The sequence below is a fragment of the Lolium perenne genome, chromosome 3, assembly GCF_019359855.2.
Source record: "Lolium perenne isolate Kyuss_39 chromosome 3, Kyuss_2.0, whole genome shotgun sequence".
NCBI classification, from domain to species: domain Eukaryota; kingdom Viridiplantae; phylum Streptophyta; class Magnoliopsida; order Poales; family Poaceae; genus Lolium; species Lolium perenne.
This window is the reverse complement of record NC_067246.2, coordinates 258,931,106-259,003,194: the sequence shown is the minus strand read 5'-3', so window position 1 is coordinate 259,003,194 and position 72,089 is coordinate 258,931,106. Positions and strand designations below refer to the sequence as shown.

Sequence of the window (72,089 nt, the reverse complement as noted above, 5' to 3'; positions counted from 1 at the left end):
GATTTTGCTTGAATCGCAGAGTCGGGGAAAATCTCCACTGTTTATTTTTATTCGACAACTTTAACCTTTCTCTATTTCTTCACATAAATTTCTATATTGTACAGGGATAATGGTAATTGGGGCTAGTTCATCTGATGGATCAGGTACTAGTTAACTGCTCTAGTGGCAATCCGCAAAAACCTACTTCAAGATCACGTCCCTGGACATGATCTCGGGATACTGGTGTAAACTTCAACAAGTGCTGCTTAAGGACTTACCATTCTGTCAAGTCCCAGTCAAATTTATCGGGTACCTAACGCGTCCGTTAGGATTTTTCTTCATATCGGTTGATACGGATAAAAGTAGCAAACCGTCGTCAGAGACGGCGCCACGCCACACAGAACGGATCTGGGGTCTTACCTTCGCAAATTTGCGGCATTCAGAAATTGATCTCAACTTTGGCGTTCTGAGAATATATTGTCGAGTGCTTATTCGGCTGTTGGAATGGCACATTTTATTGAGTCAAAGATGATTTATATTGCTTTCCCGATGGGAGTATATGCAGAGTTATTTATAACTCGAAATATTCTCTTTTGCTCTGCTATCTTTATTTTTCTCTTCCTTTCTTTATGATTTCATCGGGCACGCGAACAACATTTCCGATGGGAGTAGCCCCCGAGGCTACAGCCAAGGACTTGTACTTGGTTGTAGGCTCCACGCCTTATGTCACTATATTTTTATCTCCCGATACTTTCATAATTTCTCGGGTGCGCGAACAGCGCTCCCGATGGGAGTAGCCCCCGAGGCTACAGCCAAGAACGAGTGCTTGGTTGTAGGCTCAACATTTTAATGCATCGTGTCGCTATATTGTCATTCCTTCTCGAACTTCTTTTTTTTTACCTATCGGGTACGCGAACAGCGTTCCCGATGGGAGTAGCCCCCGAGGCTATGAACAAATGCTTGCGTTTGATCATAGGCTCCCGCCGTTTCTATATTGTCACACTCGAACTTTTTCTTTTCTTCAAAGTAGCCCCCGAGCATTTGGGCAAAAACTTGTATTTGATCAAAGGCTCACCAGTATATTTTTATGTCGCCTTTTTATGAAGCTATTGAGGCGAATTTTTTCTTCTGCCAAGGTGACGTTATTGCTGACGATAGCCACGATTTCGAGTCCGAAAATCACGAGAAGTTTTCTCCAACTGCCATGCGGGCCCAAAGTAACCATTATCTTGACACGTCGTGCAAGTGGGGGACTGATGGCGTGTAACTCACACGTTCGTTGGGAACCCCAAGAGGAAGGTATGATGCGCATAGCAGCAAGTTTTCCCTCAGAAAGAAACCAAGGTTTATCGAACCAGGAGGAGCCAAGAAGCACGTTGAAGGTTGATGGCGGCGGGATGTAGTGCGGCGCAACACCAGAGATTCCGGCGCCAACGTGGAACCTGCACAACATAAACCAAGTACTTTGCCCAAACGAAACAGTGAGGTTGTCAATCTCACCGGCTTGCTGTAACAAAGGATTAACCGTATTGTGTGGAAGATGATTGTTTGCAGAAAATAGTAAAACAAGTATTGCAGTAGATTGTATGCGATGTAAAGAATAGGACCGGGGTCCACAGTTCACTAGAGGTGTCTCTCCCATAAGATAAAAGCATGTTGGGTGAACAAATTACAGTCGGGCAATTGACAAATAGAGAGAGCATAACAATGCACATACATGTCATGATAAATATAGTGAGATTTAATTGGGTATTACGACAAAGTACGTAGACCGCTATCCAGCATGCATCTATGCCTAAAAAGTCCACCTTCAGGTTATCATCCGAACCCCCTCCAGTATTAAGTTGCTAACAACAGACAATTGCATTAAGTATTGCGCGTAATGTAATCAATAACTACATCCTTAGACATAGCATCAATGTTTTATCCCTAGTGGCAACAGCACATCCATAATCTTAGAACTTTCTGTCACTGTCCCAGATTCACGGAGACATGAACCCACTATCGAGCATAAATACTCCCTCTTGGAGTTACTAGCATCAACTTGGCCAGAGCCTCTACTAATAACGGAGAGCATGCAAGATCATAAACAACACATAGGTAATAATTTGATAATTAACATAACATAGTATTCTCTATCCATCGGATCCCGACAAACACAACATATAGTATTACAGATAGATGATCTTGATCATGTTAGGCAGCTCACAAGATCCAACAATGAAGCACAATGAGGAGAAGACAACCATCTAGCTACTGCTATGGACCCATAGTCCAGGGGTGAACTACTCACTCATCACTCCGGAGGCGACCATGGCGGCGTAGAGTCCTCCGGGAGATGAATCCCCTCTCCGGCAGGGTGCCGGAGGAGATCTCCAGAATCCCCCGAGATGGGATTGGCGGCGGCGGTGTCTCAGTAAGGTTTTCCGTATCGTGGCTCTCGGTACTGGGGGTTTCGCGACGGAGGCTTTAAGTAGGCGGAATGGCAGGTCAAGAGGCGGCACGAGGGGCCCACACTACAGGCCGGCGCGGCCAGGGCTTGGGCCGCGCCGCCCTGTAGTCTGGCCACCTCGTGGCCCCACTTCGTCTCCTCTTCGGTCTTCTGGAAGCTTCGTGGCAAAATAGGACCCTGGGCGTTGATTTCGTCCAATTCCGAGAATATTTCGTTACTAGGATTTCTGAAACCAAAAACAGCAGAACAAGAATCGGCACTTCGGCATCTTGTTAATAGGTTAGTTCCAGAAAATGCACGAATATGACATAAGCGTGCATAAAACATGTAGATATCATCAATAATGTGGCATGGAACACAAGAAATTATCGATACGTCGGAGACGTATCAGCATCCACAAGCTTAGTTCTGCTCGTCCCGAGCAGGTAAAACGATAACAAAGATAATTTCTGGAGTGACATGCCATCATAACCTTGATCATACTATTTGTAAACATATGTAATGAATGCAGCGATCAAAATAATGTATATGACATGAGTAAACAAGTGAATCATAAAGCAAAGACTTTTCATGAATAGTACTTCAAGACAAGCATCAATAAGTCTTGCATAAGAGTTAACTCATAAAGCAATAAATCAAAGTAAAGGTATTGAAGCAACACAAAGGAAGATTAAGTTTCAGCGGTTGCTTTCAACTTATAACATGTATATCTCATGGATAATTGTCAACATAGAGTAATATAATAAGTGCAATATGCAAATATGTAGGAATCAATGCACAGTTCACACAAGTGTTTGCTTCTTGAGGTGGAGAGAGATAGGTGAACTGACTCAACATAAAAGTAAAGAGAATGGTCCTTCAAAGAGGAAAGCATCGATTGCTATATTTGTGCTAGAGCTTTGATTTTGAAAACATGAAACAATTTTGTCAACGGTAGTAATAAAGCATATGAGTTATGTAAATTATATCTTACAAGTTGCAAGCCTCATGCATAGTATACTAATAGTGCCCGCATCTTGTCCTAATTAGCTTGGACTACCGGATCATCACAATACACATGTTTTAACCAAGTGTCACAATGGGGTACCTCCATGCCGCCTGTACAAAGGTCCAAGGAGAAAGCTCGCATTTTGGATTTCTCGCTTTTGATTATTCTCAACTTAGACATCCATACCGGGACAACATGGACAACAGATAATGGACTCCTCTTTAATGCGTAAGCATGTGGCAACAATTATTATTCTCATATGAGATTGAGGATATATGTCCAAAACTGAAACTTCCACCATGAATCATGGCTTTAGTTAGCAGCCCAATGTTCTTCTCTAACAATATGTATGCTCCAACCATAAGGTGGTAGATCGCTCTTACTTCAGACAAGACGAACATGCATAGCAACTCACATGATATTCAACAAAGAATAGTTGATGGCGTCCCCAGAAACATGGTTATCGCACAACAAGCAACTTAATAAGAGATAAAGTGCATAAGTACATATTCAATACCACAATAGTTTTTAAGCTATTTGTCCCATGAGCTATATATTGCAAAGGTGAATGATGGAATTTTAAAGGTAGCACTCAAGCAATTTACTTTGGAATGGCGGAGAAATACCATGTAGTAGGTAGGTATGGTGGACACAAATGGCATAGTGGTTGGCTCAAGGATTTTGGATACATGAGAAGTATTCCCTCTCGATACAAGGTTTGGGCTAGCAAGGCTATTTGAAACAAACACAAGGATGAACCGGTGCAGCAAAACTCACATAAAAGACATATTGAAAACATTATAAGACTCTACACCGTCTTCCTTGTTGTTCAAAACTCAATACTAGAAATTATCTAGACTTTAGAGAAACCAAATATGCAAACCAAATTTTAGCATGCTCTATGTATTTCTTCATTAATGGGTACAAAGTATATGATGCAAGAGCTTAAACATGAGCACAACAATTGCCAAGTATCACATTATTCAAGACATTTTAGAATTACTACATGTAGCATTTTCCAATTCCAACCATATAACAATTTAACGAAGAAGAAACTTCGCCATGAATATTATGAGTAGAGCCTAAGGACATACTTGTCCATATGCTACAGCGGAGCGTGTCTCTCTCCCATACAGTAAATGCTAGGATCCATTTTATTCAAACAAAAACAAAAACAAAAACAAACCGACGCTCCAAGCAAAGCACATAAGATGTGACGGAATAAAAATATAGTTTCAGGGGAGGAACCTGATAATGTTGTCGATGAAGAAGGGGATGCCTTGGGCATCCCCAAGCTTAGACGCTTGAGTCTTCTTAGAATATGCAGGGGTGAACCACCGGGGCATCCCCAAGCTTAGAGCTTTCACTCTCCTTGATCATATTGCATCATACTCCTCTCTTGATCCTTGAAAACTTCCTCCACACCAAACTTAGAACAACTCATTAGAGGGTTAGTGCACAATAAAAATTAACATGTTCAGAGGTCACACAATCATTCTTAACACTTCTGGACATTGCATAAAGCTACTGGACATTAATGGATCAAAGAAATTCATCCAACATAGCAAAAGAGGCAATGCGAAATAAAAGGCAGAATCTGTCAAAACAGAACAGTTCGTAAAGACGAATTTTAAAATGGCACCAGACTTGCTCAAATGAAAATGCCCAAATTGAATGAAAGTTGCGTACATGTCTGAGGATCACGCACGTAAATTGGCTTAATTTTCTGAGCTACCTACAGGGAGGCAGGTCGAAATTCGTGACAGCAAAGAAATCTGAAACTGCGCAGTAATCCAAATCTAGTATGAACTTTACTATCAAAGACTTTACTTGGCACAATAAAACACTAAACTAAGATAAGGAGAGGTTGCTACAGTAGTAATCAACTTCCAAGACACAAAATAAAAACAAAGTACTGTAGTAAAAACCATGGGTTGTCTCCCATAAGCGCTTTTCTTTAACGCCTTTCAGCTAGGCGCAGAAAGTGTAAATCAAGTAACATCAAGAGACGAAGCATCAACATCATAATTTGTTCTAATAATAGAATCATAAGGTAACTTCATTCTCTTTCTAGGGAAGTGTTCCATACCTTTCTTGAGAGGAAATTGATATTTAATATTACCTTCCTTCATATCAATAGTAGCACCAACGGTTCGAAGAAAAGGTCTTCCCAATATAATGGGGCAAGATGCATTGCATTCAATATCCAAGACAACAAAATCAACGGGGACAAGGTTATTGTTAACCATAATATGAACATTATCAACTCTCCCCAGAGGTTTCTTTTTAGCATTATCAGCGAGATTAACATCCAAATAACAATTTTTCAGCGGTGGCAAGTCAAGCATATCATAGACTTTCTTAGGCATAACAGAAATACTTGCACCAAGATCACATAAAGCATTACAATCAAAAATTTTAACCTTCATCTTAATGATGGGCTCCCAACCATCCTCTAGCTTTCTAGGAATAGAAGTTTCAAGTTTTAGCTTTCTTCTCGAGCTTTTATGAGAGCATTTGTAATATGTTTTGTGAAAGCCAAGTTTATAGCACTAGCATTAGGACTTTTAGCAAGTTTTTGTAAGAACTTTATAACTTCAGAGATGTGGCAATCATCAAAATCTAAATCATTATGAGCTACAGCAATGGGATCATCATCCCCAAGGTTGGAAAAAATTTCAGCAGTTTTATCACAAGCAATTTTAGCAGTTTTAGCAGTTTCAGGCAGTTTCTCGCGCTTTGCATTAGAAGTGGAAACATTGCTAACACCAATTCTTTTATTAGTAATAGTAGGAGGTGCAGCAACTTGTGTAGCATTAGCATTACTAGTGGTGGTAATAGTCCAAACTTTAGCTACATTCTTCTCTTTAGCTAGTTTTTCATTTTCTTCTCTATCCCACCTAGCACGCAATTCAGCCATTAATCTTATATTCTCATTAATTCTAACTTGGATGGCATTTGCTGTAGTAACAATTTTATTTTCAATATCCCTATTAGGCATAACTTTCGATTTCAAAAGATCAACATCAGAGGCAAGACTATCAACCTTAGAAGCGAGAATATCAATTTTATTGAGCTCTTCCTCAACAGATTTGTTAAAAGTAGTTTGTGTACTAATAAATTCTTTAAGCATAGCTTCAAGTCCAGGGGGTGTATTCCTATTATTATTGTAAGAATCCCATAAGAATTAGCATAACCATTACCATTATTATAAGGATATGGCCTATAGTTATTACTAGAATTGTTCCGATAAGCATTGTTGTTGAAATTATTATTTTTAATGAAGTTTACATCAACATGTTCTTCTTGGGCAACCAATGAAGCTAACGGAACATTATTAGGATCAACATTAGTCCTATCATTCACAACCATAGACATAATAGCATCAATCTTATCACTCAAGGAGGAGGTTTCTTCGACAGAATTTACCTTCTTACCTTGTGGAGCTCTTTCCGTGTGCCATTCAGAGTAATTAATCATCATATTATCAAGGAGCTTTGTTACTTCACCAAGAGTGATGGACATAAAGGTACCTCCAGCAGCTGAATCCAATAAATTCCGCGAAGAAAAATTTAGTCCTGCATAGAAGGTTTGGATGATCATCCAAGTAGTCAGTCCATGGGTTGGGCAATTTTTAACCAAAGATTTCATTCTTTCCCATGCTTGTGCAACATGCTCAGTATCTAATTATTTAAAATTCATTATGCTACTCCTCAAAGATATAATTTTAGCAGGTGGATAATATCTACCAATAAAAGCATCCTTGCATTTAGTCCATGAATCAATACTATTCTTAGGCAGAGATAGCAACCAATCTTTAGCTCTTCCTCTTAATGAGAAAGGGAACAATTTTAATTTTATAATGTCACCATCTACATCCTTATACTTTTGCATTTCACACAATTCAACAAAATTATTAAGATGGGCAGCAGCATCATCAGAACTAACACCAGAAAATTGCTCTCGCATAACAAGATTCAGTAAAGCAGGTTTAATTTCAAAGAATTCTGCTGTAGTAGCAGGTGGAGCAATAGGTGTGCATAAGAAATCATTATTATTTGTGGTTGTGAAGTCACACAACTTAGTATTTTCAGGAGTACCCATTTTAGCAGTAGTAAATAAAGCAAACTAGATAAAGTAAATGCGAGTAACTAATTTTTTTGTGTTTTTGATATAGTAAACAAGATAGCAAATAAAGTAAAACTAGCAACTAATTTTTTTTTTGTATTTTGGTTTAGTGCAGCAAACAAAGTAGTAAATAAAATAAAGCAAGACAAAAACAAAGTAAAGAGATTGGGAAGTGGAGACTCCCCTTGCAGCGTGTCTTGATCTCCCCGGCAACGGCGCCAGAAAAAGAGCTTGATGGCGTGTAACTCACACGTTCGTTGGGAACCCCAAGAGGAAGGTATGATGCGCACAGCAGCAAGTTTTCCCTCAGAAAGAAACCAAGGTTTATCGAACCAGGAGGAGCCAAGAAGCACGTTGAAGGTTGATGGCGGCGGGATGTAGTGCGGCGCAACACCAGAGATTCCGGCGCCAACGTGGAACCTGCACAACACAAACCAAGTACTTTGCCCCAACGAAACAGTGAGGTTGTCAATCTCACCGGCTTGCTGTAACAAAGGATTAACCGTATTATGTGGAAGATGATTGTTTGCAGAAAACAGTAAAACAAGTATTGCAGTAGATTGTATGCGATGTAAAGAATAGGACCGGGGTCCACAGTTCACTAGAGGTGTCTCTCCCATAAGATAAAAGCATGTTGGGTGAACAAATTACAGTCGGGCAATTGACAAATAGAGAGAGCATAACAATGCACATACATGTCATGATAAATATAGTGAGATTTAATTGGGCATTACGACAAAGTACATAGACCGCTATCCAGCATGCATCTATGCCTAAAAAGTCCACCTTCAGGTTATCATCTGAACCCCCTCCAGTATTAAGTTGCTAACAACAGACAATTGCATTAAGTATTGCGCGTAATGTAATCAATAACTACATCCTTAGACATAGCATCAATGTTTTATCCCTAGTGGCAACAGCACATCCATAATCTTAGAACTTTCTGTCACTGTCCCAGATTCACGGAGACATGAACCCACTATCGAGCATAAATACTCCCTCTTGGAGTTACTAGCATCAACTTGGCCAGAGCCTCTACTAATAACGGAGAGCATGCAAGATCATAAACAACACATAGGTAATAACTTGATAATTAACATAACATAGTATTCTCTATCCATCGGATCCCGACAAACACAACATATAGTATTACAGATAGATGATCTTGATCATGTTAGGCAGCTCACAAGATCCAACAATGAAGCACAATGAGGAGAAGACAACCATCTAGCTACTGCTATGGACCCATAGTCCAGGGGTGAACTACTCACTCATCACTCCGGAGGCGACCATGGCGGCGTAGAGTCCTCCGGGAGATGAATCCCCTCTCCGGCAGGGTGCCGGAGGAGATCTCCAGAATCCCCCGAGATGGGATTGGCGGCGGCGGCGTCTCAGTAAGGTTTTCCGTATTGTGGCTCTCGGTACTGGGGGTTTCGCGACGGAGTCTTTAAGTAGGCGGAAGGGCAGGTCAAGAGGCGGCACGAGGGGCCCACACTACAGGTCGGCGCGGCCAGGGCTTGGGCCGCGCCGCCCTGTAGTCTGGCCACCTCGTGGCCCCACTTCGTCTCCTCTTCGGTCTTCTGGAAGCTTCGTGGCAAAATAGGACCCTGGGCGTTGATTTCGTCCAATTCCGAGAATATTTCGTTACTAGGATTTCTGAAACCAAAAACAGCAGAAAACAGCAACTGGCACTTCGGCATCTTGTTAATAGGTTAGTTCCAGAAAATGCACGAATATGACATAAGTGTGCATAAAACATGTAGATATCATCAATAATGTGGCATGGAACACAAGAAATTATCGATACGTCGGAGACGTATCAGGGACACACGTCCTCCGCTTTTACTGGCGCACGTACCGTAACTTCTCAGTGTTAAAATACTGTTTTACCCTTGTCTCCACGTGGTTATCATCTGTCGCACACGTTTTCCATCCAACGGTCCGCCGTTTCACCGCACCTCTATATAAGATCTCCTTCTTCTTCCTCGAGCACTTCCGCTCGCGCCGTTCCCCTGCTTTCATCTGCGAAACTTTCTCTTGCGCCTCACAACTCCCAGAGCTCATCCCTTCCTAGCTGCATTCTCGCGCCATTGTTGATGCCACCTCGTCGGTTGACCAGACACAGCACGCCGGAGTCGTCAATGGCTGCCGTAGATCTGGGAAGCGCGGAGTGGGAAAGGTCCAAGATTTCCACTCAGGATATCAATCTCCTGAAGAAGCTGGGGATCAACAAGCAGCCCAAAGCACGGTGCTTCCCTAGTGAAGAAAGCTACCCAACCCCTCCAATGGGGTATCGGGTAAGTTTCGTCGACCATCTCATCCGCGGTCTTTCCGCCCCCATTCATCCTTTCCTCCGCGGATTGCTTTTTATTTATGGCCTTCAACTTCACCACCTCACGCCCAACTCTATCCTCCATATCTCCATTTTCATCACCCTCTGTGAGGCCTTCCTTGGCGTCCAGCCTAACTGGGCGCTATGGAAGCGCATTTTCTTTTGCCGCCGTAATGGCTCCCCCAATGTCGCCTATAATATAGGCGGCGTTGTAATTTCCATTCGCCCCACAGTCGATTACTTCGATGTCAAACTCCCTGACTCAGTTCAAGGGTGGCGCAAGAAGTGGTAGTACATTCAGGAGGAGAACCATGGATGTGCAGAAGACAACATCCGTCATTTTGATGGTGCCGAGAAAATTCTTCGCCGACGCTCATGGGACGCAGAGGCTACCGAAGAAGAAAAAATAGCGACAGAAGCCCTGATGACCCGTATCCATGAGTTGCAAAATACTCGCGGCAAAGAGTTATCAGGTATTCAAATCACGGCATATTTTCTCAGAACCAGAGTGCAACCGCTGTGCTCGCAAACATCCTCTCTCGGGAATATCTTTGGCGATAAGGACGCAGATCGGTTGTCAGCGGATTTAGAGGTCAAGGATTTAGAAAAACTTGTCCGAAAAATCTCGTCTCTCAGCAAAAAAGATTCTGTCCCTTCTTCTTGTCGTGTAAAACCATTCAGCACCACCAATCCACTTCCCAAGGTAAATTTTGTCGCCTGATTTGCTATTGCTTTGCTATCTCTCTCTTTTTTTTATGTTTTTCTGCTTCTTTAACATCTTCCCTTGCTTTTTCTACAGGACCATCCAAATCTTGTCTCGCTTCCTCCCCTTCCTGAAGGTGGAGACGTCGAGGAGAGGGCCATTGTCACTGACGACAATCAAGATGCCCCTTCTTTTGTGAATGAACCCGTGGATTCTCGAAAATCTGCGGGATCTTCTGAAAAGGAAGCTGCCTCCGAAGGCACTACATCGGCACAATCTCCTCCTCCTGCTGTTTCTCCAAGGAACAAAAGGAAAAGGAATGGTGCCGAAGATTCTGGCACCTCCAAAGCCGAAGAAGTTGGTCCTTCACGTCAGAAGGCAGCTTATGATCCATATCTTGAATCCCTCATCAGCTCGTAAGTCCCCTCTAGTTCCCCTTATTTTTGTACTCGAAGATTTTTGCCTGTCTTGCTTTTTATGCTGTCGTCTTTTAATCCCAGTGATGATGAGGAAGAAATACCAACTCTTGATGTGGCTGCTCGAACGAGTACGTCACATACTTTAGTTGTTTCAGAGATGCCAGTTGAAGGAGAAGAATCCTCGCCTCCTCAACTAAACGTTGGCGCTCCTACTCCTCCTTCAAGCCCCCTTGTCCCTTTACCAAAAAGGACGAGGGTAGAAACGGTCGTGGAGCCTACCCTCCAATTGGGTAGCTCCTCCAATCCTCTCTTGGATGATGTAAGTTTTTAATTTGCTTGTTACTATCTTTTCTTTCTCTATTTTGCTTCTTAATGCCTTCATTTTTCCCATACCGACGTTTTCTTTCTTTGTCCTTCTTTGATAGCCTATGATCCAAGAACTTGTTCGCATCGGTGCCCAATTCGTTGGGTACCGTGAATATGCCAGCAAGACTGAAGGTAACACCCTTATAATGACTTATTTTATAGCTTCCTGCTCCTGCTTTGTCGCAATTTTAACGATTCTTTACTATCTTGACAGAGAAACTTGCAGAGGCCAACAAGCTTGTCGACACGCTTGCTCAGAAACTAGAGCAAAGTGAAACGGCTCGCAAGAAGGCTGAACTCGACGCTAGCCATGCTAAAGCGGAGGTTGAAGAGGCCAAGGCAAAAGCTACTGGCGTCGAAGATCTGCAGAAAAGACTTGACGACGCCGAAACTGCTCTGAATGAGCATAAAGCCGCCCAGGCTACTCGCGAAAAGGCGATCATCAAGCGCTTGACTGCGCAGAATCGGCGCTTCCTTGGTAATTTAATCAATTCCTTCTATCTTGCTTATACTTGATTTTCCTCACATGCTGTCGACCAACATATTTTTTCTTCGGCAGGTAAAACAAACCAAGATTTTGAGATTGAAGATCCCGACAATGATCCTCTCCTTGACGCACTCTCGTTCCTGGAGTTTCATGGGACCGAAGTTCGCGAAGGCATGGAACATGCTGACGCAGGACTATCAAGGCTATTCCCTTACTTCTTCCCGAAGAAAGAGGAGCCCAAGACTTTCCTTGGTCTTGCCAAGGATTTCAACCCACCCGAAGATCTTGGGCTGAAGATGCGCCAGGAGAACATGAAGATTGCTGTCGAGAGCACTGTTGCCTTGGTCGAGGACAGCCAACAAACTGTTGACTGGTCGAAAGTTGGCGACACTGACCAAATAGAGCAAGCGAAATGGCGATCCTTGATCAAGGCAGCCAAGCCCAATACGAAGAAGATCCTGGCCTATCTCGGGATCAAGCCATCTTCAACTCCTAGCTCATCAAGGCCGGAGGTCTAGTTGAATGCCTCTTCTTTTCTTTATTTGTTGCTTCTGTTTCTTTTGCTATTGTCGCCATGTTAGCTTTGGCGATAATTACCTTAGTAGTCCTTTTGGAGAGCTCCTTCTGTAATATCTATGTAAATTTCTTGAAGATCAATGAAATTCTACCTTGCACCATCATTGATCCTGAAAATTTCTTTTCCAGTTAATATTTGATAACTACTCCACCAATCCTTGTTCTGCCGAAACTTCTCCTGCTTCTTCATTCTCGAAGAAAGCACTAGTCAAGGATGACCTCCTCGAAGGTTCGTCGAGCAAACATTTGTCGCAAGATTTGCAAGAACTTCAACAACAACTTCAATCCATGAAAAAACAAACTTTGGCAATGATGGAACAATCTCGAAAAGCATCTGAAAAAGAAAAAATTGCTCTCCAACAAGCCAAAGAGGCCATAGCCGCCAGGGACGCTGCCATTTCTGAGGCTGAAAAAGCAGCTTCTCGAGAAAATTCCATGCTTGAATTGATGAATGAAGCTGCTGTAGATATATCTGGTAATTTACTTCAAACCAAAGCTTCTTCCATCTGTCTGCTGTATCCTTTTTTGAGATCCTCATGCTGTCGTTAAATAGGTTCCTTTCTCGACGCTGCTGCCGAAGATGATAGGGTAAATACGAGGACCAACTTACTCGTCAATATCTCCCTTGACCACGGCTGTTTGTTCTGGGCTACTCCAGAAAGGACCCGACAGATCGTCAGATTCCAAGACCGCGCCATTCAGGTTCGCGATTTCCTGGATTCCTGTACCAGGACCTTGTCATTGGTTTATAAAACATTGTTTCCTCGGAACGAAACGTCCGATACTCTTCTTGGCTTGATGGAGAAGTTTAAAGATGCCCCGAGGATCCACGACTTTATTCGGGCACAGCTCTGTGCTGGTGCTAGGTTTGCTATGATCATGATCAAAATCTGCCACCCTAAGTTTGATATGAGTCAAATTATCCCCAAGTGCTTGGCGAAGATGGCAAAAAAGAAAAGGGATGTTAGCAAACTTGACGATTATGTAACCCCTGTAGCCGAAGCTATGATAGACGAACTTCTTCGGAGAGATTCCGAGTTCTTCGTGAGAGGCAGCTATGCTGAGCATAGCACTCGTTCTTCAAGTCGGATGTCCATAGATAACATACTAGTCCACCACTAACTTCTCTTCTTCGTTGAACTTTTCTTCAAGAATTGTTTCCTGTATATTGTCGTCATGTTCTATATTGTACAGTCGATAAACTATTTTTTCCTTGTTAAGACCCCAAGTGTCTTGGTGTCGACTTTATTTATTGTATGCGCGAGGTTTTCAAACCAAAGCGCCTAAATTGTATTGAGCCTACTATATTTGCGGGTATGAGCCCCCGTGCCTTATTTTTATTGATTGTAATTTTGTATCTTGGTCTTATTTTGCGAGGTGTTTGCGCACCATGGCGAAATATTGTCGGGAGTATGTCTTTGCAAGTCTGAGGCGTAAGCCCCCGAGCCTGCCGAAGAAATGTATATGTCAACTATCTTTATTGATTGCGCTATGTTTGTGGGTATGAATCCCCGTGTCTTGCTTGATCGCTATCTTGTATCTTGATTTGTTTCACGAGGTATTTTGTACCAAGGCGAAATATTTTCAAGATTATTTGTAAAATGAAGGCATGAGCCCCCGAGACTGTCGAAGAAATATATATCCCAACTATCTTTATTGATTGCAGCACCACGAGCCCGCCTCATTAAAAACCTTTTCCGGCCCCACTCGGTGCCCCGAAAAAGGAAAAGAGCACGTCTGAAAACTCGCGGGCGTTTCAGTACATTGTATCTTTACAAGAAGTACTATATTTCGACACTAGGCGTAAAAACGCCTTAGCTGTGCCACGTTCCAGGGGTTTTTCTCGGGAGCCCCTGACTTCTTATCCTTGATTCTGTATGCTCCTCCTTCGATGACTTCCGTGACGACGTAAGGGCCAAGCCATGGTGACTCGAGTTTTTCAGTGCTTTGTTGATTGAGTCGTAGAACTAGATCTCCCACTTGAAAGGATCTTGGTCGTAGACGTCGGCTGTGGTAGTTCTTCAAGTCCTGCTGATACTTGGCTACCCGTGAGAGTACTTCGTCTCGAGCTTCATCGAGTGCATCGACGTCGTTTTCTAGAGCTTTTCTCGACCCCTCTTCATCATATTCCACGACTCGTGGAGAATCGTGTTCTATTTCGATTGGCAACACCGCTTCCGCTCCATGGACCAAGAAAAACGGCGTTTCTTGTGTCGCTGTATTTGGTGTTGTTCGTATACTCCATAACACACTAGGCAGCTCCTCTAGCCAGGTATGTCGTGCTTTCTCCAGTGGTGCTAACAAGCGTTTCTTGATGCCGTTGCAGATGATGCCATTGGCTTTCTCGACTTGACCGTTAGTTTGCGGGTGTGCAACTGACGCAAAGTGCAGCTTGATACCCACTTCTTCACAGTAATCCTTGAATTCATGGGATGTGAAATTACTACCATTGTCCGTGACGATGCTGTGAGGTACTCCAAACCTGAAGACGATGCTTTTTATGAATTTAACGGCAGATGCCCCGTCTGGTGAATTTATTGGCTTTGCTTCTATCCATTTTGTGAATTTGTCGACAGCTACGAGCATATACTCCTTTCCACCTGGCCAGGACTTGTGTAGTTTCCCCACCATATCTAGGCCCCATTGAGCAAAGGGCCACGACAATGGTATTGGCATCAGCTCTGCTGCCGGGTGATACGTCTCCGACGTATCGATAATTTCTTATGTTCCATGCCACATTATTGATGTTATCTACATGTTTTATGCACATTTTATGTCATATTCGTGCATTTTCTGGAACGAACCTATTAACAAGATGCCGAAGTGCCGATTCTTGTTTCTGCTGTTTTTGGTTTCAGAAATCCTAGTAACGAAATATTCTCGGAATTGGACGAAATCAACGCCCAGGGGCCTATTTTTCCACGAAGCTTCCAGAAGTCCGAAGACGAAACGAAGTGGGGCCACAGGGTGGCCAAACCCTAGGGCGGCGCGGCCCACCCCCTGGCCGCGCCGACCTATGGTGTGGGGCCCCTGTGCCCCCTCCTGACTTGCCCTTCCGCCTACTTAAAGCCTCCGTGACGAAACCCCCAGTACCGAGAGCCACGATATGGAAAACCTTACTGAGACGCCGCCGCCGCCGATCCCATCTCGGGGGATCCAGGAGATCGCCTCCGGCACCCTGCCGGAGAGGGGAATCATCTCCCGGAGGACTCTACGCCGCCATGGTCGCCTCCGGAGTGATGTGTGAGTAGTCTACCCCTGGACTATGGGTCCATAGCAGTAGCTAGATGGTTGTCTTCTCCCCATTGTGCTATCATTGTCGGATCTTGTGAGCTGCCTAACATGATCAAGATCATCTATCTGTAATTCTATATGTTGCGTTTGTTGGGATCCGATGAATAGAGAATACTTGTTATGTTGATTATCAAAGTTATATCTATGTGTTGTTTATGATCTTGCATGCTCTCCGTTATTAGTAGATGCTTTGGCCAAGTTGATGCTAGTAACTCCAAGAGGGAGTATTTATGCTCGATAGTGGGTTCATGCCTCCGTGAATCTGGAGGAGTGACAAGAACCACTAAGGTTATGGATGTGCTTTGTTGCCACTAGGGATAAAACATTGATGCTATGTCTAAGGATGTAGTTATTGATTACATTACGCGCAATACTTAATGCAATTGTACATTGTTAGCAACTTAATCTTGGAGGGGTTCGGATGATAACTTTGAAGGTGGACTTTTTAGGCATAGATGCATCTTTGGATGGCGGTCTATGTACTTTGTCGTAATGCCCAAATTAAATCTCACTATACTCATCATGATATGTATGTGCATGGTCATGCCCTCTTTATTTGTCAATTGCCCAACTGTAATTTGTTCACCCAACATCTTTGTTTGTCTTATGGGAGAGACACCTCTAGTGAACTGTGGACCCCGGTCCAATTCTCTTTCTTGAAATACAATCTCTTTTAATCTTTGTTTTACTGTTTTACGCAAACAATCATCTTCCACACAATACGGTTAATCCTTTGTTACAGCAAGCCGGTGAGATTGACAACCTCACTGTTTCGTTGGGGCAAAGTACTTTGGTTGTGTTGTGCAGGTTCCACGTTGGCGCCGGAATCCCTGGTGTTGCGCCGCACTACATCTCGCCGCCATCAACCTTCAACGTGCTTCTTGACTCCTACTGGTTCGATAAACCTTGGTTTCTTACTGAGGGAAACTTGCTGCTGTACGCATCACACCTTCCACTTGGGGTTCCCAACGAGCGTGTGCTTTACGCGTCATCAAGCTAAATTTAGCGCCGTTCTTGCAGTGGAGATCAAGACACGCTGCAAGGGGAGTCTCCACTTCTCAATCTCTTTACTTTGTTTTTGTCTTGCTTTATTTTATTTACTACTTTGTTTGCTGCATTATATCAAAACTCAAAAAAATTAGTTGCTAGCTTTACTTTATTTACTGTCTTGCACTCTATATCAAAAACACAAAAAAATTAGTTACTTGTTTACTTTACTTAATATCATGCATGTTTTTATTTCACTAGTTAAGCATAATGGAAAACAACAAAAATATGAGAGATCTTTATGAACTTTATCTTGAATTAGGACATGATGTGTTTGAAGAGAGAATTAAAAAACCCATGGAACTTTATATGCATGCTAATGGGAATGTTATTACTATGAATGCTTTGAACACCATTGTTGCTAATGCTATGGAAAATTCTAAGCTTGGGGAAGCTGGCTCTGATGAGCATGAACTTTTTAGTCCCCCAAGCATGGAGGAGAAAATTTACTTTGATGACACTTTGCCTCCCATTTATGATGATAGTGGTATTTTGGTGCCACCTACTATTGAGGATAAAGTTTATTATGATTATACTATGCCTCCTACATTTGATGATTATGGTGATGAGAATAATAATGATAGCTACTTTGTTGAATTTGCTCCCACTACAATTAATAAGAATGACTATGCTTATGTTGGGAGTAGTAATTATTTTATGCATGAGACTCATGATAAGAATGCTTTATGTGATAGCTATATTGTTGAGTTTGCTCATGATGCTACTGAAAGTTATTATGAGAGAGGAAAATATGGTTGTAGAAATTTTCATGTTACTAAAACACCTCTCTATGTGCTGAAATTTTTGAAGCTACACTTGTTTTATCTTCCTATGCTTGTCACTTTGCTCTTCATGAACTTGTTTATTTACAAGATTCCTATGCATAGGAAGCATGTTAGACTTAAATGTGTTTTGAATTTGCCTCTTGATGCTCTCTTTTGCTTCAAATACCATTCCTTGCGAGTGCATCATCAAAACTGCTGAGCCCATCTTAATGGCTATAAAGAAAGAACTTCTTGGGAGATAACCCATGTGTTATTTTGCTACAGTACTTTGTTTTATATTTGAGTCTTGGAAGTTGTTTACTACTGTAGCAACCTCTCCTTATCTTAGTTTAGTATTTTGTGTGCCAAGTAAAGTCTTTGATAGTAAAGTTCATACTAGATTTGGATTACTGCGCAGAAACAGATTTCTTTGCTGTCACGAATCTGGGCAAAATTCTCTGTAGGTAACTCAGAAAATTATGCCAATTTACGTGAGTGATCCTCAGATATGTATGCAACTTTCATTCAATTTGGGCATTTTCATTTGAGCAAGTCTGGTGCCATTTTAAAATTCGTCAATACGAACTGTTCTGTTTTGACAGATTCTGCCTTTTATTTCGCATTGCCTCTTTTGCTATGTTGGATGAATTTCTTTGATCCATTAATGTCCAGTAGCATTATGCAATGTCCAGAAGTGTTAAGAATGATTGTGTCACCTCTGAACATGTTAATTTTTATTGTGCACTAACCCTCTAATGAGTTGTTTCGAGTTTGGTGTGGAGGAAGTTTTCAAGGATCAAGAGAGGAGTATGATGCAACATGATCAAGGAGAGTGAAAGCTCTAAGCTTGGGGATGCCCCGGTGGTTCACCCCTGCATATTCTAAGAAGACTCAAGCGTCTAAGCTTGGGGATGCCCAAGGCATCCCCTTCTTCATCGACAACATTATCAGGTTCCTCCCCTGAAACTATATTTTTATTCCATCACATCTTATGTGCTTTGCTTGGAGCGTCGGTTTATTTTTGTTTTTTTTGTTTTGTTTGAATAAAATGGATCCTAGCATTCACTTTATGGGAGAGAGACACGCTCCGCTGTAGCATATGGACAAGTATGTCCTTAGTTTCTACTCATAGTATTCATGGCGAAGTTTCTCCTTCGTTAAATTGTTATATGGTTGGAATTGGAAAATGATACATGTAGTAATTGCTATAAATGTCTTGGGTAATGTGATACTTGGCAATTGTTGTGCTCATGATTAAGCTCTTGCATCATATGCTTTGCACCCATTAATGAAGAAATACATAGAGCATGCTAAAATTTGGTTTGCATATTTGGTTTCTCTAAGGTCTAGATAATTTCTAGTATTGAGTTTGAACAACAAGGAAGACGGTGTAGAGTCTTATAATGTTTTCAATATGTCTTTTATGTGAGTTTTGCTGCACCGCTTCATCCTTGTGTTTGTTTCAAATAAGCCTTGCTAGCCTAAACCTTGTATCGAGAGGGAATACTTCTCATGCATCCAAAATACTTGAGCCAACCACTATGCCATTTGTGTCCACCATACCTACCTACTACATGGTATTTTCCGCCATTCCAAAGTAAATTGCTTGAGTGCTACCTTTAAAATTCCATCATTCACCTTTGCAATATATAGCTCATGGGACAAATAGCTTAAAAACTATTATGGTATTGAATATGTAATTATGCACTTTATCTCTTATTAAGTTGCTTGTTGCGCGATAACCATGTTCACTAGGGACGCCATCAACTACTCATTGTTGAATTTCATGTGAGTTGCTATGCATGTCCGTCTTGTCTGAAGTAAGAGAGATCTACCACCTTATGGTTAAGCATGCATATTGTTAGAGAAGAACATTGGGCCGTTAACTAAAGCCATAATCCATGGTGGAAGTTTCAGTTTTGGACAAATATCCTCAAATCTCAAATGAGAAAATTATTAATTGTTGTTACATGCTTATGCATAAAAGAGGAGTCCATTATCTGTTGTCTATGTTGTCCCGGTATGGATGTCTAAGTTGAAGAATAATCAATAGCGAGAAATCCAATGCGAGCTTTCTCCTTAGACCTTTGTACAGGCGGCATAGAGGTACCCCTTTGTGATACTTGGTAAAAACATGTGCATTGTGATGATCCGGTAGTCCAAGCTAATTAGGACAAGGTGCGGGCACTATTAGTATACTATGCATGAGGCTTGCAACTTGTAAGATATAATTTACATGATACATATGCTTTATTACTACCGTTGACAAAATTGTTTCATGTTTTCAAAATCAAAGCTCTAGCACAAATATAGCAATCGATGCTTTTCCTCTATGGAGGACCATTCTTTTACCTTCAATATTGAGTCAGTTCACCTATTTCTCTCCACCTCAAGAAGCAAACACTTGTGTGAACTGTGTATTGATTCCTACATACTTGCTTATTGCACTTATTATATTACTCTATGTTGACAATATCCATGAGATATACATGTTACAAGTTGAAAGCAACCGCTGAAACTTAATCTTCTTTTGTGTTGCTTCAATGCCTTTACTTTGAATTATTGCTTTATGAGTTAACTCTTATGCAAGACTTAATTGATGCTTGTCTTGAAGTGCTATTCATGAAAAGTCTTTGCTTTATGATTCACTTGTTTACTCATGTCATATACATTGTTTTGATCGCTGCATTCACTACATATGCTTTACAAATAGTATGATCAAGATTATGATGGCATGTCACTCCAGAAATTATCTGTGTTATCGTTTTACCTGCTCGGGACGAGCAGAACTAAGCTTGGGGATGCTGATACGTCTCCGACGTATCGATAATTTCTTATGTTCCATGCCACATTATTGATGTTATCTACATGTTTTATGCACACTTTATGTCATATTCATGCATTTTCTGGAACTAACCTATTAACAAGATGCCGAAGTGCCGATTCTTTTGTTTCTGCTGTTTTTGGTTTCAGAAATCCTAGTAACGAAATATTCTCGGAATTGGACGAAATCAACGCCCAGGGGCCTATTTTTCCACGAAGCTTCCAGAAGTCCGAAGACGAAACGAAGTGGGGCCACAGGGTGGCCAAACCCTAGGGCGGCGCGGCCCACCCCCTAGCCGCGCCGACCTATGGTGTGGGGCCCCTGTGCCCCCTCCTGACTTGCCCTTCCGCCTACTTAAAGCCTCCGTGACGAAACCCCCAGTACCGAGAGCCACGATACGGAAAACCTTACTGAGACGCCACCGCCGCCGATCCCATCTCGGGGGATCCAGGAGATCGCCTCCGGCACCCTGCCGGAGAGGGGAATCATCTCCCGGAGGACTCTACGCTGCCATGGTCGCCTCCGGAGTGATGTGTGAGTAGTCTACCCCTGGACTATGGGTCCATAGCAGTAGCTAGATGGTTGTCTTCTCCCCATTGTGCTATCATTGTCGGATCTTGTGAGCTGCCTAACATGATCAAGATCATCTATCTGTAATTCTATATGTTGCGTTTGTTGGGATCCGATGAATAGAGAATACTTGTTATGTTGATTATCAAAGTTATATCTATGTGTTGTTTATGATCTTGCATGCTCTCCGTTATTAGTAGATGCTTTGGCCAAGTTGATGCTAGTAACTCCAAGAGGGAGTATTTATGCTCGATAGTGGGTTCATGCCTCCGTGAATCTGGAGGAGTGACAAGAACCACTAAGGTTATGGATGTGCTGTTGCCACTAGGGATAAAACATTGATGCTATGTCTAAGGATGTAGTTATTGATTACATTACGCGCAATACTTAATGCAATTGTCTGTTGTTAGCAACTTAATACTGGAGGGGGTTCGGATGATAACCTGAAGGTGGACTTTTTAGGCATAGATGCATGCTGGATGGCGGTCTATGTACTTTGTCGTAATGCCCAAATTAAATCTCACTATACTCATCATGATATGTATGTGCATGGTCATGCCCTCTTTATTTGTCAATTGCCCAACTGTAATTTGTTCACCCAACATGCTGTTTGTCTTATGGGAGAGACACCTCTAGTGAACTGTGGACCCCGGTCCAATTCTCTTTACCGAAATACAATCTACTGCAATCTTTGTTTCTTGTTTTCGCAAACAATCATCTTCCACACAATACGGTTAATCCTTTGTTACAGCAAGCCGGTGAGATTGACAACCTCAGCTGTTTCGTTAGGCAAAGTACTTTGGTTGTGTTGTGCAGGTTCCACGTTGGCGCCGGAATCCCTGGTGTTGCGCCGCACTACATCTCGCCGCCATCAACCTTCAACGTGCTTCTTGACTCCTACTGGTTCGATAAACCTTGGTTTCTTACTGAGGGAAACTTACTGCTGTACGCATCACACCTTCCACTTGGGGTTCCCAACGAGCGTGTGCTTTACGCGTCATCACCGGGGAGTGTGGTTTTGCGGCAAATCTCTGACACGCATCGCAAGTTCTTACTATCTCCTTTGCATCCTCGATTGCTGTTAGCCAGTAGAATCCAGCTCGAAAGACCTTGGCTGCAATAGCTCGACTACTTGCGTGGTGACCGCAAATTCCCTCGTGCACATCTTTCAAGATCATCCTGCCTTCCTCAGGTTTGACGCACCTTTGAAGTACTCCCGAAATACTTCGTTTGTACAACTCCCCTTTGACCACGGTGAAAGCTTTAGATCGTCTGATAACTCGCCTAGCTTCAACTGGATCGTCGGGTATTTCTTTCTTTAGGATGTATGATATGTACACCTGCATCCATGGTATCTGTACCATCATAACCAGGTCCTGTTCCTCTTCTTCATCCTTCGGTGTTTCTTGAGCCCCCGAGGGTTTCTTGTCCTTCTCCTTCGTTTTTGATTTTGTTGACTTCGTAGACCTCTCCGCTATCTCTTCCCAAAATACACCTGGTGGAATTGCAAGGCATTGTGACCCGATGTTTGCGAGAATGTCGGCTTCATCATTGCTCAACCTGCTTATATGATTTACTTCGCACCCATCAAACAGCTTCTCAAGCTCATTGTAGACTTCCTTGTATGCTATCATGCTATCATTGACTGCATCGCATTGGTTCATGACTTGCTGAGCTACCAACTGCGAGTCGCCAAAGATTTTTAATCGAGTTGCGCCACAAGCTTTCGCCATCTTCATGCCGTGTATGAGGGCTTCATATTCTGCTTCATTGTTGGATGCGTGCGGGAAAGTCATCCTCAAAACGTACTTCAGTTTGTCGCCCTCAGGTGAGATTAATATCACGCCTGCTCCAGCTCCTTCTAATCTTTTGGACCCGTCAAAGTTCATAGTCCAAGTTCTCGATAAATCTGGTGGTCCCGTGGTTTGTAGCTCCATCCACTCTGCGATGAAGTCTGGTAGAATCTGTGACTTTATTGCCTTTCTTTTTTCATACGTGATGTCCCGAGGGGAAAGTTCTATTCCCCAAAGGGAGACACGACCTGTAGCCTCTGGATTGTTGAGTATATTGGACAAAGGTGCCTCATTAACCACTATTATCGGGTGTGCCGAAAAATAGTGTCGCAATTTTCTTGCTGTTGTGAGCACTCCATATGCTAGCTTTTGATATTGAGGATACCTCTGTTTTGAAGGCGATAAAACTTCGCTGATGAAGTATACTGGCCTCTGCACTCCATGGAGCTTTCCTTCTTCTTCTCTTTCCACGACAAGTACTGTACTTACCACCTGAGGTGTGGCCGCGATATACAGCAACAGAGGTTCTTTTTCTTTCGGCGCCACCAGAATTGGTGGTGTCGAAATTTTGCGCTTGAGATCCTCAAAGGCTCACATGCCTTCTTCGCTCCATTGGAACTTATCTCCCTGCTTGATCAAGGCGTAGAACGGTAGCGCCTTTTCTCCCAACCTGGCGACGAACCTGCTTAAAGCTGCGACTCGCCCGGTTAACTGGTGTATTTCTTTTAACTTTATTGGCTTCCTCATTGTTACGATGGCCTGGATTTTTTCGGGATTCGCTTCGATCCCTCTTGCTGAAACTAAGAACCCAAGAAGTTCTCCTGCAGGGACGCCGAAAGAACACTTTGTCGGGTTAAGCTTGAGACAGAACTTATCGAGATTGTCGAAAGTTTCCTTCAAATCTTCGATTAGTGTGTCCCCCTTCTTTGTTGTTATGACGACGTCATCGATGTATACTTGTACGTTCTTCCCAATCTGTGTTGCCAAGCACTTCTGCATCATCCGCTGATATGTTGCTCCCGTGTTTTTCAGACCGAAAGGCATTGTTCGATAGCAGAACACGCCGTACGGTGTGATGAACGCTGTTTTGACCTCGTCTTCTTCTTTTAACCTGATCTGGTTATAGCCAGAGTATGCGTCCAAAAAGGAAAGACGTTCACATCCTGCCGTGGAGTCGATAATTTGATCGATCCTTGGGAGGGGAAAGTGATCCTTTGGACAATGTTTGTTGAGACACGTGAAGTCGACGCACATGCGAAGGACTTTTGTGTTTTTCTTCGGCACCAACACTGGGTTAGCTACCCACGTGGCCTCTGTATGTAATTCCTTGATAAAACCAGCTTCTCTGAGTCTTTCGATTTCCGACAGCATAGCCTTGCGGTTTGGTTCCGAAAAACGCCGCAAAGGTTGTTTGATTGGTTTTGCGATTGGATCCAAGTTTAGGTGGTGCTCGGCAAGTTCCCTGGGTACTCCTGGCATGTCAGCTGGACACCATGCGAAGATTTTCCAGTGCTCACGGAGGAACTTGACGAGTGCGCTTTCCTATGCGAGGTCCATGTTTGTTGCAATGGACGTCGTTTTCTTCGGGTCTGTTGGATGGATCTGTACTTCCTTGGAATCCTTTGCAGTATTGAAAGCTGATTCTTTGTTAGGCCTCCCTACGTCTGGCAATACATCGTAGTCGGTTGTAAGCCTCGACTCCATGTATTCTGCTTGCATCCCGAAGGTTTCTGAGAGCCGATGAAAATCCTTGTCACATTTATCGGCTAGCGCGAAGCTGCCTTTAACTGTGATTGGCCCCTTAGGTCCAGGCATCCTCCACAACAAGTATGTGTAATGCGGCACCGCCATGAATCTGGCGTATGCTGGGCGCCCTAGCAAGGCGTGGTATTGCGATGGGAAATCCACGACTTCAAACTCCAACCTTTCTATCCTGTAGTTTTCTCGGGTACCAAACTGAACATCGAGATTGATCTTCCCCAGTGGGTAACTTGGCTTGTCTGGTGTGATGCCATGAAAACGCGTATCCGTTGGCTTGAGGTTTGCCATGGATATGTTCATCTTCCTTAGTGTATCTGCATACATAAGGTTTAGACTGCTTCCTCCGTCGATGAAAACTCGGGAAACATCGAATCCTGCAATTACTGCTGGCAAAATAAGTGCTGATTGCCCTGGTCCAGGAACTTGCTGCGGGTGATCCGCAATCGTGAAGCCAATATCTTGTCCTGACCAATTGAGGTACTCGACTGTTGGTGGAGGCATCTTCTCTGCCATGAACACCTGTCGCGAGATTACTTTCTGAGCTCTATTGGATGGTCTGCCTTTCTGAATCATCGACACCGCTCCATGAGAGTTAGGATCCACATATGGAGGTGGTGCTGGTGCTGCCGCTATTCTGAGCTGATGTCGATTTTCATCTGTAATTGCGGGGGGAGGTGGCAGGTGGATCTCGCTCCTGGGTCCCTGGGGATTGCGACTTGCTGCCTGGGCATTGGCTTGCCCAGCGAACCTCATCATTGCTTGAAAATTTCGGCAGTCCTTCTGCAAATGTCCCGACTGCCTCTTCCCATTATTGTCGACATAAAAATGCATCTGACACGGACCGTTCATCATATCCTCAGGGGACACGAAAGGCTTCTGGAACCTGGGCCCGTTATTTGGCCTATTGTTTTCGGGAATCATCTCTGTTGTCGCTTCGCTGCTCGTTGCTTTGCCGATAATTATCTCTATTGCTTCCTCCAAAGTTTGTTCGAAACCCTGCCGAAATTTGGCCTGGTGGATCATAACTCGAGAATCGAGAAAATCGTCGTCTATTTTGCAGATTTCGACTTCGGTCCTCCTCAGGTGACCTGTGTCGTTTATTCTGCACAGCATCCTCGCCATCTGCCCATCTGTTCGCTATCTCCATTAATGCTGATACTGTTCTTGGGTTGGTTCTTCCCAAGTCCTCCACAAAACCTCCTCGTCGAACTCCTGCCACAAACGCATCTATCGCTCTTTCATCCGATATATTCTCTGCCAAATTTTTGATGATGTTCCACCTTTGGATGTACTTCCTCATTGATTCATCATGTTTTTGTCGACATGACCTCAATTCCTCGAGTGTCGCAGGCTTTTTGCAGGTAGACCGGAAGTTCTTGACGAATATGTCCTCGAAATCCGTCCAACTATCGATGGAACCGGAAGGAAGCTTCTTTATCCAGGATCTTGCGGCTCCACTCAAGTGCACCTGAATACTTTGCATCGCCGTTGCCCTTGTTCCACCTATTAATTTTACTGTCTCGAGATAATCTATCAGCCAATCCTCAGGATCTTGCAGTCCGTCGAATTTTTTGAAATTATCAGGCAACTTGAACCCTGAAGGCACCCGAGTTTTTCGGACCCTCCTCGTAAAACATGGCAGCCCACACATGTCCTCTTCAGCTATCTCTGGAGAGTCTCGATGTTCCCTTCTATGTTGTCGTACTCTGTCTACCCTTGCTTGGATTTCCGTATCCCTTGCTTCACCTGTTCTTTCTGGAACTGCTGCTACAACAGCAGGGCGTGGACTATTTTGCCTTGCTGATCCTTCGGGAGGTGAATTTATGAACGCTGCTCCCATGGCTCCAACTCCCGCCATAGCCATGTTGTACAGTGCCTCTCTAGGATCCCCGGCAGGTGGTTTGGACGCCAGGATAAAAGCTTGCGTCGCCATATACCCCGCTTCTGGTGTTTTCGGGATAATGTTTCCCCTTGTATCTATTGTCATAAAGGACATGTCGAGATTTCGGACTAGGTTTTCCCTCTCTGCTTCAGGTATATTATTTAGTCGAGACCTTGCCCTGTTGCGAGCTTCTCTGTGATTGCTTCCCGAAGTCCCTGATTGTCGACTTAGATCTGCCCTTCGCCTGCTTGACGCGGAAGCTGCCTCCCTTCTTCTGTTTACAGCGGCTGTCTATTTTTCCAACTGCCTTCCAGCTCGAGCGAGTCTATATTGGTATGCCTGCAACTCTTCAACCGTGGCAGTTGTCGCCATTGGTTCTGAACCATCCATGGCTTTCGCGGCTCTATCCCACGCTGCTTGTGGCAGTTGAACTCTCACACGTGGTGTAGGCCCGACATACTTGGTGCCTAGACCTCGCCTTAGGTCAGAGGGATCAACGTATGGATTTCCCAAATCGTCGAAAGCCTCCGATGTTTCCTCCTGATCGCGACTTGCTTCTCCAATGGCGTAGATTTGATGATATTTTGAATTCTGCGCCTTGCTGGATTTGGTGACACCATCATAGAGATTGGTGAAGACCTTTCCAATGGTGATGGATTTGTCGATGAAATCGAAGCTATCAACACTCTCAGAATCGCTGCTTATATAGGAGTCCGCAGACGACTCGAAAGACATGTCGCTGAAGATCTTGGCGAGTTTTTCGCTTGCTCTGGTGTTGATGAAGCGTGGCGAAGAGGTTTCTGCGTCGCCAGACTCGACCGATGATGCCGAGCTTGAAGATTCAGTGTGTTCCACAGGAAACCTCGAGAAGGTCGGAATTTCGAGACGATACGTTCCTTCCTTCCCGATGCGATAGTGGAACCTTCCGAACGTCATCTCCATGGGCTCCTCCAGATACGTACATGCATCCACATGGGAGGGCGGGTGAGTTATAAAATCAACGAGACCAGTTTCGATCTGTTTACCTTTGTCCATGATGTTGCTTGCTGCCGATGAAGTCGACGATCCTGAACGTGCCATCGAGATCAGCTCCTTGTCGCCTCTAATTCCCACAGACGGCGCCAATTGACAAGGTATTAACTTGTCAATGCCTACGGATCATAGACTAGGGTTTTAGTTAGAAGTAGAGGGCAAGTAGATCTCGAAGGTTTCAGCCGAAAAGTACTCGACGATTGTAAAACTAGGGTTTGGGAAAACAATGATTCGATCCTTTTCTCGTCCCTCGACTCCCCCTTATATAAGAGGCGGAGCCGAGGGAATCGTATTTGTACAAATTACATAGTCCGGGACGGTTTCTAACTCATCCCGCAAGATTACAAATAACACTTCTTATTACAACTCTAGCTTTCCTTAATAATATCTTGGGCTTCCGAATCTTCTTATTCTTCGGGCAGTGGGCCTTCAATAAACCCCGGGTACTATCTCTGGCAGGCCCATTGGGGATGCCTATGTCACCCACCCACGCGCCAACTGGGCCGGCCGGCTGGCCGCCGTGGCCGAGTGGGAGAGGGAGAGGGAGAGCCCTCCCTCCACTCGGTTTGGGAGTAGGAGGGAGGAGCTCCCCTCTTCCTATTTCGATTTACTTGGGGCCTTCATTATTTGGTTCCAATATGAGTTTGACAAGGTTTGACCGAGAGTCCAAATAGGATTCAGAGATCCTACGGCTTCTCGGGTCCGAGCCTTTATATACAGGAGCGCCAGGGCTGGCCACAACATCACAGGTCCACAAGAGCCACGCAACCCCGAGCGGCCGCCGCCCGTCGCCGGCCTCCTCGCCGCCGTCGGCCGTCGCCCATCCTTGTCAGGGTCCTCCTCCGTCCTCCACCGTTTACCTCAGTTGGTCCTCGGACCTCCATTGGTGATCACCGGAATCTCGCCGGAACCCTAATTCCGGCGAACTCTGAAAAGATAGTCCGAGCGAAGCCCTGCCGAATTCGCACCACGTTCATCGTCACACCGTCGTGAAGCCGGAGCGATCTCTCTACCTCGACTCGAACTTGGTGGAACAAGAAGGAGCCGTCGTCAAGTCGTACGTGTGCATTACCTCGGAGCCGCCTCACAAGCGATGGAGTTGATCGAGTTGGGTCACCAAGTCCTAGGGTGGTGGATGGCATGAAACCCTATCCACTAACCCCGTTCGTCCTCTCCTCTAACTCCATGCTGCCATCGGCCCGGCATACTATAGTAGCACATACGAACGACCAGACATAGTTCAAGAGGAATGTAACACATAGTTTTACAACAGAGACATACGATGGACACCAATCTGGTTTGTTCTTTGCTCCGAGTTTTGGCGTACACCAGAAGATTAGTCAGTCACCGATCATGGCAAGGGCTAGACCATATAGGAGCAGTCGATGTTCATCATCGAATTGGCAGCACTTCCAACCCTAGAGACAACACCACTTTAGCAAAGTGGGTTAAACCGACGTCCTCATGGAAATGGTCGACCTTGACATCCCCCTGTCCTCTTGGTAGGGCTACCCATTCCAGCTTCCTTCTTTTAAACAACCCTTGCCAAACTTATGCGAAGGTGCACCCAGTCTCATCTTTGAGCACCGCAAAATAGTAATGCAATTACAAGGAACACAAAGAGAAGTGTCTACATGAACAAGTCTGGTGTACATGCATACATAGTGCGTCTCATATCACAACCAGCAAGATGGATATATATCTACCCAGTACGTTGTACAAGCATTGATCTTGGACACAACACAAGATAGAACCAGATCATCTGGTCAACATCTTAATCATTGACAAACTAATTTTAACATTCTTGAAGTCTTGTATTAACCACTTTGCGGCACACATGATTCTTTTCGACCAAGAACTATGCACAATCATTAATAATTGTACAATGTTTAAGGCCAGAAAGAAACATTCTGCCACCAACCACATTTTAATCATTGGCTCAAAGAATAGCCAAACATTGATTAATTTTCGTCATAGTAAGCAGGGAGAAACATCACTTCCTGACGTAGCACTGATATATAATCATCGGCATTAACATTTAAACACCTGGCCTCATATAACATAGCATCCGCACATGGAATATGTGATTCTATTGAACCTAGGGCACAATCAAACAATGATCTTTGATCATGCCAATAGGTTCAGAAAAAAACACCTCTTCCCATCTTAGTGTACTAGAGTCTAATCATCGGCACGAACAACAAATAACCCCTAATTTGATGTGCAATATGTGTAAAAACAAGGAGTTAATGCTAACTGAAAAGATCTACCATGCATGCGATAAAAAAGCATACAACCTTCCTCGCACTACCACAAATCTACGCAAATTCACCGTGGATTCGAGCCTTACTGCCATTGTTGAACCTCAGTGAGCAGAGCTTGAACTGTGGAAGAAGGTGTCCAGTTTGGTGTCGATGAAGGCTTGCTCTATTATGGCTTCAAATAAAGCCGTATGTCCCATCATCGTCGTGGTGGTCTTGAATCTACTAACAATAGTACAACCGTCTGTGGCGAGAGGAGAGAGGATGGAGAGGAGAGGGCCGGTGAGAATGGCCGAGAGTAGGGGGAGAGGGGATTTATGGCACAATTTGCTTGATGCGTCGAGGCGTCTACCGTTCTTTTACCAGGTTTTTTCCCATGTTGGACTCGCTAGTGACTGCATGCCGAAGAACATTGAAATCGAGTGTGCCTTATCAAGCTAACTTCTGCTTACATCTAGACCACTTTAAAAGAGTGCTATACAAGGATTGTTTTTATATGGGCTACCAAACACACGAAACTGAGCTCTCATTTCCCCCCTCCACCGCTCTCGACCCTCTACAGTACCTGCCCCCTTTCTCCTCCTCGCCGGGCCTCTCCCTCCTCCTCTCCGCCGAAATAGCCGGCCGGAGATGGAGAGGAGACGACGCCGGAGTAGATAGGTCTAGGATTAGTCTAGTTTTGGGCTCTATGCCCGGTAGTTGGAGCAGAGCTCGGGTCTATGGCGGCCAGATCCGGAGCTTCCTAGGGTTTCTCTCTCTGCTGCTTCTGCTCCTCTAGTCGGAGCTGGCGGCGGAGAAGGAGACCACAGTCTCCTTCAATAAAGTTTTGGTCGTCTACTGCATCAAGGTGCTCGATATCCTCGACGTGGAGCTCCTCCTGGCCGGCCGTGGCGGCGAGGAGGAGGGGCGCTGGGTTGAGGACAGCGGTTCATTGGAGCTGGTCCTGGACGGCCGTGGAGGTGAGGGGGAGAAGCTCTACTGGGTTACGTCTTCGGCATCGACGGTGTGGAGGTCGGGTGGATCTGGCGGCAGCCGATGCAGCGGTGGCTCCCTCCTCTCTCGTCATCGTGGTGGTGGCGGAGGAGAGGTTGAGGTGCGCGCTGTTCGTGTCTGCCCGCAGCGTCCGTAGCAGGGGAGTTTGCAGGCTTCTCGTCGGAGGTTTCTCACGGCGCCGCTGTCGCCGTATCTAATGGCCGAAGGGCGGCCCCTCCACCCTTGGAGGATTTCTACGGCGCCTCTGTCGCCGTCTTTCTTGGCCGTAGGGCGGCCCCTCCATCCTGAGACAGCACTTGCTCGTCGTCTGCAGGACTTCTTCAACCTCCAATCATCTAGACGGAGGCTCATCATCATCGCCGGAGTTAGCTCCCGTCTCCATGCCCCAAGTGGTTTCGTTCCCGGCGGCGTGGAGGTTGGCTCCAGCGAGTTCGACGGTGGTGGTTTTGGAGCTGTCCTTGATCGCGTTTTCTCGCGCCGGTCAAAGGGCTTTATTGCAACAAGTTTGGGTCGGTTTGTAGTTTTTATTTTCTTCATGACCCTTTGTGGAATTGTAACTCCACCGCTTATAATGAAGCTCTAGCTCCTTCGGACCCTCTCATCTTAAAAAAAAAAAAAAGGAAACACACGAAACTTAACCCGGTAAAAAAACCCGGTTCGCGAGCACGCAATCACAACGCAAAAGTTGCTTCTCCTTTTCTTTTTCACGCGTGCGGGCGTGAGGTGAGAGGGGCGATTGCTGAGCAAAACAAGTTCACCGACCATGACCGCCGTCCTGACGGCAGCAGCTACAAAGCGACGATCTTTCCATTCGTTCGCGCCGTTGGCCGGCGCCGCCGGCCCGACACGAGCGCCTGCCCTTTGCCACTGCCAGGCTGCCCAGCGCAGAGAGCAAAAAAGTTCCTCGCCGCCGTCGCCTTCCCTCCGCGCCCGCTACCATCTGGGCCCGACCTCCAAGGTCCCCACCTGCCAGTGACACGCGGCGGCACAGCTGTACCGACGGAGAGACAGAGAGGCCGGGCCCGCCCACTCCCCTTCCGCTTTCTCTGCCACTGCCGCCCTCCTTTCCCCCATTCCTCTTTTTTTCTTCCCTTCCCTCCCCCTTCCTCCTCTCTGCTCCACGGCCGATCGCCATCGCCATCGCCATCGCCGCCCACCACCACCACCGCCACCAAATCCGCTTCCTTCCACCGCGGACTCGCTGCCGAAAGTGGCGGTCCAAGCTCAAAATACCTCTACTACTACCACTACCGCAAGTCACGCACAGCAGCAGCACGACATTTCTTCCGACGCTGACGCCTCCCTGATTTGACCCCCGGCGATCGATCGCTTCTCGCTCTGGACTTCTTCTGGTTTGCCGGGTCGCGCACTGTTTTGGTTCCTTCCGCTTCTTGGAGCTTTCCCCACTTGGCCGCCCGCCGAGCTTCCTCCTCAAGAGGTACGCTGTTTCTGATGCTCTTGAACTGTGCACTGGGGGATCTGCGACCGATGGGCTCGATTCTGGTCGTGCCTTGCTTGATTGTTATCTTTCTAGAGTTTGTTGATTTCTTGCCGTGTGGATTGGGTTCTTTCTCGGTGGGGAAGATCTGCGTGTTCCTCTGCTCCGTACTGGTAGGCAGTACAGGTGATGGTGCTATAGCTGTGCTATGATCCGCCTCTTCCAGGTGGGGTTTAGCTTACGGATTTAGCGTCTGAAGCTCGTTTGATGCTAGTATATCCCACCTATGATAATCGACCTGATCAGCTTTTTTTTATTTTAAGGAGACCTAGTGATCAGCTTGTTGGTCGCAACATTTGATTTCACAAGTGCTTGCTGATTGCTCAGCATGAGCTGCTTGTCAACTTGCCTTGTGCTTAAGCTAGGTTACTCCTCATCTATTTTTAGTACTAATTCTCATCTGGGTCGGTACATCTCTTTGCGAGCTCGGTATCTGGTACAACTGCACTAGTTGCGCTAGCTTGGTTACCTTCAAAATAGGAACTGAACAAAACCTCCATTGATGGTTGAACATGGAATTGTTGAGATAGCACGAGCTAAATCTATTTTTACTACTACTAGTTCTCATCTGGATCGGACAGTCTCTTTGCGAGTTCAGTATCTGGTACAATTGTAAAGCTCCACTAGTTGCGCTAGCTTGGTTACCTTTTAAACAGGAATAAAACAAAACTTCCATTGATCGAGTTACAGGATGGAATTGTTAAGATGGCATAAGCTAAAATTTCCGGAAGTCATTTATATGTACTACCAATCAATGCAAAATACTACTCCCTCCGTTCCATATTAGCTGCCGCCGATTTTAGTACAAAGCTGTACTACTAAATTAGCGACAACAAATACGGAACGGAGGGAGTACTATGTTTTACTGAACTAACCAACTGATCCCATCTGTAACTTTCTAAATGCCAGGTTTGTGCTGGAGGCCGAGAGGATTCATGCCATGGCTCTTGAGACAAAACAAGTTGCTGCATGTATCAAGAAAGTTCTGAGGTCCTCTGTTAGAAAAAGCTACAGATGTGTCTCTGAACATCCAGTCCTTCTCAGTTCGGGTGTTTTGATCTACTTATTGTACAGATCTTCACCGGGTTTCTTTGCATTTCTGTTATCATCTTCGCCTGTAATTATATGTACTACTCTTCTTCTGGGAGTCCTCCTGAGTTATGGGGAGACAAATCAACCTGAAGCTGGTGAGGCTGCCAAGAGTACTCCAGAGATTTCAGATTTTAAGCTTGGGAACTTTTCAACTGATGTTCAGTTTGAGTCAGATCAGAGAATTTCAGTTCCTAGTTTTAGGAGTACCACAGAAAACCTCAATGAAAGGGAAACTAAGAGGGTGCCGTCTGTCAGACAGAGGTCTGGTGAGCATGGTGATGATGTTCCTCTTCTGAGAAGAGTTGATGAAGAAGATGAGAAACTTGAACACCATGACATACCTAAAGCATTAACTCCATTTCCTTCCATGGTCAATTTTCGTCAACAGGTTGAAGCAGGGGATGGATGGCTCTTTAACCAGGAAAGGGAATACAAAGATTCATTCTTTATGCCAGAAAAGGCTGAAAGGAACACTAGCTTATTTGAAGGTCTGAACGACAAGGGTGCATCCTTTGGCATGTTTTCATCCAGTGAAAATGAAAATGTTATCAAACATGCTGAAATGGTGGAGAATATGAATCAAGCAGCTAGCAAACTAAGCGATATATTGGAAGAGAGGTCAAGTAATGAGGTAGCTGGAACTAGCAGGCCAACTTATGCTGTTTCCCTGAACCAGAATACAGAGCCCGATGAGCTGAAGGTTGAAACTAGCAAGGCCGTTGAGGATAACCTCCTCGATTCCTCACTTGGTTCACCATGGGCAGCTGTTGGCAGTGATGATGGTTCATCTGGTTTTGACTCTGATGGGGATGAGAGTTCTTCACCTGATGCTTCCATGACTGACATCGCACCAGTCCTCGATGAGATTGACCCTCTTCTGGGTGCTGGTTTCACTCGTCCTGATCCCATTCCTAATGATGATTCAGACACGGACTCACATGTCTCCTCACAGGATCATCAAAGTGATGATGATAGTAATGATGAGGATGCCAACGACGATGCTAAAGACAGTGGTGAGGTGAACAAGAAAGATGAAGGACAGGAAGCTGCATTTATTTGGACAGCGGATGATGCAAAAAATCTGATGGATCTTGGATATTCTGAGATGGAAAGGAACCGCAGGTTGGAGATTTTGATGGTTAGGCGAAGATCCAAGAAGAACATAATATTTGAACTTGACAATAATCTGACAGATGTCAGTAGCAACGACACTGGGATACATGACTTATCACGCTTCCATGCACAAGTATCACATATCTCAGTTCCAAGGAGGAACCCATTCGACCTACCTTATGATTCTGACGAAGCAGCAATTCCTGGTTCAGCTCCTTCAATCCTGCATGCCAGAAAGAACCCATTTGATTTTCTTGACAATTTGAGTGAAAGTGCCGTCCCTGCACATGATAATTTAAGCGCTGGGGAATCACCAGCAACTTCTCATCGTGACATCTTCAGAAGGCACGAGAGCTTCAACTTTGGAAGTACAAATGCTACCCAGGCGAGACGTTCGTCTAGACTGAAGCCATATTTTGTCCCTGAGACAGTGGAAGGGGGCACAAGTCATTTTGAAAGGCAGTTCAGTGATAAGAGCGAGTCTAAATTAAGTTCTGTTACTGAATCTGATATTGCTTCTTCGGTTGCGGATCAGGAGGATCACAACGAACTTGATGAAAAGGATGTGCACAAGGAGCATGTGTCACCAGCTCTCGCGACACAGGACAGTGACCTGGCAGATGCTGGAAGTGAATGCTCAGATGGTATCAACTCTGTGGATGTTGAACTAGACCATAGCGACATTGACGAACGTGAGATTGCTCTACATCATTTTGTCTTTGAAAGATCGGAAGAAAGAGAAGCATATCTTACCTCCGCAAAAGGGAAGGCCCATGATGGAGATTGCATGGTCAAATCAGATGGAAACTCCACGATGCCACTTAATCCAGTCGCTGACTTGCTTAGCTGGGAAGATGGAGATGGTAAGCAAATTCCATCTGACTTATTTTTGTAATAAACATAAATTTGCCCTCCACACCTTTATTTGAACATTATCCTGTTATGCAGGTGAAAACTTCCTTGGTGCTAAGTCTTCTATGGCCTCAGACACAACAGTTGAGTTATCAGAATGGCTTTCCTCTCCCAGGCCAGCTGAAGAGAACGAGTTAAGATCAGGGGAACTTTCTCTTGGTGCGACCAATATAGCTGAGGAGGATGGAAATATTATTTCCAGGTCCTATCCAAACAATGAAATCCCACCAGAAATTCTGATTCATGGGTCGATGGACTTGCTCACAGATTTTGAGAAGGAAACATTGCCTGCAATATCTATGGACCTTCATCCTATCCCTGAAGAGAGGGTTGTCGAGAACTTCAATATACAAGAAAAGCATGAAACTGCAACATTTACTGTTAGTGGTACTGCATTGAGTGACTTGCATGTAATTGAAGAGCACTTTGATGTTGACACCGAAGTAAGCCCGAGCTCTGCGGCCGCTTCCTTGTGCCCTCCTGAAGTGAGTGACTCCATCCAATCTCCGGTTGAGCCTAAAGATATCTTAAACCCATTTTTCTCCGTGGCTTCTGAACCTGACAGGGTAGATATGGTTGATATGAAGGAAGAATTAACTTCAGCTTATCTACTTGATTCTGATGATGATGCTGATAAAATCTATCCTGAGCCTTTAGAGGATAACGTTATTGATGAAAGTTTCCTGTCGGAATTGGACGCGGTGGGTGACTTCCGGGTAGAACCAATGAGACTGGATCAGCAGGTGCCTGATCATAGCTTCCACACTGACAACCCTGCTGGTGGTGTTACTGAAGACTCATTGATTAGCCCTGAGATTTCTGATGACAATACCATGTCAGATGCTAGTGCATTAGACTCTCGCGAGCGATCCCCATCGGTCGATTACCTAAGTGGCTCTGATCCTGAATTTAGTTGGTCATTACGGACATCTCATGATGACCCTGAGCAGACTGTCTACAATCCTCGGCGAAAGATTCTTGAAGCAAGTTCATTTGAAGCAGTGAATACAGAGTTGAAACTACCAGAAGTCACAGAAGTTTCTTCAGTCAACACACCGTCAGAAGCATACTTGGTGGTTGGAGCAAGTGAACTGGGGGTTACTGAACATGAGCCCGTGACAGGTAGAATTGATGCCGAGATGACGCCTGTTGATGCCAAGTCTCTGGACGACATAGAGACGGCTTTTAAACAAGCGAATGATGGTGCTGATGAGCCAAACCTGGACACAGCAACCTCACATGTCTCAGATCTTGATGTTGATTCAGAGCCCTTCGAGGGTTCGGAGCAGTTACATGTCATTGAAGCAAAATCAGTCAATGATATTTTTTCTGCTTTGGAGGAACACTCTCGCCTTGATGTGAATAGTTGCTTGGAACAAAACGAAGATAAAGATGGCTGTGGAGAGACTGCAGAATTTGCAGCACAAGATAATCTTCCAGAAGGTACACATGCTCAAAGTCTGCATTTGGCTACAGAAGATACGAAGCCTGAACTAATGAAGACTGCAAGCAACATGAGTTGTACTGAGTCAAACACCCTCGATGACGACGTAAATGCAGTGTTCAAGAAGCTCTCTGATGGCCATGAGGAGAGTACTGTGAAGACAATGCAGTCCGAGGATGCTTCTGTGAAATCAGAGGGAAGTGAACATCAATGAATTGCTATCACTAGATTGCTAAAAGATAAATGCAGCCGCGGAAATGTTAACCAAGTTGGAACAGACCATTCTTGATTGAAAAGGTTATTTTTGGTTAACAGACGAATCACTCCTTTGAGAACCACGGTATAGCTGTTCCACATATAGTTGCCAATACTCAAGATATGAAGTTTTGCTCTAGATTTTTGTGGATGGTCTTTTTTTTCTCGGTTTGAGGTTTTTGACCGTTTGTATTCAAATTTGATTTGTTTTGTCCTTTTTTTTAAAATTCTCCCCTCCTCTGCCCGTAATTTGTTTGCTCGGGCAGTGTGGTGTGGTACCAGGGAGAGAGAACAGTGGATTCTATCATGTAATGTAGATTTCTTACGCTACTTGATGGAACTGAGAGTTTTATGTAAGAGCTCATGTGCAGCTGGGAATTAGAGGAAGTACATATAAGGCTAAGTGCATTGCTTGCCGTCGATTTTTCACTTGGGACTGTATGTGTGAATACAAGATCTTTTTCTCTTTCATTTTGAAAGGCAGTGAATACGATGATTAGACCACTGCCAGATTTTTACAGCATTTCTTATTTTTCCTGGAAAGGTTCCTTTTACCTCATGTGAACAGAATTACAAACCTGCTTTAGTTGAATGTGCTATCAGGCAGAACAGCCTTGTTGGTCACCGAATTGTAGTCAGTTGAGCAACTTATCCAGCAGCGAGGGATAGATACTACGTTGGTTTTGTTTAGTGGACCCTGTGTCGTTGTAGTTTTTTTTTTTTTGAGGGGATGTGTCGTTGTAGCTGGCTAATATAACAGGGGCATGGCCCAACAGGGGATGGACGTTCCAGCCCAACTAAAGACCCAATAAGTAGCCATGCAGAGTCACATCAGTCTTTCCTTTCTTTTTTATCTGGCCGTGTTCTGCAAGAAAGAAAAAACGACCACCCTAAGAAAATAAACAAATTTAAAAAGTTGGAGATGGGAGGTATCGATCCCCCTTCCTCTTATAAGCTAAATAAGTGCTCTACCATTTGAGCTACATCCCCAATTATATAATTATAAGGTTAATCTCGCTTATTAATATTGATTAATCATTGGTAAGAGTGCATTTTGTTTCACTTGTGGTTGATATATGCTGGAACCTGAGTTGATCTCCTGTCCGTCTTTGCTACAGGAGGAAAATGGCTCCATGGCTGAGTTTAGTCATGATTTGTGACTATGTATCTTTTTTAGGGCAAAACAGGCTTGGCTTTGTCGTAGCTCTACTTAATCCATCAATGTGGTTTAATATAGTGAATCCGAGCACCATGTGCCATACTAGCGCTTCCATGAGGCAGCACCGGCGAACCACGTACCTGCATGTTGGGAGAACTGCGAGTCACACTGGTGAAGTTAACTAAAGATTCATACCGCGCAAACGATATTCACATCACCCAGTGGGTATGCCATCCCCTTCGGTAGGTACCCCGCGAAGTGATTTCTCCATCATTGAAGGGCGACCTTAAATGTGATGAAGCGATGCACGCGGTAGTGAGCACCACAACAATCATCAAGAGTGTGTCACCTATTTTGTATTGTTAGGTTCTTATTGTGAGTTTCGGAGCTTGGGATGCATGCGATTAGGGACAAATGTGCATTCGGGTGACCACTGGGGGGTGCCCCCCCCCAACCTCGACTTGCATGTAGCTCTGCGAGTACTTGGTTTCGTTGGTTTATTCGTTTTTCATGTTTAAATATTTCGATTTCTTAAAAATCACAACTAATTAATATGAGAATTTTTGGGAAGAGGATACTGAAAAACCGGTTTTAGGTTAGACCATGGTTGGATGAGAGGGTAGGAGATGCATCATGCTTTGGCATTATTGTCCACTACCTAATAGGTTCGGCCAAGTAAATGGTTGTTAATCGAACCAAGGACCGAACTGGTAACATCTTTGGTTTCTTTCTTTAAGAATGATTTAGGAACCGAATTAATATTGGACTTCCGGGTTCTCATGTTCGGTTCTGTTACCGTGAGAACTCTTTAAGAAAAAAAATGGTTTCGCCCCGAGTCTACGAAAATCATTATTTGGATATATTAACTAATCCATGTGTTAGCAAAATTAGTTTCCGCATACCCATGATTTCAATTTTTGGTTTGCAAAAACTCATCCTCTATGCCCATGTAGATCAGTTTTAATCCAAACGAAGTACTATATTATGTGATCTGAGGTGATCTCCTGGCCGTCTCTGACCGTGCTGCAGGAGGAAAATGGCCCCATTTCTGAGTTCAGTCGGGATTTTTCAGTTCTCTCTCAAGTTTTTGTCTGGAAAATAATCGTAGTTCAATCTTTCATCTTTCTAGTTTACTTTAGGGTTTTCTTACTTCGATAATCACATCTACTATATACATGGCAAATGTCATTCTGAGGCAATTGAATTATCAGAGATTTCCCAGCCTCTTCGGTGAGTGGGCTGAACCATGTAAACCTGGTTTGTTTTTTTGTATATATTATGCCATGCACTGATTTATCTAGACATTTTGGAGATGCAGAATGAATCTAGATATTTTAGAGCATCTCCAGTCACGTCCCCCAAAGATTTTTGGAGCGCGCCCCAAAGCCTTCTTCCCCCCCCCCCCCCCCCCCCCCGTGGCTCAATACGGTGTCCGGCGCCCCGAGGCCGTCCCCGCTCCACAACGGACGCTTTGGACGCGCCGGACAGAGCGAGGCGGACGCCCACCGGACGGTTGGTTCTTTTTATTTCTCGGCGCGCCTCCCACCCCTCTGTAGCCGCTCGATTTGTCGGCCGTCTCGATGGCCAATCTCTCCTGAGTCGGGCACCTTCGTGACGGCTGCCTCCCTCGCCGTCCTTTTCGCCGCCGCCGCTTCGCCAATGCGTCCCATAACGCGCCGGCAAATCCGCCCCTTCTCCGCTCATAGAAGGTGTTCGGCGGCCTTGTCTGGTAGGCGCCATAGGTTGCTAGTCGTTGCCTCCTCTGCCGCGAATGAATTTTAACCATTTGTTTTGCTTCAGACATGGATAGTGACGACGAGATGATCGTCCAAATGATGGAGGAAGAGCAAACCTTCGACGACGATGTTCAGGAGCATTTTTCGATCATCGCGTCCCTCCAAAACATGCTTCACGACGAGGTGGAGAAGAGCAAGTGGCCGCGCCGTGGAGCTTCTTCCCACCACAGTTTCTCCCCACCATTTTCTATAAGCTGGCTTCTGCATAAGCAGGAGCCCAAAAGAAGTCACCCTTAAGGATGGGTGAGACCAAAAATAACCTGCTGTGCTCCTGTGTGCTTCGCGTTTCAATGGTTTGCCCTGTGTGCTCTTTAGTGTTTCCAGCCTTTTTTACCTAACACGAGACCGTATGATGTTACTGAATATTTTGCACTCCCTCCTTTCCATATTAATTTTCGCTGTGTTCGACAGAGATGGCACATAATATGTATTAAGTCTGCACATGAACCTAGAGAGCTAAGAGCATCTCTAGCAGAGTCCATAAAAGGCATAAAACCGAAAAATAACCGCCAGTTTACAGGTTCGGGCTGAAAAATGACTCCGATCAGTGATCATAAACGGGGCAAAACTAAAAATATTTTTCAGGGGACCGACGGAGCGAACCGAACGCAGCCCGAACACAATCCCTACTGCGCGCGAGGGAACTTTCAGCTCCTCCCAACCACCGCCGCCGCCGATCTGTGCGCCATCACCTTCCTCTGCGCCGCCTGATATAGGCATCCCCAATGGGCCTGCCGAAGATGATACCCGGGATTTATTCAAGGCCCAAGACTCGAAGAATAAGAAGATTCGGAGGCCCAAGATGTTATTATGGAAAGATAGAGTTGTAATAGGAAGTGTCAATTGTAAATCTTGCGGGACGGGTTAGAAACCCTCCCGGACTCTGTAAACTTGTGTATTACGAATCCCTCGGCTCCAACTTGTATATAAGGGGGAGTCGAGGGACAAAGAGAGGATCGAATCATTGTTTTAGCAAACCCTAGTTTTTACATCGTCGAGTACTTTTCGGCTGAAACCTTCGAGATCTACTTGCCCTCTACATCCAACGAAACCCTAGTCTACTACTTGTAGGCATTGACAAGTTAATACCTTGTCACCGCCACCCTCCGATTTCTCCCCGATGAGTCTCGAATCGACCCAGCCGGCCGCTGTTGCTACCTCGCAGGCGCCGCCACCCTCTCCCGTGGTCGCTGTCGTTGCCTAATCGACGGTACCCCGGAGGAGGGATCCTCACGAGGGGGAAAATAAGTAGGGGCCATAGGGCGGAGTGCTCTCGGGACGGTGGTACGCGATTTACCCAGCTTCGGAACACCTGCACGATGACAGGGCCTACTGCTTATGCGGAATTATCCCAGGCTCTTTCGCGTTGTTACAATGAGTTGTGGTTGTGCCTCTAGGGCTCCCAGGATCCGGCTTATATAGGCGCACGGATCTAGGGTTTACATGGAGAGTCCTAGCCGGAATACAAGTTACCTAACTACGGTACAATATCTTGCCGTGTACGTCAAGGATCCGCCTTCCTTCTAGGCCGCGCTGGATCCGGATACTTTATGGGCCTCTACGGATCCGGCCTCCTTCATAGGTCGGTTAAGATCCGGCTCCTCGTTCCTGGGCTGGACTTCATCCTTCACGATCAACAGCAACTGGGCCGCCCGATGGGCCACATGCCACCATCACCGTCGGTGGGCCACCCGGGCTTGCCGGATCCAGGCCATGTCGTTGATATACCCATAAAGTATACCCACAACAGTAGCCCCCGAAGTTTTCCGAGATTCATCATTCAGCTTGGATCCGAAGAGAATCTTGGAGAGCTTCAAAAACCTTTACTTGTTTCCGGTATCATCTATTCGGAAATCCTTCGTCTTCAGATTAGGTATTGCAACGGAGACTCCGTTTTTCCCGCGCACACCTTCCTTTTTTCCCGCGCTAAATTTTCGCAGATGCAAATTTTTAGCCGGAAATCTCGGGAGTGCATGGTTAAGTTACCTCCACGTCGTTTTACCGCACTTGACCTAAGACACGTGTCATCCATCCAACGGTGCGACCGTTCCGTTTCCACCATTGGATCCGAATCCCAAATCTTCGCGCGTGGCCTATATATAACCCTCGCCCGCGGTAATTTCTCATTCTTTCACCTTCTCACCCACGTCGTCTTCTTCCTCGCGCCGCGCCGCCCGATAGATCTCATCTCCGGCGAACTTTGCCACGGTGAGCTTCACGCGCTGCCGGCTCAAGCCTCTCCTCGCGCCAAGATCCCCTCGGTTGAACAGGAAATCCTTCCCGCCGCCGATTTGTGGTCACACGAAGCGATTCCCTGCAAGTCCGGCGACCTCGACTCCACCGGAGCTCCGTCGAGCCACCGCGCCATTAACGGTACGTGCGCCGGCCTCGTAGAAGATAAACTTAGTGTAGATCCGGATACTCAACTTAGCTCGCATGGGTGCAGCCGGAAGCATGTCTCACGGTTCTCCTCACTGCACTGGTAGTTCTCCGAGTAGCCCGGATCCCAGTGCTGTGGAACCATTTTGCCCGGATCCCATTGCGTATCTACCACCATATGTTTCCGACGTTAGGCTTGCTCAACCATTCTCCGCCTCTTCCAGTACTTTACTAGGCCGGATCCCAACAGCCCAAGAGCTCGAAGAGGAGCTACAAGGCCAAGCTAGAATGGCAGCCAAGGTACAAGAGGTGGAAAACAAGAAAGCTTCCAAGGCCCGGAGCCGTGAGGGGGTGCGGGGTCAATGGTGGCCCTGCGAGACAACTGACGCGGAGCTCCGGGAGCTTCAAAACGAAGGCATGATCTCCGAGCATTGGAGTTTCACGCGCGACTCCGACATTCCCAAACCCGACGCGGACGAACGCGTCATGACAAAGGCGTGGGTCGAGCGCGGATTATCACTCCCTTGCTCGGAGTTCTTCCTCTCCGTCCTCGACACGTACGGGCTCCAGCCCCACAACATCTGCCCCAACTCCTACCTCCTGCTCTCGAACTTCGCAACTCTCTGCGAAGGGCATCTGGGGATCCGACCTGATGTCAAGCTGTGGCAGTTCTTTTTCCGAGTGAAGAAGGAGACGAAGGACAAGGCCATGCTGAACTGCGGGAGCATGACTTTCATGCTCCGACCTGGCCGTATGTATCCGCCTCACGATTCCCACGAGTCCGTCCGGTACTGGAACGCCGGATGGTTTTATGTGAAGAACGCGTCAGTTCCGAACGTCCATGTTGGACTCCCGCCCTTCAGCAATACGCCTCCGGAAGAATTGGCGAGCTGGAGCTTCATCCCCACGCTTGCCCAAACACCCATACTGGAGAAGGCCGCGCGGAGGATTTCCTGGTTAGTTCATGATGGACTGACCGGGGCCCAGCTCACCCTCAGCTGGTTTACCCGGAGGATCCAGCCCCTGCGCTACAACGCACGCCTGATGTGCGCTTACACTGGGGCGGACGATCTCCTCCGAGTCACTCGCCACGATCTTCCGGCCGACTCCCTCAAGAGAAGGTTCAAGACGTTGGTGAAAATTCCTAGGGGCCAACAGGTCCCGGAACTGATCAAGGATATTAGCACACACGACAAATGTCCTCCGGTAAGCACTTAATCCTTCGCATTCCTTTATCCTTTCACAATTTTCTAAGTGTTTAACTTGTTCTGCTCACCCTTTTCGCAGCTTGACTCTTTGGCGGAAGAAAACCTACGCACCATACTCCGAGTTCCCGTTAGCGGTGACTCGGTGGAAGAGGATCCGGAAGGAGGAAGAAGAACGAGTGCCCCGAAAGGCTGCTCCTCGACCTTCAAAGCGTCCCCGCGCCAAAGTCTCTGGCTCCGACGCTGGAGGCAGCGGTGAGGCTTCCGCCAAGAAACCCAGGGTGGTCAAACCACCTCCGCTTGACTCCAGGAAGGCGGAGCGCCAGCGCCTGAAGATGCTTTCGATAGCAGGGAAACCCTCACGTCCCAACATTCCGGGCGCAGCGTAAGCTTCCGAGTAACATGCGCTGTTTATCTTGGTAAGCTGTGTTATGTATACTTTCCTTTTACTTGCTCACAGGAATCCGAACCCTACCACCGCGCGGACCAATGTTCAGGAGCATATCACTAAGTATATGCAGAAGAAATCTCCCGCCGTTGGTCCTTCGACGCCAGTTCCGCCGAGCGCTCCACAAGCCCCCCTGCAGCCTTCTCCTCCTCCCGCGGACCAGTCTCCGACTCCTGCCGCACCCACTCCACCGGAAGTAATTCCGGTTAGCAGCGACAGAGCGAGCGGAGATGGTTCCGGCGGCAAGGGTCCCATCAACGACGAAACTGAAGGACGAAAACAGGGGGATGCAGAAGTTAATTCATCTGGCAAAGCTGAAGCCACCACAGGTGATATGGTCGTTTTCCCCAAAAACTTTGGAGATCCGGCTGATCTTACTTCCACCCCGAAAGCCTATGCCACGAAGTTTTTTAACAAACTAACGGAGGCAGAGAAGTGGGAGCTGGAGCAAGATTTGCTCAATGCTATGCTGAACAATGCCTGGGGCAAACCAGACGTTGAAATGTCGGAGATCCAGGACGTCAAGAAAAACATTGGCGAATTCTTCGACAAGCTTGTTTGCAAGCAAAAGGTAACTCCCCAGTAGCCCCCAAGTATTTAGGCGGAAACTTTATCAGTTAGCATCTGAATACTTTTAGAGAACTTAATCTGAAAGGAAAGTTTGAAATGTCGTGGTAGCCCCCAAGCATGATGGCGGAAAAAATTTCCAGCGACAATGCTTTTGAAAGACTTAAACCATGATGGCGGAACTCACTCCATTTCTGACTGTGTTTGCAGGAACAAAAAGCCCTGCATTACGAGTTGCACAAAAACATTGCGCTGCAGCGTCGTGTGACCATCAGACAGGCGGAGAAAATCCAATGCTTTCAGGCGGAGAATGCGGCTCTGAAGAAACAACTTTCAGAAGCTCAAGGTTGGTTTCCGATCATCTGACGATTGTGGGTTATGTCCCGCACTTTCCGACCTTGATGCTTTATAAAACTATGAGCAGGTGCCTCCTCTTCTCTCGCTGCAGCTTCCTCCAAGTTGGAGACTCAACGTGCTGCACACAAGAATCTCGAAGCAAAACTCGCAGTGGCAGAACAGAAAATTTCTGAGAAGAACTCGGAGCTTATCCGGAAAACTGGTGAGTTTGAGCTGAAAAGACAGACTGACAGCGACATCATCCAGAAGCAGCAAAAAGAAATTGGAGGTCTTCGCAAGTATATGGAAACAGCAGAGAGCTGCTGGGACTTGCTCAACTCCGACGTCATGGGTACGTCCTCGAAACTTATACGACAGCATGTGTGCAACTTGTTGTTTTTAACAAAATTTGCGTCTTCCAGATCCACTCGGATATGACGAGGAACATCGGAGCCAGTTCCCGCGCGATGACCTGCTGCAGTTGGCCGGAGAAGACTGCAAGGATCTCATCTCCGCCTCCAGGAAAATCTGCCACAACCTCAACATTAAGAAGAGCCGAGTCTACGATGTGCGCAAGCTCATCAAGAGGATGGATTTGCTTCCGGAGCTGGTTGTGGACCTGCAATCCTCTTCAGCACGGGGTGCAGCTGCCATGTCCTTGGCTATGTGCTTAGCGCATAATCTGAGTTTAAACCTGGACCGGGTGACTTCTAGCGTTCCTCCGGAATGTAATGTCAATGCGCTGCTTGACGCGGTTAGCGGCTATGATACACGCATTGCTCGGAGGATCCGTCATGATGAATTTTATGAGAAGGTAGTTCTTCCTGCTGACGAACCTCTTGAAGCTGAGCATTTGGAGGATCGCGAAGCGGAAAACAGGCCCGCCCAATCCGGAAGCCAGTATACATGGACAAGCTCAAAGAACCAAGGTGGCGCTGCTTCTCCGACTGCAGCTGGAGCGGAAGAAGATGAAGATGTCTCTTCGCCTGCCAAAGACGCAGAAAAGGAAACTCCGACTGACGCAGGGGAAGCTGATGCCAACGTGGAAACTTCTCCGGTTGAGGAGAAGTAAAAACTTAGTCCTGCGGAAAAACAATACATCATTTTGGCCCCAGCGAGGGTTTGTAATATAACTTTAATTCTTAAGTATCTAGGGACGAAACAATTATGCGTGGGCGGAAAACTTATCCTGCTATCCGTTAGAATTATTTGCATGTTTCGTTTGTTAAAAGCAAGTGCTGGTTTGTTAATTTTCCGGCTTACTCGTTTGACCTTCCACGAGCCGGAAAACCTTTGGCCAGAAACGCTCGCCTGCGGTGACGAAACCCAATGGCGTCCGTCCATAACCGCGGAAACAAGCCCCCAGCCTAGGTGCCGGAAGTCGCTACCAGGAATCCACGAGTTTGCAACGAAAAAATTTTCCACCAGAAAACTTAGGCTTACGTCCTAAAGGACGATTTTGGAAATCACAACTTTCATACACGACTAGGCGGAAACATCCAGCTCTGCGGTTTTAGTCGGAAAAAACATACACGATCTAAAATGAACAAGTAAAGGAGGTAAAAGACTCAAAGAGTGAACCATAAGCTTTATTTCATTGATCATGTATAACTATTACAGAGTTTGTAACTCGGAAAAATATGCTAAGTGTAGAAAGGACGTAGCTGTGCGATGTTCCAAGGGCGATCTGTCTCGTCATAGATATCATCCGGATCCTCACGCTTGCGTTTCCGGTGCCAATTAGCAGGTCTATCCTTCAGCTCGCGGAAATCAACAAGGTAGTACGACCCGTTATGAAGCACTTTGCTAACGACGAAGGGTCCTTCCCATGGAGATTGCAGCTTATGGTCTTTCACCTGTCGAAGGCGGAGGACCAGGTCTCCTGCCATGAAGGAGCGATTCCGAACTCGATGACTGTGATAGCGTCGGAGCTTCTGCTGGTAGATGGCGGAGCGCTGGTCAGCTAAGTTCCGAGCTTCCTCGATCAGGTCTACAGATAGCTGTCTGGCCTCGTCAGCTGTTTCTTTATTGTAGGCGGAAACTCGCGGCGAATCGTGGATGATGTCGGAGGGAAGCACGGCTTCAGATCCGTATACCAGAAAAAATGGGGTAAACCCTGTTGATCTGTTAGGGGTAGTTCGTAAACTCCACAAAACAGCTTCCAACTCGTCAGCCCAAGCTCCAGCTGCTCGTCGCAGCGGTTCTTCAAGGCGCGGTTTAATTCCTGATAATATTAGGCCGTTAGCCCTTTCAACCTGACCATTGGATTGTGGGTGAGCCACAGAGGCAAGGTCCAGCCGAATCCCTACTGTCTCACAATAATCCCTCAACTCTCCTTGAGCGAAGTTTGTGCCATTATCTGTGATTATGCTGTGTGGGATGCCGAATCTCATCACGAGGCTGCAGACAAATTTTAGTGCCGTAGCACCATCGGCCTTCCTCACTGGCTTTGCCTCGATCCACTTGCTGAATTTGTCAACAGCGACCAGAAGGTATTCAAAACCACCAGGAGATGATCTTTTTAACTTACCAACCATATCGAGCCCTCAGACCGCAAATGGCCAGGTGATAGGTATGATCTTCAGCTCTTGGGCTGGAGCGTCTGGTTGAGTAGCGTAGTACTGACAACCTCGGCAGGTCTTGACTATTTTGTCAGCATCTTCTTTACAGTAAAAACCTAGCCGAAAAGCTTTTGCAACGAGTGACCTGGAGGCGGCATGATGCCCGCAGTCCCCTGCATGGATCTCTCTGAGGATTTCAATGCCATCTTGATTGGAGACGCATTTGAGAAATACCCCTGTTGCACTTCGTTTGTAGAGCTGTCCATCAACAATTGTGTAGGATCTTGCTCGTCTGACGATCTGTCGCGCAAGGACCTCGTCCTCTGGCAACTTCTGATCGATGAGGTAGTCCAGGAAAGGCTGGGTCCAAGCCGGAATGATAACCATCACTTCCTTTGCCGGAGATACTGCCACCTCTGGGTTTTCCGGGTTAGCGCCCTTAACTGAGGGTATCCGCAGGTGCTCCAGGAAAATACCAGGCGGAATTTGCTTCCTGCCGGACCCGAGCTTGGATAGCATGTCTGCCGCTGTGTTATCGTCTCTGCTGACGTACTTGACTTCATATCCGAGGAAGCACTTGGCGATCTCGTCAACTTCGTCTCTGTAGGCCGCCATGACGGAGTTTCTGGCGTTCCAGGTTCCGGCTACTTGTTGCGCCACCAGGTCGAAATCTCCACAGCATATAATGTGCTTGATCCCGATTTCCTTAGCGATGCGCAGACCGTGTAGTAGAGCCTCGTATTCCGCCATGTTGTTTGTAGCTTCGAAGTGGATCTGCAGAACATACTGCAGTTCTTCTCCGGTAGGGGACTTCAGGGTGACTCCGGCTCCTGAGCCTTGATGCTGCTTGGATCCATCGAAGTGCATGACCCATGTTTCTGGTTCCGGCTCCAGACTTGCATCCGGAGCTTCTGTCCAATCTGCGACGAAATCTGCCAAGACTTGGGATTTAACCGCAGTCCTAGGCTTGTAAGCGATGTCGAAGGCGGATAATTCGATGCCCCATTTAGCCGTACGTCCTGTTGCGTCAGCGTTGTTGAGAATTGTTGACAGCGGAGCCTTGCTCACAACTGTTACTGGGTGCTCTTGGAAGTAATGTCTCAGCTTCCGGCTGCCTAGGAACACTCCATAAGCTAGCTTCTGAAAGTGAGGGTATCTTTGCTTTGACTCCGTCAGTACCTCGCTAATGTAGTAGACAGGTCTTTGGACGTCATATTCATGACCTTCTTCCTTTCGCTCCACCACGATGACGAGGCTGATGACTTTGTTGGTAGCTGCCAGATAAAGGAGCATTGGCTCTAACTCTGCTGGGGCTGCCAAGATAGGTGGGGAGGTGAGTATTTCCTTCAACCCCCGAAGGGCTGCGTCGGCTGCGTCGTCCCAGATGAATTTGTCTGTTTTCTTCAGCAGCTTGTACAAAGGTAGCGCCTTCTCGCCAAGACGGCTAACAAACCTACTGATTGCTGCGACGCAACCAGTTAGTCGTTGCACATCTTTAAGACAAGTTGGCCGTTTGATACACAGGATTGCCTTGATTTTTTCCGGGTTAACCTCAATGCCTCTGTGAGAGACTATGAAGCCAAGGAGTTTTCCGGCTGGCACGCCAAAGACGCACTTCAGCGGGTTCAACATCATCTTGTACCTGCGGAGGTTGTCGAAGGTTTCTGTGAGGTCGCTGATCAAGTCGGATCCTTTCCGGGTCATGACCGCGATGTCGTCGACGTAAGCGTGCACGTTCCGGCCGATTTGGTCCTTCAGGCACCGCTGCATCGTACGTTGGTAGGTGGCACCTGCGTTTTTCAAACCAAAAGGCATAGTAACATAGCAGTAAGTACCAAACGGGGTAATGAATGAAGTCGCCTTTTGGTCGGATTCCTTCATCCGGATCTGATGATACCCGGAATACGCATCAAGAAAACACAGAAGTTCCGCCCCCGCCGTCGAATCAATGACTTGGTCAATGCGCGGCAAGGGGAACGGATCCTTCGGGCAATGCTTGTTCAAGCCGGAGTAATCGATGCACATTCTTAGTATTTCAGTGTTCTTTTTGGGTACAAGGACGGGATTTGCGACCCAATCGGTGTGGATAACTTCTATTACAAAACCTGCCTCTAGTAACTTAGCTAGTTCCATTCCTATGGCGCGGCGCTTCTTATCTCCAAAGCGTCGCATAGCTTGCTTCACCGGTTTAGCCCCCGGATTTATGTTGAGGTAGTGCTCGGCGAGTTCCCTAGGTACTCCGGACATGTCAGAAGGTTGCCATGCGAAGATATCCATGTTAGCGCGGAGGAACTCGATGAGCGCGTCTTCCTATTTGGGGTCCATGTTGGCTCCGACTGAAACCTGCTTGGAAGGGTCGCCTTTGATGAGGTCGTGCTTCTTGGTTTCTATCGCGGCCTTGAAGGAGGTCTTCTGTTCGGAGATCTGCTTCTTGGTGGTCTGCATCTCAGTCGGATCCACCGCGGCTCTGTAGCCTTGCAGCTCCTCTCCAGATATCACAGACTCTGTGAAGGCGGCTTCGCCTAACTCGCACTCATGAGCCTTTTTGTAGTCTCCGGATACGGTAATCATACCCTTAGGACCCGGAATTTTGATGTTGTTGTAGATGTAGCACGCTCTCGCGTGGAACTTGTGGTAGGTGGGCCTGCCGAAGATGACGTGGTAGGAGCTCTTGAAGGGCACAACTTCAAACGTGATCTTCTCTTCGCGGAAATTATGAACATCGCCAAAAGCCACGGGAAGTGTGATGCTGCCGAGGGAATTCGCCTTCTTACCCGGAACCACGCCATGAAACTCAGTGTTGCTGTGTTTGAGCTGTTCCTTGGTGAGGTTCATCCGCTCTAGAGTCTCCAGGTACATGATGTTCAGGCTGGCTCCACCATCCATGAGGCACTTGGAGAAGTCATACCCGTCTATGCGGGGACTTACAACCAAGGCGTAGCATTCTTTTGGCACAATGGCAGGGTGATCCTCCCTATCAAATGTGCACGGGACTTCCGACCACCTGACATACTGCGGCACAGCCGGAACTGTGGCGTTCAGGATCCGGGTAGCTGAGTTGGCAGCGCGGACTGTTGGGGTTCCGAGGAAAGTGTGGTAAGCCCCCACGCTCTTTTTCTCGAATGGGTTGGATTTACCTGCGGATCCTACCTTGGGATCCGGCGAGTTATCATCCTCATCCATCGCCTCGGAACTATCTTCCTCTTTGTCCTTGTTCTTGCCCTTGCCTCCCTTGCCGCGTGGGCGGTGCTTCCGGGCTCGCTTGTACCCTGCCTCTGGGTCGTTCTTTAGATCATTGACCCACTTGCAGTTGCGGTTGGTGTGGGTGGACTTCCCTGTGACCGGATCCAGGTGGGCCAGGCAGGGCATGTCTCTGTACTCCTCGTAGGTTTGCGGGGCGCGGGATCCGCCAGCTGTGACCTCAGTGGCATGCTGCTGACCCCTGCCGGCTCCGCCTCCACGGCCGCGTCCTCTTCCGCCTCCTGAACCTCCGCGTTGAAACACCATGGCGACCATCTCGGATCCGCCACTCTTCTGGTCATCAGGGTTTTTGCGCTTATGGCTGCTGCTGTTGCCGTTATCACGGTTCTTCTTTTGTTGATGTAGGGGGATTGCTGTAGCTGCGAGATCACCGCCTGCGTCATCATCGGCGGCAGTATGATCACTGGCAATGGAGATCATTTCATCCAAAGTCAGCTTGTTTGAGTTAGCCAAACGAGTGAGCGTATGCCTCAGCAATCCTCCCCTCTGCAGTCCACCAATGAAGGCGTACATGGCGGTGGTGTGGTCGACATTTTCGCACTCGTTCCTGCATGCCAACATCGTGTGAGGTAGTGTCTTGAGGTTTCTCCCTTCTTCTGGATGCAGGCTTGCAGGTCGCTTGCCGTGGCAGGTCTTTTGTAGGTGCCTCTGAAGTGTTTCTCGAAAGCGGTCTTCAGATCGAACCAGCAAAAGATGGAGTTCTTCTCGAGGTCACTGAGCCAGATCCGGGCTGGACCTACAAGGTACAACTGGAGCATGCGGCAGGCGATGTTAGGGGTTCCTCCGGCAAAGGTTACTGCATTATAGTAATCCTCAATCCAGGTATCCGGCCTTTCGGTGCCATCATAATGCTTCAGGTTTCCGGGTAGCTTGAGGTTCATCCTTGGCTTTGGTTCCTCTCGAATCATCCTGCCAAAGCACTTCGGACCAATGTAGTCGGTTCTGTATTCGTTAAGGCGTTCCCGCGCGTCGCGCGGGCCGTGGCGAGGAGATTGTGAGCGAGAGCGAGATCTCCGGCCGTCGCCTCCGCCTCCACCTCCGCCGCCACCGCTAGGTGGTGGTGAGGGAGACCTGCGAGGTGGTCGGTCCGATTTCTTGCTTCCGCCTTCCGATTCTCCTCGGCCTTCCCGGTGCTGGCTCCGGCTTCTGTGGCTGCCTTCGCCGTGGCGCTGGCTGCCCTGGTCGTTTCGGCTCCGGCGAGGATCCGGGTCGCGGCTCTGGCGAGGCTCTGGGTCGCGCTCCTCATTCCGACTCCTCCTGGGCTCGGGCTCACGATCGTTGTTCTGGTTCCGGCGAGGTTCCGGCGAGCGCTCCCTGTTTCTGTTTCTTGGCAGCACGTTGTCGCGGATAACAATCCCACCATGCCCTGGGGGCCTGGTGTTTCCGGCTGGACTACGGCGGCGAGGGGGTCGCGGGTAACCATTAGGCGAAGGAGAAGGGTTGCGATATTTGTCTCGTCCAGAGTACATTGCATCCTTTCCCTTTCTTGGATCTGACGAAGGCGTCTTTGACGGAACGGGGATCGGATTTGGGTGTTCCCTGGTTTTTCTTCTGCGCTCCGAGGATCCGGTGTGTGATTCATCGTCGGGATGCCGATTGGCGCGAGCGTCCTTCTGCGCGGTAGATACACAGTTATCCGGATTGGATTCTAACCTGCGCGAGGTATCCGCCTTGCTGTGCTGCTGCATTGCTGAAGCGACAAGTTTGCGGAGGTAGTTGATATCAACCTCTTCGTCCTTCTTCTTCAATAGCTCCGCAGCTTTTAGCATGTTGTCCTTTGGGGTTTCCAGCGGCTGCTGCTCTGCGGGCGTGGCGAAGTTGATTCTGCGAGGCGGAATTGCTTCTCTAACGATTCGATCAGCCTCCGCCTGCGCATAAGTCATCTTTACTTCCCACTCTTGCCTCATGCTCTTGACATGCTCGAGTGTGTCAGCAATTTCGCGATCCTGTCTGTCGAAGTGGTCCATCAAACTTGCAGCTTCTGCCCTTTCATCGCTTAATGCGGCTGCGGTATTGGCGAGCTTCTTGGCTGTGGCCAGCATTTCCTTTCTAGTGGCCTCTAGAGCCTCCGGATCTGCGGCGTCGCCCGAGGTTATAGGTTTGTTAAGAACTGCTCGTGCAACCATCTCTTCAGGTGACAGGAGTTCCTCCGAGGAAGAGTCCCTGCGGGGTTGCTCCCGTGACATTGGAGATCCTTGGCGGGATGGCTGAGGGTCAGATTGGTTGGTTGCCTCTTCTGATCCAGGTTGTCCCAGCGCTGCTACGGTTGCGAGAACCTGCTTAGGCTGGGCGGAGTCGACTTCAGGCTGATCGCCGAAACCGTACTCCCCTAGCTTGCGGTTAAACTCGTCAGTATCCATGGAGGGGGTATCTCCGGAGATTGGGCTCAGATTGCCCAAAATCGACTCTTCAATCGGAGTTTCGCTTTCTCCGACAGGCTCAGCCTGATCCGGATCCGCGTCGTTTTCCGGTGCCTCTACCTGCTCAGGGCCAGCTCCGTCTTCTTGAGGGGCGGTTCCGGCGGTATGGGCCAAGAAGTGTACGAAGTGACACCTCTGCTTTTCTAACACCTGGGAGACCCAGGCGGATCTGCATTGGTCTTCCATCGTTGTTTCCTGCTCAGGGGCGGGTTGGGTGGGCTTTGAAAATTCCAGATCTGAGGCGGAATCTTCCTTGGGAAGCTCCTGCATCTCAGATCGGATCTTCGCGACAGCGTCCAGCTCTGCGGCGGTCGCGTCTGTGTTACTTACCAGTGGGTTTCCGTCGGAATCGACGGTTTCCCCGATGAAGATGTGTATGCCGCCAACTGGGACGATGGAGAGCTTGACGGGGTTTGTCCTAGCCGGAATCCAACACTCATCCGGAGGGACGATCGACAGATTTCCGGCGTAGAGGACGCGCCCCACAGCGATGGTGTCGTCGTAGCTTCCCATGGCGGAACCCTCCCGGTTCCGGCCTCCAGACGCCACAGGCCCCACGGTGGGCACCAACTGTCGTTGCCTAATCGACGGTACCCCGGAGGAGGGATCCTCACGAGGGGGAAAAGAAGTAGGGGCCATAGGGCGGAGTGCTCTCGGGACGGTGGTACGCGATTTACCCAGCTTCGGAACACCTGCATGATGACAGGGCCTACTGCTGCTTGTCTGGAATTATCTGGGCGCTTTCGCGTTGTTACAATGAGTTGTGGTTGTGCCTCTAGGGCTCCCAGGATCCGGCTTATATAGGCGCACGGATCTAGGGTTTACATGGAGAGTCCTAGCCGGAATACAAGTTACCTAACTACGGTACAATATCTTGCCGTGTACGTCAAGGATCCGCCTTCCTTCTAGGCCGCGCTGGATCCGGATACTTTATGGGCCTCTACGGATCCGGCCTCCTTCATAGGTCGGTTAAGATCCGGCTCCTCGTTCCTGGGCTGGACTTCATCCTTCACGATCAACAGCAACTGGGCCGCCCGATGGGCCACATGCCACCATCACCGTCGGTGGGCCACCCGGGCTTGCCGGATCCAGGCCATGTCGATGATATACCCATAAAGTATACCCACAACAGTCGCCGGAGCTTCCACCGCTCCACCAACCACCCCGGCGACCCCTGCCACCCCTGCGACCCCCGCGGAGGTAGCAACCACGGTCTCTTCGACGAGCGGGGTGAAGCGGCGGCGCGCGGGAACGCATGTGGTCCCGTAATCCGGTGCCGCGGCGGCCACCGGTGATGTCTCGGCGGTGGCAACGAAGCCGAAGGCATCCCGTGCGAGACCGAAGAATTCGGCTCCGAAAAGGACGAAAGTGAAGGCGTCGACGAGCCGTGGCGCCCCGCCTCCGTTCCCCTCCCCGCGAACGTTGCCCAGGATGTGCTCGATGACGGGTCAACAAGGTACACATCAACTCTTCCTTCGTTTTTTTATTGCGAGTAGATATTGAGGCCTCGTCCGTTTAGGAACGAGAACGCCTCGTACATGGAGATGTTGGACGAGGTGAACATTAACCCACTTGGTTGGTTTTGCAAATGTAGGACCGCATTGCCGATGCGAGGTACATAGACATGGCCGGCAGCAAGGGCAAGAGCTTCACCATGCGTCATTGCTTTGATGTGCTTCAGCACCTTCCCAAGTGGAAATTGAGGGATGAAGAAGTAGCACCGAAGAAAGCTGCAATGGTTGCGCTCGACGACACCGAGGACGAGAAGGAGAGCCGGAACACTGACAAGCCGGAGGGGAACAAGAAGGCGAAGGAAAAGGCTCAGTCTCGAGGGGGAGGTTGCATTGTTGAGGGACAAGTTTGATCAAATGATGAAGTCGAAGGAGGTGATAGCGTCCAAGACTTTGGAGACCAAGCTTGTCATCATCGAGATGAAGAAGGAGGTGAGCCTTGCAAAGCATGAAGCCAGCCGGGAGGAAGCAATGAACAAAGCCAAGTTGGAGGAGATGAGGATCAATGTGAAGAAGGCCAAAGCAATGAAGCAACTATTGGCCGAAGAGAGGGAGATCATGATGATGAACACAAAGTGTTGGAAATATGCCCAAGAGGCAATAATAAAATGGTTATTATAATATATCTTTGTGTTTATTATAATGTTTACATACCATGCTATAATTGTATTAACCGAAACATTGATACATGTGTGTTATGTAAACAACAAGGAGTCCCTAGTAAGCCTCTTGTATAACTAGCTTGTTGATTAATAGATGATCATAGTTTCATGATCATGAACATTGGATGTTATTAATAACAAGGTTATGTCATTATGTGAATGATGTAATGGACACACCCAATTAAGCGTAGCATAAGATCACATCATTAAGTTATTTGCTATAAGATTTCGATACATAGTTACCTAGTCCTTTCGACCATGAGATCATGTAAATCACTTATACCGGAAGGGTACTTTGATTACATCAAACGCCACTGCGTAAATGGGTGGTTATAAAGGTGGGAGTATCCGGAAAGTATGAGTTGAGGCATATGGATCAACAGAGGGATTTGTCCATCCCGATGACGGATAGATATACTCTGGGCCCTCTCGGTGGAATGTCGTCTAATTAGCTTGCAAGCATATGAATGGTTCATAAGAGATGACATACCACGGTACGAGTAAAGAGTACTTGTCAGGAGACGAGGTTGAACAAGGTATAGAGATACCGATGATCAAACCTCGGACAAGTAAAATATCGCGTTACAAAGGGAATCAGTATCATATGTGAATGGTTCAGTCGATCACTAAAGTCATCGTTGAATATGTGGGAGCCATTATGGATCTCCAGATCCCGCTATTGGTTATTGGTCGGAGAGAAGTCTCAACCATGTCTACATTGTTCGCGAACCGTAGGGTGACACACTTAAGGTTTGATGCCGTTTAAGTAGATATGGAAATATGGAATGGAGTTCGAAGTTTTGTTCGGAGTCTCGGATGGGATCCAGGACATCACGAGGAGGTCCGGAATGGTCCGGAGAATAAGATTCATATATAGGAAGTCATTTTCTAGGTTTGAAAATGATCCGGTATTTTTTTCTGGAAGGTTCAAGAAGGTTCTAGAAGAGTCCGGAAGAAATCAGCATGGAAGGTGGAGTCCCAGAGGGACTCCACCCACCTTGGCCGGCCAGCCTAAGGGAGGAGGAGTCCCAAGTGGACTCCTCCCCATGGTGGCCGGCCACCCAGCAAAGGAAAAAAGGGGAGTCCCACTCTCCCTAGGTTTGGTCATATGGAAGGTTTTATGTTGGGGTCTTATTCGGAGACTTTTGACCTAATCTTTGGGGTTTTCCACCTATATAAAGAGAGGAGGGGAGGGGCTGGCTGGCCACTCTTGCCACCACCTTGGCCGCACCCCTTTGAGGGCCGGCGCCCAAGCCCCCTCTCCCAAACCGTAGCTACTTCTCCTCCACATACAACTCCCGCATACGCTTAGGCGAAGCCCTGCCAGAGTTCTCCACCACCACCGCCACCACGCCGTCGTGCTGCCGGGATTCCGAGGAGGATCTACTACTTCCGCTGTCCGCTGGAACGGGGAGAAGGACGTCTTCATCAACACCGTACGTGTGACTGAGTACGGAGGTGCTGCCCGATTGTGGCACCGTCAAGATCTTCTACGCGCTTTTGAAAGCGGCAAGTGATCGTATACCGCAGCAACGAGAGCCTCCTCTTGTAGGCTTTGGAAATCTTCAAGGGTTAGTCTCGTTCATCCACTCGTTGATCCCGTCTTCTAGATTGCATCTTGGCTTGGATTGCGTTCTCGCGGTAGGAATTTTTTTGTTTTCTATGCTATGAATCCCATCAGTGGTATCAGAGCCGTGTCTATGCATAGATTGGTTGCACGAGTAGAACACAATTGTTTCTGGGTGTTGTTGCTGTGTTGTCTTTAGTTCGAGTACTTTGCATCTTTGTGGCATGGTGGGATGAAGCGGCTCGGGCTAACTTTACATGACCGCGTTCATTAGACTTGCTCCACGTTCGACATGCAACTTGTATTGCATAAGTGGCTTTGCGGGTGTCTGTCTCTCCCACCATAGTGAAGATTCAATTTACTCTTTCTATTGACAACACTAGTATCACCGTTGTGGTTCATGTTCGTAGGTAGATTGGATCTTACTCGAAAACCCTAAACCACGTAAAATATGCAAACCAAATTAGAGACGTCTAACTTGTTTTTGCAGGGTTTGGTGATGTGATATGGCCATGATGTGATGATGAATATGTATGAGATGATCATTATTGTATTGTGGCAACCGGCAGGAGCCTTATGGTTGTCTTTAAATTTCATGTTGAGTACTATTTCAAAGTAGTTGTAATAGTTGCTACATGAGGTGAACAACCATGAAGACGGCGCCATAGACCTTGACGCTACGCCGACGATGATGGAGATCATGCCCGTTGATGATGGAGATCATGTCCGTGCTTTGGAGATGAAGATCGAAGGCACAAAGACTAAAGGGCCGTATCATATCACATATGAATTGCATGTGATGATAATCCTTTATGCATCTTATTTTGCTTAGAATGCGACGGTAGCATTATAAGATGATCCCTCACATTAATATCAAGATAATAAAGTGTTCTCCCCTCGTATGCACCGTTGATATAGTTCATCGTTTCGAAGCATCTCGTGATGCTCGGATGTGTTAGACTCAACGATTACATACAACGGGTGTAAGCCATGTTGCACACGCGGAATACTTGGGTTTGCTTGACGAGCCTAGCATGTACAGACATGGCCTCGGGACAACGGAAACCGAAAGGTTGAACATGAGTCATATGGATGATATGATCAACATGTTGATGTTCACCATTGAAGCTACATCATCTCACGTGATGATCGGTTTTGGTGTAGTTGATTTGGATCGTGTGCCACTTAACAAACTATGAGGGATGTTGTATTAAGTGGGAGTTCATTAGTAATTAGATTAAAACATGAACTAATTATCTTAAACATAGTCTGAGTAGTATTTTGAATTAATTTGTAGAATTGGCATCCGTTTTTCTACCATGCGCTAGTCTTGTAATTGAGATAGAAATACTATTAAAATCTGACGAGAAACTTTACGGACTGGTACCGTATTGTTAAAGAATCAAGAAATGATTAAGTCCTATTGCAAACTTTTAGTAAACCTCACATTGTTGATTCAAGGAGCTATGGTTTAAATTAGTACCTAAAGTCATCTTGTCTCCGTGAAACTTGAAGTTCAAATATGTTTGAATAGTAAGGAGCTGAAAATTTTGTCTTCAGAAATAAGCGAGGTATGAGATATATGTGATATCTAAGACCTTGTTGCAAGATGTTAGAATATAATTTGGTGAGACTACATAAACTCATAAGTTTTATGGGAATGTATGAAGGTTGAAGACGCCAGGCGTCCCAATCCTCCAACTATTGGGGCACTAAAGATATTCGCATATCCATGAAGTGATCGTCCTTAGTATGCACCATTGATAAGACTCGTAGTTTCGAAGCATCACGTGATGATCGGGTGTTATAGATTCTACGTGTACATACAATGGGTGCAAGCCAGGTTTGCACATGCGAATACTGAGGTTATACTTTACGAGCCTAGCATGTACAGACATGGTCTCAAAAAGTCGTCATGATATGATGGATAAGATTATAAGTGAAATTGTTCATCATATTAAAAGGTTACTAATAGTGAAATCTGGAACACTTGTCATATGATGATCAACTTCAAAGTAAGAACCTCAAGGTTACTGGTATTTGACCAACAAACCTAGAAGTTATTGATGTTGAAGTGTTTTTCTGAATAATGAGGAAAGCTAAAAGAGAAACTACAAAAGATTATTGGCAGAAAGAAAGAAAAGACTAGAAAGTCTAGCTCAGGTGTATATAAATGATATACATGTTATGGATGTATTCCTTCTTTGGTCACATAATGCAATTCTTGGGTATTTGTACCAGGTTGGTTGGTATGAGATGGGTCATACAATACAACGCAATACAAGAATACGATGGCCTAAGTGACTAATAAGGAATATGGTAATAATGCACGTCTGGAACATAATAAAGTGTTATCATGTTTGTCGTTGGCATTCTACCTAGCCCTTAGAATTTATAATAAAGAACTTAATAATTGTTATTTTGCTCTGGTCAAATGAAAACAATGAGTTGTTCAAATTATGACATTACTCCATATACGATGGATAAGTTATTATAAATCTTAATGGTGAAACACACACACATAATACTGACGCTAAAATGCCATAAGGCAAATGATTTGAATTCCACTTATTTGTGGAACCGCCATTTAGGTCATGTTAGAAAGGAACGCATGAAGGAACTCCATGCAAATGGATTTTTGGAGTCATTTTATTTTTGAATTGTTTGGCGCTTGCAAATATTTTCTAAAGAGAATGACTAAAATACCGTTCATAGGCCAAGAGTTAAACGGGCAACTAACTTAGTGAAAACATACATGAACATATATGTGGTTCACCGGGCATAGTTGTGTGCGCGAGATTCTTCTACTTCATGAGAACTTCCAATAATGAATTGAGTATATATATGTGGATATATTCGATAAGGAAGAAGTTTGAAACATTTGAATGGATTCAAATAAATTTCAGCATGAAGTGGAAATCATCGTAATAGAAAAGTCAAATATCTATGATTGGATCATTGGGAAAATATTTGAATTACGAGTTTTAGCGAACATCTAAGAGAGTTATGAAATTGTTCTACAACTCACAATTCTTGAAGTATCATAGTGATAATATAGTATCCGAGAGATGTATCCAAACCTTGTTGGGTTAATGATGAGATAAAAATAAAATGATGCCATTATATTTTTGTGGATTATGCTTTAGTGACTACCGCTTTTACACTAAATAGAGCATCATCATGATCTGTTGAAATGACACCATACGAGTTATGGCATGGGTATAAACCCTAATAGTCCTTTCTTTAAATTTTGGTCTAAGAGTTTACAACTAAAATCAGATGAATGTCTTTGTTGGTTATCCCAAAGTATTGATTGGGAATTCTTTCCACTATGGATACAAAGACAAAAGTGTTTGTCGATGTTTCTTATTTATTTCCAAGAAATTGTTTCTAGCAAAGTATTTAAGTGGGAGGACAATAGAATTTGATAAGGTTTATGAACCTGAGCATAATGATCAGAGTAGCGCAGCATTGGAATTGGTTCCGGAAGCGGCCACGACGATCATGGCTCCCATGACTACAAAGTGTTTTAGCCATGGAGATCGAAGTACATATTGAACCTTGTAGGTATGGTTTACTTTGTGATCAAATAAATGATTTGTGGACAAAGGATTGATTTTGAACAATGGTAAATCAACTACAAACAAAGAAGTTATGATGGGCCCTGACTCCGTTAAAATGGCTATACGCCATGAAATCCAAGATAGATGAATATTTTTTGGATCTATGAAATTGATAGACTTGGATGTAATCCTTGAAGAAGCTCGACTTGTCGAAAAATTGTTTACGACAATGTTCAAAGAGTTGACTACGATAAGATTAGATCTTCCGTAGCAATGCTTATAGTCTATGTGGATTATTCTAGTAATCACTACATATTTCTTTTATGAGATATGCTAGTGGGATGGCAAAATACATTACTTATCAGAAGTGTGTATTAAAGGTGTATACAAGATACAACCAAGAGTTTTGCTAGTCCGTGAAATACTAGATAGGTATACTAACTTCAATTGGATGAAGTAAGTATCGCGGAGTTGGAATCTTCACCAGATGAAATAGTCAAAGAGTTTTTGATTTCATCAGAAACGATGAAGATGCTTGCATTTGCAAGATATTAAGTGGGAGCGCTGAGACATATTTATAATACTTTATGTAGATGACATATAGTTGGTTATAAATGATGTAATTATATACTTGATTAAAAGGTTTCATTGGGAAATTAACTTCAATGAAAGGATATGGACTGAAACAAATTTAGTGTCAAGATCTATGAAGATAGATTGAAACACATAATAAGTTTAAGTCAAAGTACATAGAATGGATATTGAAGTAGTTCAATATAGAAATATTAAGAAGGTGTTCTTTTCATGTGAAGGTTTAACAAGACTTGAGTGTGTCTGACACTCAATGAGTAAAGCCACATCAGTGATTTTAGATGACGAATAAAATGTACAAAATCAGATGTCCTGTGCTCTAAAAAGTTAGGAGCATATACCAGAATGATTCATGTGATGATTATTGAAAAACAGTAAGAATATTCTTGAGTACTTAAGAAGAACCAAGGATATATATATAATTTTGTATGAAGAAATGACAAACAAATCGCTGTAAGGTGTTGCACCGATATTGGTTTGGTCACATATAAAAATGAATTTCAAATCTCAATTAGGATACGTGTTGATTAAAAGGTAGCACAATGAGCTAGATGAAATCTATGCTAGATTTAGATGAGATCTAAATATTGTGACGGATTCTACAAACATAGGCAAAGGATGTCATTGTTTTGACAATGACTGAGGATGTTGAGTCGAAAAGTTCTTCGAGAACTTGGTGTAGTTCCGATAGTGTCAGAACTTTGAAGCTATATTGTATGTGACAATATTAGTGACTTATTTCAGACTGCGGAATTAAGGTTCCACTAGAAGACCAAACATATTTAATGCCGACTCATTTGGAAAATGAGTGATGCGTTAAGACGCAAATAAATTGCAAAATACATACGTTTCTGAGCGTGTCAGATCCGTTGACTAAAACCTCTCCCGTGAGCAAAACATGATAAAGCACCGGAAGGCCAAGGTGTTATTTTTTAAAAAAAAATGTAAACTAGATTATTGACTCTAGTGCAAGTGGGAGACTGTTGGAGATATGCCCAAGAGGCAATAATAAAATGGTTATTATAATATATCTTTGTGTTTATGATAATGTTTACATACCATGCTATAATTGTATTAACCGAAACATTGATACATGTGTGTTATGTAAACAACAAGGAGTCCCTAGTAAGCCTCTTGTATAACTAGCTTGTTGATTAATAGATGATCATAGTTTCATGATCATGAACATTGGATGTTATTAATAACAAGGTTATGTCATTATGTGAATGATGTAATGGACACACCCAATTAAGCGTAGCATAAGATCACGTCATTAAGTTATTTGCTATAAGCTTTCGATACATAGTTACCTAGTCCTTTCGACCATGAGATCATGTAAATCACTTATACCGGAAGGGTACTTTGATTACATCAAACGCCACTGCGTAAATGAGTGGTTATAAAGGTGAGATTAAGTATCCGGAAAGTATGAGTTGAGGCATATGGATCAACAGTGGGATTTGTCCATCCCGATGACAGATAGATATACTCTGGGCCCTCTCGGTGGAATGTCGTCTAATTAGCTTACAAGCATATGAATGGTTCATAAGAGATGACATACCACGGTACGAGTAAAGAGTACTTGTCAGGAGATGAGGTTGAATAAGGTATAGAGATACCGATGATCAAACCTCGGACAAGTAAAATATCGCGTGACAAAGGGAATCGGTATCATATGTGAATGGTTCAGTCGATCACTAAAGTCATCGTTGAATATGTGGGAGCCATTATGGATCTCCAGATCCCGCTATTGGTTATTGGTCGGAGAGAAGTCTCAACCATGTCTACATAGTTCGCGAACCGTAGGGTGACACACTTAAGGTTTGATGTTGTTTAAGTACATATGGAAATATGGAATGGAGTTCAAAGTTTTGTTCGGAGTCTCGGATGGGATCCAGGACATGACGAGGAGGTCCGGAATGGTCCGGAGAATAAGATTCATATATAGGAAGTCATTTTCTAGGTTTGAAAATGATCCGGTATTTTTTTCTGGAAGGTTCTAGAAGGTTCTAGAAGAGTCCGGAAGAAATCAGCATGGAAGGGCTGGGACTCCACCCACCTTGACCGGCCAGCCTAAGGGAGGAGGAGTCCCAAGTGGAGTCCTCCCCATGGTGGCCGGCCACCCCACCAAAGGAAAAAGGGGAGTCCCACTCCCCCTAGGTTTGGTCATATGGAAGGTTTTATGTTGGGGTCTTATTCGGAGACTTTTGACCTAATCTTTGGGGTTTTCCACCTATATAAAGAGAGGAGAGGAGGGGCTGGCCGGCCACTCTTGCCACCACCTTGGCTGCACCCCTTTGAGGGCCGGCGCCCAAGCCCCCTCTCCCAAACCGTAGCTACTTCTCCTCCACATACAACTCCCGCATACGCTTAGGCGAAGCCCTGCTGGAGTTCTCCACCACCACCGCCACCACGCCGTCGTGCTGCCGGGATTCCGAGGAGGATCTACTACTTCCGTTGTCCGCTGGAATGGGGAGAAGGACGTCTTCATCAACATCGTACGTGTGACCGAGTACGGAGGTGCTGCCCGATTGTGGCACCGTCAAGATCTTCTACGCGCTTTTGAAAGCGGCAAGTGATCGTCTACCGCAGCAACGAGAGCCTCCTCTTGTAGGTTTTGGAAATCTTCAAGGGTTAGTCTCGTTCATCCACTCGTTGCTCCCGTCTTCTAGATTGCATCTTGGCTTGGATCGCGTTCTCGCGGTAGGAAAATTTTTGTTCTCTATGCTACGAATCCCATCACAAAGGACATGAATGAGCAACAACTGGAGTGGTGAAAGGAGGCATCGGCGGAGATCACGACAAGACGAAGACTAGCTCGTCAAGAGGCAACTGGTGGTGGCGATGTGACTCCTGGAGGTGCTGGCGATGATGGTCACGGCGGGCCTACCTCGGTTTGATGCTGGCGGTGAGAGGAGATGGTGAACTATGAACTGTTTGCTTTGATTGTGTCATTTGATATCTGCACTATGAACTATGCATGAATTGTCGTTTGTTCGATCATATGCAAAGTTTTTTCATAAATCCTGTTTTTACGGGTTCGAAAGCCGCTGACGGAGCAGAGCCCGTAAACCAAAACTGTAAAACGGAATATTATGTGAACTGAACTCCACTTTTCTGGTTCGCGTTTTTACGGACTCTGCTATATCTCTGTTGGCTTCTGATCTCCCTATATTTTGAAATGTATCTTACGTACATTTTAAATTTCAAAAAAATTGAAACAAAAAATGTGTACGTACATCTTCACGTGCTACGCGCTCACAAAGTCGTTTCATAAAAAATCGACTTATCATGTGACGTGTGTAAAAAAGACAAAGTTCGGTGCAAAAAATAATGCTTTTCACAAGATAAAGTTTCTCCTTTTTACATAGACCACAAAAAATATTGGTTTTTCGTGAAACTTGGCGAATGCACATACATTATGGAGATGTACATGTAGAATTTTTTATCCATTTTTTTTGACATTTTGAAATATGCTTTTTTGGTAAAGGGAGCATAGGAGCCGAATTGAATTTCCGCTTTGAGTTGTCAAAAAAAAATCTATACATACTTTGATGTATATTTATCCTCTAGCAGATTCGTTATGATATTTTTAAACCTGGTTTGGTTTGTCTCTGAATCGGCACAGTAGTACGAGGCACGACTCCTGGCCGGCAGGGCGAGCGTGGGCGCGCATCACTTGGGCATAAAACATCCGCGTACCAGCTTTCCTTCGTCCAGCTGCCGCCTGCCGGACTACTTGGACGTAAATACTGGAGTCTGAACACTGGAGCTTATCTGATGTGACGTGTTTGACCAAGCTGTGCCTTGAGTCTTGACTGTGTGCCGGTTCTGGTTACTAGCTGTGTGCACGTACGGTCTGGTGGTTCACCAGACGCGTATACTGATATGAGCTGCAAAACAGCTGCCGCCGCCGCCGGCCCGCCGCCGCCTCCTCAAACGGCTACGGCTCTCGACTTTCCTAGCTAAGAGTAATTTAGCCCAGCTACGTATTTAACAGAGTATCCTCTAAATTTTGATATTTTCTCCTTTTTAAATATAAAGGCGGTTCATAACAAAATTCGAAAAAAGCGGTTCATAACCAAATCTCCATAATTAAATTCCTAAACCAGACTATTCAAAGCTAAACACATGCAAATCGATCACTGAAGTAACATAGCATGATTATATATAAAAAAAGTTTACAGCTCAAATCATTCAATACCAAACAGATAGCAAGGTTCAAACGAATAACACGAATGGTTCAAATGAAGTAAAAGCACAACCACGAAGTGCTGTTGATTAGCCGGTGATGCCCAATAAGATCATCTTGTAGAGCATGCATCTTTCGGTCGGCGAATTTCATCGTTCAAGATCATGGTCATGGCCATTTCAAAGTCATCATTGTCTTCCTCTGATGACAACGATGACGACGAAGAGTCGTCAAAGATTGTCTATGTTGGATTTGATAATAGCAAAAGTAAAACTCACCTAGTCAAATCGTCGGCCACTAGGCGGGTGGAGGAGGTGAAAACGTCGTCCAACGGCGTTGAGCTACTTGTCAAAGCTCCATGTCAACCAACGGGGTTGCAAGACGATCGGCGGGGCCTCGGAGGATGAAGGTTCGACTCCAACCTCGTTCTCTAGCCTCCCTCCAAGCTTATTGTGGCCAAAGTTGGTTGATCGAGATTTCGCTAGCCTTTCTCGATTATAGTGTTGTCTAGCTCCGTTGTGGTCGATCTATGACATCTTCATCCTCCGCCAGCTCCATTTTGCAACAGCAAGTCGAGCTCGCGGGGGGCCCATTTCGAAACAAATCGAACAAATTAACGCGGCGGCACTGGAGCTATGAGTCGATTCTAGTGACAATGAGCAAATATGAGTGGGGCGGGAAGATGGCGGGGAGCTATTGGTGGCCAGAGGAGGCATCGTTGGCAGAGTTACGGTGTAGAGCATGCATCTTTCGGTCGGCGAATTTCATCGTTCAAGATCATGGTCATGGCCATTTCAAAGTCATCATCGTCTTCCTCTGATGACAACGATGACGATGAAGAGTCGTCAAAGATTGTCTATGTTGGATTTGATAATAGCAAAAGTAAAATTCACCTAGTCAAATCGTTGGCCACTAGGCGGGTGGAGGAGGTGAAAACGTCGTCCAACGGCGTTGAGCTACTTGTCAAAGCTCCATGTCAACCAACGGGGTTGCAAGACGATCGGCGGGGCCTCGGAGGATGAAGGTTCGACTCCAACCTCGTTCTCTGGCCTCCCTCCAAGCTTACTGTGGCCAAAGTTGCTAGCATTTCTCGATTCTAGTGTTATCTTGCTCCGTTGTGGTCGATCTATGACATCTTCATCCTCCGCCAGCTCCATTTTGCAACAGCAAGTCGAGCTCGCGGGGCTCCATTTCGAAACAAATCGAACAAATTTACGCGGCGTCACCGGAGCTATGAGTCGATTCTAGTGACAATGAGCGAATATGAGTGGGGCGGGAAGATGGCGGGGGGCTATTGGTGGCCAGTGGAGGCATCATTGGTAGAGTTACGGTGTGGGCTGGCAAGAACGTCGCCGCATGTGGAGAGACAAGTTTTACTCCCTGGACGTCGAGATCGAATATATCTAGGAGACCGAGCGGCCGATGAGTAAATTTTGTACTCCCCTGAACCGTTTAAGGGTTCGGCGTGGTTCGATTTAGAGAAGTAAAATGAATTTTTTTACTCCTTTTACCGGTTATAATAAATCGGCTAAAGATGCTATAAGCTACTATGTTAGTGCGAATAATGTGCCACCGCGTCGCCACGAAGTGCATAGAACATGACACTTCTGCATGTAGAGTGACGTGAAATGTCAAACGTGTGAACATTATTATTTTCAGCCAACCTGCGTAATTTCGGTTTCATTCTTGATAACCCGAACCTATATGTCAGTTTTAACAAAATAGTTTTGTTAAAAGGTTCACACAAGAAATTAAGTTTTTTTTTTTTTTTTGAAACGAGGCAAAAGCTTTGCCTTTCATTGATATAGGAGAAAAGAGTTGGCCCGTTTATGAGGAAAACTGGCCGAAAAACCGTTACAACACGACACCACACGCCAGCCCCGAGGCTGCGCTCCACACGGGTCGACGACCAGTCAGGTCGACACCACACCTCAACGCAACAGGCGGAGGCGAAAGACCGGAGCCACCGCTCCCACTACCACGCCGGCCCCGAGGCCGCGCCCCGCCTGGCCGAAGACGAACCCGCCTCCGCGAAAAACCACCAAAACGCACCACGAGTCCCTTTGTCCGGTGGACATCCAAAGCGAGGCCCCAAGAGGCAAATCGACGCAACAACGCCGCCCACGCCCGATCCTGCGAGGGATCTAGGGTTTCCCCCGGAGAACCCGAGCGGAGAACAAGAAAACACCCGCTTCGACGACGCCTTCAAGAAGTATGCGGCGCCCACAGGCGTCACCGTCGTCGGTCCTGGCCGACCGCCAAGACAGAGCTTTCGCCCAGCGAAGAGTTTCAAGACCTCGCGCCCGCCAAAAAGGACCGGCACAAACCACCACAAGCAACCGCAGAGCAACCCCCAGGCCAACCTGTAGCCGCGCCGAGAGCAACACATCCCGAAGCCAACGGAGTACCGCCAAAGATCGCCGTGGGCGCCGCCGGAACGCCACATAGAGGGGACGCCGACCAACACCAACACGGGCCCCAGGCCACATAGAAATTAAGTTTTTGGCACAGGGGGCTAGATTCGTCAATGTCTCCTTGGAGTACTCACCGGCCGCCGCCAGTCCAGCTGTCTTTTACGAGGCGATCAGCGTTCGTGGACACGCATTCCTTCCATTTTTGCCCTGATCCAGTACCCAAGATCATCGTCGATTTCACATTTTTTGGTGGTTTCCCCGTACTAGTTAAAACTTTCCATAAACCCGTAGCGGCGACGCGGTTTCGACACTCGTTTCCCCGGCCGTAAGCATCGCCGCGGCGCTCTATATATGCCCCTCCGCCACCAACGTCGTCGTCTCCGATCTCTCTCGCCTCCACCGCTCTCCCGCACTATTTACCTCCTCGCACGTCCGTCCCATACGTCTCCTCCACCATCTGAAGGCTGAAGAGCCAGCCGATTCTAGAAGGGAGAAACAACACCGTCGACTACCACCGTCTCCGGCTATACAAGGTGCGTCTCCATCGATCTTCCGATCCGTCGCCGTGCATTTGTATCTGTGGGTTTTGGCGTGAGCCAGCGGAGGGTCTCTTGCCCAAATTGTGGGTCTTTTCGCTCCAGGTTTTTTCTCGTTGCGGCCTAGCAGGCAGCCAGGTCCATTTTGTTCTTGATGCTTCTCGATCTTCCGGTGTTTGGCAGAATGCCCAAATGCAAAAGTGTTATTTGTTCGATATTGTTCGTGTTCACAGAGTTCTTCTTTCTTATTTTCTTTGGCTAGCTTATTGGGAATGCCATCAATGTTTCTACCGATTTTAGAGTGTACCGATATGAACAAAAATAACCATGCATTTTCTTCGAAGTTCGATCTGTGATTCTACATTGCTAGTTGTACCGTCGAATTTCACATAAGTACGCCGTCTGTGTGGATTGATCATTCTTCTTCTGTGGATTTCGAGCTAACATTGCAAAAAAAAACTCGCAGATTGATTCGCAGGCTCGCCTTGAGGAGCAGGCGCCGATGATGAACGACGGCCGCGTCCACCCGGCGGCGGCCACCAGCTCGGACTTCTCCGGCGAGATGAACCAGTCCCAGTCCGCCTACTCCTCCTCCGATCCCTCCTCCAGCCCGCTCTACAGCTTCCACTTCGAGAAGCCCGTCCCACCGCCGGCGCTCCCCCACGGCCAGCAGCCCAAACAGCCGCAGAAGACCATGCCGCCGCAGAAGCCGCAGCCCGGCACGTACGTGGTGCAGGTGCCCAAGGACAAGGTCTTCCGCGTACCGCCGCCGGAGAACGAGCGCCTCTTTGAGCACTACACGCGCCGAGCCAAGCGCCGCGGCGGCTGCTCCTGCCTCCGCGCGTGCCTGTACCTGCTCCTCGCCATCGTCTGCCTCGCCGTCCTCCTCGCCGTCGCCGTCGGCGTCGTGTACGCGGTGTACAAGCCCAGGCAGCCGGCGTACTCGGTCGTGTCGCTCGCGGTCTCCGGCCTCGCCGGCGTCAGCAACGCGTCCGCGCCCGGCGCGTTCACGCCGGGGTTCGATGCGACCGTGCGCGCCGACAACAGCAGGAACGGCAAGATGGGCGTGCACTACGACGGCGCCGGGAGCCGCGTTGCCGTGTCGTACGATGGCGTGAGCCTGGCCCAGGGCTCGTGGCCGGCGTTCTACCAGGCGCCCGGCAACGTGACGGTGTTCGTGGCGAAGGCCAAGGGCACCGGGCTACGGTTCTCGGAGCGCGTGCGCGGGCAGATGGCCGCGGCGGAGCGGCTCCGGTCGGTGCCGTTCGACGTGGACGTGAAGGTGCCCGTGCGGCTGCAGCTCGGCGGGGTCAAGACGTGGGCCGTCACGGTGACTGTGCGGTGCACCATCGCCGTGGACAGGCTCGCCGCCACCGCCAAGGTGGTGTCCAGATCGTGCAGCGCCAAGGTGCCGTTCCTGTTCTGGAGGATCTGAACGACGAAGCAAAAGAAGCGGTTATCCTCCTCTCGGTTGATTAGGTTAGCAGTTGCTGGTAGCGAAGGATTAATTTGGCTCCAGATGTTTTATTCTCCTCGTTAATTCTGTATACGTTGGTTTGATCGAGCAATGTCATTTTTTCTCTGTCGACGAGGAGTGTTGATCATGTTCTGCTGCAAAAAATGTGCTGCAGTTAAGATGATCACGAGTTGCACTGCGCCTCTTGTTTCTCCACTAGGCCGACGAAAATGGTGTTGGTAGACACATATAAAGTTCTGTCATATGGTTTTCAGTTGCAACTAGGTATATCGTTCTGAATCTCGAATGCGTGAATTGCCTTGAAAAACTCTGACTGATCAGAATGTCACATAAAACTTGGTAGTGCTCCATCTTACACTGCCATATGGATATTTATGCTTTTTTCGGCCACTTGCCACTATATATGAAGGCTTACTCAGAAGTCCCATGACAAAATTGAACATTCAGTATACCTAGTGGCTGACATGAACATGCAAAAAAGTTTCAACTTGCAGGCCTAAGCATGTCATCACAATCAATACGCGCAGATACCACCGTCAAGGGATTGAAGTTTCAACTGCACATGTCTGACCGTGTTTTAGACTGCTCATACTGGGAGTAACATACCTAGTAGAGCTCTACCTAGTAACATCACACATCTCAAGGCATTTTGGTGATATGTCATGCCAATAAATAAAGAAAGAGTGTGAGGTGGTAACTAGCTATGTTACCATAACATCACACACCCCAAGAAAAAATGGGTCTACAACAGAATAAATGACACAATGCATGACACCACATATAAGTTACTACCCACTACGAAGGTAGTAACCTAGACTAGTAACATATCATGTTACTAGTCTAAGTTACTCCACACTATGACCAGCCTTAGAAAGTGTATTCCAAGTTTCGAACATGGTAGTTCAGAGTACCCTGAACATGCCATCACAATCAGGCTTACATGAACTTCGCTAGTAAACAATCTGAGTTTCACATCCCGATTTATGAAGAATCAATTATACCTGTTTCAGAGTCTGTTTTGCTGGTGTTCATCTTTCTTCTTTCTGGTGTTGATCTCGCCTTCTTGTCAACTACTCATAGAAGAAAAAAACTGTGAGCTCCCAACGACTAACTGTAGTGTCTTTCACGTCTTGGCCGGCTAAGCATCAAAAAGTATACGAGAGAATTTGTCAGAATCTGTATCTAGTGCGTCTTTCACGTCTTTCACGTCTTGGCCGACTAATTTTCAAGCATTTCGTTTGTCCAAAGTCCAACGATGGAATATCTCTTGTTCGATCAATGTGATATACTCCTACTGAGATATGTACCTGCAAATATAATCAGGAGTGATGTTTGACCATACTTACTTGACCTGACAGGCCTATGCATTCATGACCCTCAATTAGTTATTCTCGTTGCTTTAGCGATCGTGAAAAAAACCAATTCAGTCTTTCTCAGAATATTCGCTCAGAAAAATATTAAAAGGGAGGAGAATCGGGCGTGATCTGGTCCGAATAAGGAGGTTTTGGTCACGCAGTGTTGGACCAAATTCATATCGGGCTGAGGCCCAAGTAAGATACGAAGTAAGTGGGATAAACATTTCTTCCTCTTTTTCTGCAGGGAATGATCCAAAAAAAGTTGAAAGAGGTTGAGAACCAGATGAATGATCCGATTTTACTGATAAATAAATACGTAGATCATATCAAATGAAAACTGAAACAACACGAACAACAAAAAGTCTCCATAAAACTGAAAGTTACATCATGGTTTCCGAGGTTGTCGTCTTTGATCAACCCTTCACATCTCGATGTTTTTGCACATCTCTAGCGTGGAAATCGCAAAAGCCCAAATCTTCACAAACTGAACAAACTTTAATAGTTTTAAATAGACGCATGAGCCACGTACCTCGATAGGCAATCTAAGACCATTCAGATTGTGATCGGAAACACACCCATTGCAAGGCATTTTTTTCGATAAAGTGAATATATTAATATCAAAAAGATACCAATTACACCTAGCCTCTGCAACAACGCACAATCCTAATGACACTACGAATGCACACATCCAAAAAACGGAAAAGAAAACTAAGAAATAAAAATCTCACTACAGTATCTCGGGTCTGACAACAGCTATACATCCACCGCCAAGACAACATCTGAAATACGGACTCTCCAAAAACGACGCCTCCAAGAAGGGAACAGTGCTCTAACACCGTCGTCGCCTGATCAACGATCTTAGGTTTTCACCCTGAAGATAGTCTCCGCTCTCAAAATAATGCCTCCAACAAGGTCATTGCCAGGCACAACCAGTTAAGGCCGGACCTTGGGTTTTCACCCTGAAAGGTAGGACTGTCACTTCACCCGTGTTGTCGCCCCCACTTTCATATCGCTGCTGTGAAGCCCGGAACACCAATCAAGTCCCTCAACAGCGCGGGGACTTGAACCTCCCTTAGCTAGTCATCCCCTCCGGCCTTCATGAACTTCTCTTCTTCCGATTTTCA

General features: G+C 46.3%; 2 protein-coding genes across 2 annotated transcripts; both read left to right on the top strand.

Moving 5' to 3' along the window:
* Positions 1-31,742: 31,742 nt before the first annotated feature.
* LOC127344863 (uncharacterized) lies at positions 31,743-37,394 on the top strand. The gene is made up of 3 exons (XM_051371210.1): positions 31,743-32,089; positions 33,059-35,217; positions 35,303-37,394. The coding sequence occupies exons 2-3, from the start codon at positions 33,090-33,092 to the stop codon at positions 36,922-36,924; spliced, it is 3,750 nt and encodes a 1,249-aa protein (XP_051227170.1). The 5' UTR covers positions 31,743-32,089; positions 33,059-33,089; the 3' UTR covers positions 36,925-37,394.
* Positions 37,395-67,947: 30,553 nt separating this feature from the next.
* On the top strand, positions 67,948-69,773 carry LOC127344862 (NDR1/HIN1-like protein 13). Its single transcript, XM_051371209.2, has 2 exons — positions 67,948-68,130; positions 68,600-69,773. Exon 2 carries the CDS (start codon positions 68,636-68,638, stop codon positions 69,566-69,568), a length of 933 nt encoding a protein of 310 aa, XP_051227169.1. The 5' UTR covers positions 67,948-68,130; positions 68,600-68,635; the 3' UTR covers positions 69,569-69,773.
* Positions 69,774-72,089: the final 2,316 nt, after the last annotated feature.

What these genes read in the sequence shown, in the direction of transcription:
- LOC127344863 (XM_051371210.1), top strand. Translation starts at nt 33,090, where the DNA reads ATGGCTCTTGAGACAAAACAAGTTGCTGCATGTATCAAGAAAGTTCTG. An exon ending in TAGCTGGGAAGATGGAGATG is followed by an intron (nt 35,218 to 35,302) that starts GTAAGCAAATTC and finishes CCTGTTATGCAG; the next exon opens with GTGAAAACTTCCTTGGTGCT.
- LOC127344862 (XM_051371209.2), top strand. Translation starts at nt 68,636, where the DNA reads ATGATGAACGACGGCCGCGTCCACCCGGCGGCGGCCACCAGCTCGGAC.